The sequence below is a fragment of the Hyalella azteca genome, unplaced genomic scaffold (genome assembly GCF_000764305.2).
Source record: "Hyalella azteca isolate HAZT.00-mixed unplaced genomic scaffold, Hazt_2.0.2 contig17722, whole genome shotgun sequence".
NCBI lineage: Eukaryota > Metazoa > Arthropoda > Malacostraca > Amphipoda > Hyalellidae > Hyalella > Hyalella azteca.
This window is the reverse complement of record NW_025947497.1, coordinates 78,051-147,227: the sequence shown is the minus strand read 5'-3', so window position 1 is coordinate 147,227 and position 69,177 is coordinate 78,051. Positions and strand designations below refer to the sequence as shown.

At 37.6% G+C, this 69,177-nt stretch overlaps 2 protein-coding genes across 7 annotated transcripts; one reads left to right on the top strand and one right to left on the bottom strand.

Moving 5' to 3' along the window:
* Positions 1 to 12,663: 12,663 nt before the first annotated feature.
* LOC108682712 (alpha-(1,3)-fucosyltransferase C) lies at positions 12,664 to 16,550 on the top strand (the record flags this gene model as incomplete). Its single annotated transcript, XM_018171940.2, has 6 exons — positions 12,664 to 12,772; positions 13,646 to 13,799; positions 14,121 to 14,207; positions 14,754 to 14,920; positions 15,166 to 15,299; positions 15,890 to 16,550. Coding segments are annotated over 6 exons (946 nt in total), but the record flags the coding sequence as incomplete, so codon positions are not given.
* A 162-nt stretch (positions 16,551 to 16,712) lies between these two features.
* Positions 16,713 to 51,092, bottom strand: LOC108682713 (mucin-4). Of its 6 annotated transcripts, none has more exons than XM_047885372.1 (11): positions 50,694 to 51,092; positions 32,314 to 34,745; positions 31,895 to 32,193; positions 30,568 to 30,668; positions 29,989 to 30,023; positions 24,790 to 25,263; positions 22,590 to 23,624; positions 21,869 to 21,916; positions 21,051 to 21,128; positions 19,025 to 19,918; positions 16,713 to 18,571 (listed from the first exon to the last, which is right to left on the bottom strand). In XM_047885372.1, the coding sequence occupies exons 1-11, from the start codon at positions 50,700 to 50,702 to the stop codon at positions 18,415 to 18,417; spliced, it is 5,562 nt and encodes a 1,853-aa protein (XP_047741328.1). In that variant the 5' UTR covers positions 50,703 to 51,092; the 3' UTR covers positions 16,713 to 18,414. The 6 variants fall into 6 exon arrangements, with proteins under 6 accessions (XP_047741328.1, XP_047741330.1, XP_047741331.1 ...); XM_047885374.1 differs by having other exon boundaries at positions 32,126 to 32,193; XM_018171946.2 differs by having other exon boundaries at positions 18,510 to 18,571; positions 19,614 to 19,918.
* Between the last annotated feature and the right edge of the window lie 18,085 nt (positions 51,093 to 69,177).

Genomic DNA, 69,177 nt, shown 5'->3' with positions numbered 1-69,177 from the left:
AGAATTTATCTATAAGCTTCATCATGATCAGCTCTAGTGAGCAATGATGGCCACATGCCCCCAGCGTAAGCTCTGCTCCTATTGCCGACTTGCTGCTCTTTGCGTGGCTGCTGTCGTGACTCAGAATGACGATTTAAGAAGACCGTTTCTCTCATATATGCTCCTTACATGAGCTGAAATTTCTAAGGCACTCCGCATTTAGGTACTCATAAGTCCACTCAAGTTATACAAAAATGACTGAAAAACGGATATCTGTAAGCTTAAAAAATAGAGAGTCCCGTAAAATGTATTTTAATAAACGATTAATTAGTGTAGGAGTATATACACCTTACAATGTGTGAAATAACAGTTGGAATTACCTGTATTCAACAATTGATGTTCACGATAATTAAAACAAATCTATATCTCATTTTCATAAAATTTTATACCTATATCCTTTTGTGTCTATTTCATTTTGCGTCTGTATACTTTCAATGCAATCGATCAAAATTCAAATCTTGCCTGCATTATTTAACTCACATCAATTAACAAAATCTCTGCTTTCTCTGATGTGCATCTATTTAGCAATTCACAATACCGTCTTTAAAGGCGCAAGCATTTCATTGAACGACAGCGGTACTTTATATTTTTTTCCAATTGACCCCACCATCCTGCCCAAGACCAGCCTCTTTATGTAGGACATGGCATTCATGTTATTTGCGTTATCTTTTATTTTAGCTATTGACTGTCAAAACATTAATTTGCGCTGGTAGTATTCCCGGTAGCTAGCAACTCATCGTTATGGCATAGCTGTGGATCAGCACAAAATAGGCATCATCATGACGGTTTTCGGTCACTGTATGAATATGAAAATTATTTTAATTGTGTAGTTGCTTTTACCATAGATAATGCAAATTATGACAGATATATTTAGGCTTATGCTTTTGCTGTCAAACTTATCCGAGTCATGTTCGGTTTCGATTCTTTCGACAATAAACGGTGAACTAACCGATCCAGTGAAAAAAGTTTTATCTCTTACATAGCGATGATACAAGAACTAATTAATATTCACCTCGTCTGTTGCGCAGAAAAGATTTCTACAGAGACAATCTATAGTTTAACGGCACAAGTATTTTTTTAATAAATAATATTTTCAATGGATGAGGAGACTTATCAATTTTTAATATTCGATGTGAATCAAATTATTTAAAATTATTTGATTTATTTAATTTAAATTATAACTTTAATTTGAATTTATTATTTAACTTAAATTCGATATGAAATCACATTTTGATTTCTAAATTCGATATGTTTTTTCTCAATATGAGAGAAATTTACAAAAATCGCTGTATATATGAAAGACTTCTAGTTTAATTGGAGCTTGTGATTTTAGTGTGGTCGTCCCTCTTTTGAGTTAATTCACAATTATTTCGCTGATAAAATATAAGAATGATAGCTTACCCAACCTCAAAGAGTTATATTGCATGCAGGGAATCGGCTATTATCGTCGAATTTTAGCCATTAATCCGTTTATAAGTGATCAGCTTAAAATGCGTGTAATTTTAGACTTTTCCATAACAATTCAATATTACTTTTAAGTACTATTTTGTTTCCTTACAAAAGTACTGTAATGCAAAACTACTGTACAGGCTCCGTTTTTTCCCTAATACTTTGTCGAAAAACTAGTCAATATGCTACGTCTGGTACAGCTTTCTTTGAAGGAAAGTTACAGCTCCCTTAGTTGCGCTATTATATGCATCGTTGTAAAGAAATCTTTCGAATGACGTTGAATATATCGTAAAAATTAAATTAAACACAGCTAACAGCAGCGATAAGAAAAACAAAATAACAACAATCCTATGTTGTTTCTTCGTAAACGACAGCAAGTATTATTGATTGATCATCATTACAAATAAACGGCGTCATCTAACCTTCTTGAGTAAAGACATCCTCGCATAAATACCCCCTAAAAACACACACTCTAATACTGCAAAATATACCGTATTCATTAATTTACCAATATATACAAATATTTATTTATCTCTTCTCTGGTCAAGTTATTTTCGTGCCTCATTGCCGACTGCTTGTTTTGGCTGATATACTAGTACTTGACGCATGTGTCGTAGAATAAAGAAGACTTGGCAATCCAAGCTTTATTCGAACAAATGTCCAGTTACCTGAAATCAGAGTAACTGACATCAAATACTAATTAACAAAACACAACACGAACATAACAAACAACAGAAGCAACATTACAGCAGATATTAGGTCAGTAATGTACATGGAATTTACATTACAGCAGTGGTGGTGATCTTAGAGCTCGACAGAAGCATTGATACTGATAGGAAGTTTTAAGCCAGATCATATAACGTACGATCTACATCTCAATCTGAACATTCAGCCATACAGAAATGAGGCTTTTATTACCACAGCATGCTTCGCGAAATCTGCTCTTCAAAATTCAGTTTTCCCGACGATCAGGAAATAGTAAAATTTTTTAATTTAAAAATTTAATCGGTACCGAAGCAGACGCTTCATGCAGCTAAATTGTCTTATACTTTCAAATTATTGTAATAATAACAAAAAACGCAGAAATATTCGTTACGATTACAACTGGCCAATTATTATTTTAATTCTCAAATGTTCTATCCACATTCAATTAATTTCAATTAACGGGAAACCCCTTGTGAATCAAGTCACGAAAAGTTCAAGAATCGGCAAAAGGACATGGGCCTATTTCTTCAGCGCCGACACTTCTATTCTATTACTATATATGTCGTTTTCAGATTAAATATTTTTTCATATATGAAAGCACCGCAATTTAAATTTTTGGTTGTAAAGAATATCATTCAAATTGTACTTGCTATTTGCAATTTTCGCACTTTTTATTTGCGTCTTAACAAAATGTCGCTTCAACGGGACTTTCGATCGTCTCGTGTTAAATTGCATCGTGCGTAGGTTTAGGAGGCCCCTGTATATCGTTGAGTTACGCAGACCAACGTGATCGCGTAAATAAAAATACTGTAAACACTAACTGCAGTCATTTTCAGTAAAATTAAATAAATATCTATCTTTCAAATCATTAAACCATTTTCAGATCATACAAGTGTAAAATGTATTATTTACAATAAAAATTAGAATCAGAAAATTTTTATTTTCTAATAGGTTGATTCGAATTTGTCTTCCACTACTTAATTCATTTAAATATGGCAATTTCTGAAGATCAAGTAAGATCAGGTCAGTTGTCTAATTCAGGTGCGAATTGAAAATTTCCGTAACTGTTTACATGCATGCGTTTTGAACGTAAATATACGGATGCACCACACTCGAACTTTCCTCTGAACATTCAAACTTTCGCTTATAATATTTTAAATAAAAAATACAATCGATTTTCCTCGTGGCTTGGACCGGTTTCCAGTTTATTTGTGCCTGCGCGTCCTCTCCGTGGTCCTCTCCCTCACAAAATAATAGCATACAAATACGTACATTGTTGCTAATTTCCGTTCCCGTAAATGGAGTAACATTACTTCCGATTCCAATATTAACGAAGTTATTTAATATTTTCTGCATTGGAAATTTCTGTATACATGAATTTGAATTCTGCAAGTTCATGACTCATAGAGTTATTTGAGTATACATGCAGAGGTATATGGATTTTATAATTTAACAGCGAGAATGCTAGATGGACATCTTTAAATCTTTATTTATAGTAAATTATAGTGATAACAGAAGTATTATAATTCAATATTATTTAAAATTTTGTGATATTCGGCTTTATTGTGAAGCAAATAGTGTGAATAATAATTTAGTATGCCTCTTCAGAACGAACACATTCTGGAACTGCATGAGTTGCGTGATGCTGCAGTCTAGAGGCGCGCGGAGTAAGCCATTACCAGCTACGCGGTACGCACGCTCCTGTTGCTCTCATTACATTCTTCCAAGAATATCATAGAGAGCTGTGCTCGCTAACACTCCTGTATCTCATTAATAAGAGAGGTGCTCTTTATGGCACGGTGACACCGGCTCATTACATTGGCAAATAACTTCACTGCAAGTGACGCTCAAAGCTATGAGCACCGAAAAGATTATTAAATAATAGCAAGGTGATGATTACTGCTGGTTGGTGTATATCCGTAAAAGAAATTAATCCAAAATAAAAAATTCATGTATGTTACTTTTTTAATTTTAAAAGTCTACCAATTTAAAATATTGAAGTAAAAATGGTACACAAATGCGACAGGAGTAAAAATAATAAATGTTTAAAAAATCCAGCATTATTTTCTCACAATATGTCATCAGATATGCCAGGGTCAAGAACTTGTACCTTCAACTAAAACAAGAATTAGTCGACATTCCAGAGCTGATGACCCGGTCAATAGAATCAATTTAGCATCGATTCGGGTTTCAAATTACCATAACAAACAGTACAAGGTTCTTATTCCACAAAATATCTACTGTGAGCTAGGGCGACTGAGAAACTCTCATTTATCGACAAAGAAGCTTCATTAATCACCTGCTTCGATGTACATCATAATTTTGACTTCACTTCACAAACGATGACTCAGCAAGTTTGTCAAAGTCCCTTTCTAGACCAAGCAGAGCACTGACATAACAAAGACCCTTTGTATCGAACAGCTTCTCTTGCGAATAATTGCGTTATTTCAGAGAAACAAAATTAGGAACAAGGTTTAACGATTCTTAAGCCTGACTATTGCGACGGCTGCGTGATACGTAATGACATTTGTTAAAAATAACGCGTGATACCTGAATGAGTATTCGATGTATTTCAGCGCAACGAGTATTCATTAAGATTTTAATTTAACTTTTATGGACGGCAACGAGTAATTATGAATCATCTCATCCTGCCGGCCATGAAAGTCGGATATATCATGCATGAAATTGTCACTGATCAATCTAATATACCGAACCATCTCTCTGTCAGTAAATTTTAGTTGGTTAACAAATGCCAAACTTGCTGAAGTCCATTTCCAACGAATGCAATTGAAGCAGGCTTTTGCTGAGTATGAAATGTCAAGTACCTTGGATACGAAGTACTCGTATTATGGATATAATCATACAGCTCAATGAGATTTCTTAATGCACAATACACGCTGGACATCGCTCACAAATCCTTTTTGAGCTCATGAGAGAATCTCGGTTAAGATAATTGCCGAGTATGAGCACCAACGCACCGCTTCGTGGCACGGAGGTCATCTCTAAAGTATACGATCGCCGGCTTAGAATCTGCAGTCACGCAGCGAACTCTGGCAATATTTTCATGCTGCGTCTTCCCCTCAGTTTCAACTGAAGAATTGCTTTAATGTTTTCTGCTTCTGATACCAGTGAGGGATTTTCTAAGTAAAACATCATTCACGGCATACGCAGAAGTGCTTCTTCTATTCCTTAGCTGTAAATTTCCTTTTTCTGCTAAACAAATTCATGAAGTTAACATGAATCTCAAGCTTGGGGAAACTTTTTGACTGTTGTCCTTGAAACTCAGCTTCATATACAAGACTATAAATGCATATGAAATGAAAGTTTATCGCTTGTTGATGTATTTACAGGATTCAGGCTGAAAAATTATACTATAATACATACAAACCATTCAAAAAACACGAGTAATCATTACTGGTCATCGTTAGAGTTTTGAAATGATTTTTGGTTCACTGAATTTTCATAGAATATAGCTACCGCTTCGGCACTTGATTTATTATCAAAAATTCCCCACCGAACTAGAACAGGAGGAAATCCGCCTCCGCTCGACCGCTTTTCCCCAGCCGGGGTAGCCGTTTATCAGAAGTTTAGTTCATAGGTAGGAATTACATTAGAGCTTCACTGAATGACGAACGGCCTAACTCGTTCTGAGCTTCCAAAGTGGGCAGTATATCTACAAATTTGTATACGTCGGCAGTAAAAAACGAAACATCAAGTACGCTTACGTGCACATCTTAATGTTTGCGGGAGGGGGAATTACCTTATGCTTGGAGCCGAACACTCCCGACATCCCCAGCAGCTCTGAGCATAGAACACGTCACAACAGCTCCGGCCGACACAGCTTCTATAAAAACAGTCCGCCATCATGACACGTCACCGACTTGAATAAGTATTTCATGATGTGAAATTGTGTGTGCGGTTCGATCAGTTTTATTTGTTCAGTTCTAATAGTTAAAAACTAAAACTTGGCGTTCAAGATTCACGTTCTACCTAATACTGGCGTTGAATTGGTTTTGCGTGAACGCTGAATGAACTTCAGTCACCTGTTTTACTGGCCCAACTTGAGTCCGCTGATGGCAGCAAAATTTCCATGAAGATTATCATGCCAACTAGATACCCGATTTAAACTTAAAATTGTTACAAGTAACCGAATACTACCAAAACTACAACACTTATTCAGGAGTAGAATCATTCATCTGAAATCAGTTGTTTTCTAAGTTAAGCATAATAACAGCTGCTCGGATCTCTCCCACTGAGAGTCAAAACAATACCAATCGAGTAAATTGAAAAAATATTATCAATCTGAGATACGAATTTGGGTAAATGTCTTCTTCTTCTCGGGCGAAATTCCTTAACTTGTTTCGTCCCCAAAAATCAGTAAGAAATTTGCGAGCACCGTAATATGTTGTAAATTATTTTACTGGTACATGTCCGGGTAAAACGAGATGACATGTTTTTTGCATGACACCAGCACCATTTGACGACGTAAGAGACGTCGGTTTGCGGCTGCCCCAAGGCTTCAAACCAATAATTTTGTTCTATTTTCAAGGGCAACTCGAGCTTTGTGGAAAGCGTCTTACTATTCCAGAGCTCGTTAATAAATCACCAGAGTTGATCTTTGAAAATCTCGACTGAATAATCAGCGGCCGATCGTCGGCCAGAAAGCATTGCCTAAATCAAACTTAACATTTTTTGATGGGCATGTAGTTCAATGAGCTATTTGTCATGTTGTTATGATCGCCATAACATATAATAATTACTTGTTTATTTGAATCCGTATTATTTTTTTTTTCTTTTCTGAATTTTTCTTAGCTCATTTTAATTTCCTTACCTTGTTTAAAATTGCTTTTCTCTTAATTGCTAGAATATGACAAAGTCTATTTTAGAGTTAGTCGGCAGGAGGTTCTAATGTATACTATCCCAAATGCAAGGTCTGAGTTTACGGTCACGGATCACTTGAAAACAAAACTTTACCATATCAAAACTTTGAAGAAACAAAACTTTACCAAATCAAACGGCTGCTATGAAGAGGTTGCTGCGCGTTAACCGCGGCACTCACGGCAGTGTGTGCGCCACGACAATGCAGCGCCTTCACAGATTTGTAGTAAAAAACACGACATTTCACAGGCCACCCGATGCATCGAAAACACTCCAATTGTTCACTCCGAACTTTATAAAACTAAAATATTATTTTTAAAATTATATTTTAAATCGTATTTCCATGTACAATGTGCGTCTCATATGTGAAATTTGTCGCATGACATTAGGGGCAGAAGTGTTTACTGGACGAAATCTATTGCTGTTTTTTTTTTGAGAATCATGAATTCCGGGGATTCAAGCAACCGAAAAATTTTTACCGCTTCAGGAACCTATCCGATAACTCGCATTCGCACGCAATACACTAAGTGACATTCAATGGCATTGACAAGTTGAATGAACTGCTATTATTTCAACCAGGAATAAATTTTGTTAGAAGACAAATAACAGTAATTTTTTCACGACAAATTAAGACAAATTTTACATCCGAGATAGTCATCGTTTTCGTTAGAAATCTTAGAAAAATCAATTGTTGTACTAAAATTAAATATAATATGATAAGTAATAATAAAATATGCTATTATACCTGAGACTTTGTTTATTTATCGCCTCTGTTGAAATTAGTCTTTAGAAACCAGTTCACCCATGTAAACTTGCCCAAACAAGCTTTTTTCCGTCCTAGATCATTTCTTGAAATGTTTCCTTCTTGTCAGTTACTCGATCGGTGGTCGAGAAGGATCCTATGCAATACTGCGTACGTGAGATCCTTGATCGAGAAAGCGGGAAATTTACTCGCCCGTGACGCCGGAAATGCTCTGCTCTGCATTGTGTAGATCTCGCGGCATCGGCTGACGTCAAAAACAATCAATTTCGTTCTTTGAATAATTTCGTTTTCAAGGATTTTTACTGTGTCATGATGCTACTAGAAAAGAGTTAACTAATTTTGTTTCATCTCAACATGCAGTGAACAATAAAATGGCCTGACCACTTTTTGAACAAGATCCTTGCTGAAAATTAACTACTTTATTACTAATGGCGGCCTGGAATGTTCGAGTGTTCAGAAGTAAGCTTTACAACAGACGATTCTTTACGCAATCTACGTAAGAAAAGCCTTATACAAGTCGGTTTTGATATTAAACGTTATTTTTGCAATAACGTTCATTGTATATACAGGTTTTCTATTTGATTCTTGTCTTTGGGTGTTCTTAACTTGATTATTCTTCACGTACAGTGAACAATAGAACTTTTCGTCAAGGTTTAATGCTGTTAGCCTTTTTGCTCCTTTTTTACTTGCTCTTCCAAAACATTTCTTAGACAAGCGTGATGGTAATTACGTTAATGTACATTCTTCATTGGAATAATGCAACGTCCTGTTTCCACATATTCTTTTCAATAATTTCGTTCTCGAATGTTTCTCCTAAATTATAACATTATAATTGCGGGTGAAGCAAGTAACTTTGACTTCCAATTAATCCTTCCTGGAGAAAATTGACAAAAAGTACATGTCAATTTAAAATATAAGCAGGCTAGCATGAGCCTAGATTTTTCAAGGCACCGGGCATAAATCTCTGACCTCAATAGAAAATAACATCTCGGGGCAAGCCTCGAAATAAAAAATTCAGAAAAATTGCGAAATGAAATTTAAACAAATTGCTCGTATGGCCGAGTTGTTATAAGATCGCCAAGATTGGAGCAGCTAGTTTGGGGTTTGAAACTTGTCACTGTTGGTAAAATTTTTGATAGAAATTGTCACGGTGGCTTCGTACATAACCCTTCAGCGGGCAAGTTACCATAAATGGATAATGAAGACCTTAGCCAAAAAAGATCCGGTTTGCATTTGGGGCTATATACGTCATCCTGCTTCTGTCGTACCTCTAGTCATCTGCCCACCATCTGCATGCAGCATCCCCCGCTACCGTGCACAAGCATTGGAATAAAAGCACTTTATTCAGAATTTACCCTCAGAATACGAAATAAGCACTTTTTCGCATTTTCGTATAAGTCAGAAGCAGCAATATTTACTCCACTTAATAATAATGGTTTGATGAAATTTAGCCAAATTTGAGTTCGATAGTTTCTCTTTAAATTTGAAGCTTCAAGTTCAAAACATGTCAGAATGTGTGAGATTTCATTTGATTGCATTTGTTGAGTTTGTAGAGTCGAATTTATGTTAGATATTTTGGTGCAGCAGGTATACAAAAGCTTAACAATATTTATTTGTGAGCTCCGAATTTTCGAGTGCAGCGCGATTTCGTAGCCAGTTTACCGCCAGTAGGTCTTCGTCGAATCGAAAAAATTTTACGATTGCAAAATTTAACATTTAAAGCGACGATAATAAATGCGATGGTCAACTTTTGGGGAGCTTGAAGATTTGAGTGAAATAAAGGAAATAATTAGTGTAAATCAGTTTTGTATCCTTGACGACTGACTAATTATTATATTAAGATCTATTAGAGTCATATCAAAGCAGAAGAGTTTAACTCGTTGTGAACACCGGAATTACGAACTGAGGTCTGGTAGATCCTGCTGAACAATTCAAGATTTAAGAGAGTGCCTAAATTTCCATGTTATAACTGTACAATGTGTGGGTAGATTTGCACCAATGCAATCCGATAAAAGTACAATGGTATATTTGTAGCGTATAGCTCAAAGAAAAAACAAATAAACCGATTGTTAATAAAAAACATACTCTGGTCTTCAATCAAACTTGCATAAAAGAAAAGCTCCTGCTGAATTACACCACATATGAATTTCTGCATAAATCTATGTTTGCCCGCTAAATTATAAGTTAAGAATCAGCAATTGGCCAACATGGCAAAATCCTAGCTACCACCACAGTCCACAAGTAAAAGTTTTCGACCTAATCATAAATCCTATTAACTTTAATGGCGCTGTTGCTCCCAAAAATTAATTAATCCTACGAAAACATTACAGACAATCGCAGGTCCCCTCGATTTTCTAACAGCTTGTAAATACTGTAGAGTATTATACGTGAAAGAAGAAACCATAACAATACCAATTACTTTAATCACGACGCCCAGAGTCGTCTTATACAAGCTGTATATCAGCTTGTAAAAGATATACCTATAGTCTTCCAAATTCCTAAAAACACCCTCGGTGCACAGGTTTCTGCAAGAGCCATTGCAAAAAAAAAGTGAAAGGTTTTAATATCCCAAGGTACACAGATAGATTTCGGTATTCCAATTTTGCATCAACGAAAAAAACCTAAATAGTAAAAATTCATTGATGAAGGTAATTATCGTGGAATACGATTTTTCCTTTTCCTTGTTGGCAATGCGTAGATGATGCCTTTAATACTTAATAAATTAAATAATAATAATAATACTTAATAAATAATATTAATATTTAATAAATTAAAGAAAGGCATAATTAAAAATTATGTCAATAATACTTAACACCACTTGTAACGTAATTTATGTAACTTTAACTACCTTCAACTTAGATAGGCAAAATTTGCCTATTTATGCGACAACATCAACAATTTTTAAATATTTAAATGTTTGATCAACGACTTCTCTGTAATCATTTTTTGAGTTCGCGCAATATTCCTGTTATTCATCGGTAATAAAGAGTAAATTATGCGTAAAAAACATTTCGTAAAGTTCGTTAAAGTGACATTAAAATTATCATTCAATTTCATTTAAAACATTAAATGGAATCATAAGCCCGTGTGCGCGTGCTTGAAGCCTCATTCCCTTTAGTCGCTCTAGCGCACTGGGCGCTGCATTGAGTGGAGCTAGGCATTGGTTCGAGCTTTCGGAAGCTCAATTAACTTTTCGATGCCGCTGGTGGGAGGCGTGTGGCAGTCGTCGAGGGTAGTGCTGTCAGCATGGCTTTCGATTAGTGTCCTAAACGCACTTTAGGTACGTATTACCTCAGGGGGTCGAAAGGTCTTACGTGTGAACAACTGCTTGAAGGGAACTAAGTGAGATTTTATGCACTAAAATTGAGGAAAGTGACAAGAGTCAAAGTACAAAAATTTTATTTAACCACTTGAGTTAATCGGAATAGTACTCCGGACCCAGACTCCTCCAAGTTCCAGACATCTTCCACAGGTTCTTCACTCTGCTACTCTGGAGAGGCTTACGCTCGAAGACTCAATTTGCTAAACCGAATATGTCTCACACCGGTCATATATGTAAACTGTCTGAAGGTGCGCAGCCGTAGGCAACAAATTTAACTCTTAAACTAGGCCTGTAGGCTGTAGGAAATGCTCAAAATAAACATGCATAGCTAAACTTAGCACCAGACCCTTGAAGCTGCGGACCGCCATAGAAACACCCCAAGTCATACCAGATCCGCGACGTCTTGAAGCCTTAGCACCGTATGTCTGCAGCCACTGATTCAACCAGTATATTCATGGTATCATTATTTAAGTGACTTTGTTGATATTCTTATATTTACACTCGCTGCATATGTGAATTACCACACACATTTAGAGTGTTATACCTATATAAAAATTTCACGTTTTTTCTTACTGAAAGTTCGTTTTCTTCGAGAGGTTTCTGAGGCCATTCTAAACTATAAATCATGGGGCGAACATTTTCCCATTCCTCCAGTAATAGATTCATGAAACGATACTTCGTTATGAAAATTTTTATTAATCTATTACCTTAAAAATTGTTTCATAGAAAGGAATGAATAAAAAATAGAAAATTTTGCTGTTTCTTGATTTGTTTAAAGTAATCCATGAATTAAAGTGGAATTTAGGCTGATGTGTATGCCTAAAAAGCGCAGTTGCTTTAAATCACGAATGCTATGAAATTTCTTCAAAATATCTTTTAAAACCCAAAAATGAGCCCACAGGTCATTCTTTTCCAGATTTAAAATGCGCATGATTTCCAGTTTAATAGACCAACAATCTTTTGGAACCTCTGCTTAATTGTAAAGAATCTTAAATCTAACATGTACTACTGCTTAGAATCGAGATTTCTTACTATTTTCTTATATAATCGAGATTTCGATCCCAATATCTTACTTGGATAATTTTATTGAGTGTTCATGAAAATATTCATTGGCTTCTTATAGATCGTGAAGCAAAATAAAAGTTTCAGCCAAATGATAGTCCAATAGATTATCTACAATAGGTAAACACACTTCACAAGCTAATTCACGGAGTAATGCTATTCAACTTTGCCATAAATATATAATGCAACACTTATGCCAATTTTTCAGTTTGTATGCAATAATTTCATTAAGGAATGAAATTTCTATCTTCCACAATTATATCAACGGGAATAGCTAATAGTGCTCTTTTAATTAAGATTACTGGTGTCGGAAATACGTCGCTCAATTCATGTGATAACGTATAATTAAAAAAAAACATTTGAATATAAATAACAACAAATATGCACGGTGTCACCCGTAGACGGTTTGCCCCCAGTGATAAGCATTGCTTCTATTGTCCCACAGTGGCCGCGCGAGGAGAGAGCGGCATGGATATAACGGGTCCGGGGGCGCCCGAGCTGTGCTGAGTCACGGTGAGTACAATGTGCCTGAGTGTGGGCTCCGTATAGGAGAGGTTCGGCAGTGTGTCGGTTCTCTTCGTGAAGAAGCTACAAACTGACAGGCACTCTGCAGAGCATGTCTGCAGGTTCGAAGGGAGGAAGGTAATAAATAGGTCACCAGGGATGCAAAGTATTTACCTACGTAAATAAAAATTGTAAGTTTGTTGAAAAACGAAAAAAATACTTCTAATTTTTTGCGGATTCAGTTGAATTTCAAGCTCATCTCAAAATTCCACTTGTTTCAGTTGATAACGCATTATAATAAGATCAGTATTCTTAATAACGCTGGTGTCCAAGTAAATTATCCTCAATGCGTTCCGCATAATTTCTTCCTTTTTTGTGCAATTTGTGTATTTTCTGCCGCTACCAGGATAAATGAAGTTTGCTGACACAAGTTCACATTCACAATTTATTTTCAAGTTGCCTGCACTGAAAGAATGAGTAGCGAGTATGAAAAAAGAGTCATCCATGCATGCTTTACTCGAAGGTTTACTATAAAATGCGTTGTTCTTTTTATTTCAATTTTTGGATTATTCTCTACTTATGTAACGGTGTCATTGCTTGGCAATCGCATGAAACTGATCCAACCTGAAGAGTACGACACAAAATTTGAAGCAAAATTCTACGTGGAGCATCCCCTGCGTTCTAATAAGGATGCGAAATTGATCATGCTATGGACTAACAATTACAGCGAAGATGAGAGCGATCTAGCTTCTATCTCAAAACTTACAGAGACGATGAGTGCCAAAGCGAAATGCGTGTTTTCAACAGACAGAAGATTTGTCAGAGATGCGAAAGCAGTTGTTTTTACCGGTGAAAATTTCGATATTCATGACGTACCTATCGAACGGGCCTCGGAACAAATATACGTGTGGTACAATCTACAGCCACCAGGAGTGTATGATCTCAAAGGCAAGCGGTCTCTCAAGAGTTTGATGGCTGAAGGGAACACAGGTTCGCTCGGCTTCTTTAATTGGACTGCCACGTACTCCCAAAGCTCAAATATTGTCGTAGCGCCCCGAGTGGCCGCCCTGGCCAGTCGTAAGTAGCGACGACGTTTAAATGTAGTGTTTGTGATGAATTAATTGTGATATGTTCGTTTTTCAAATAAGCCAGTAACGAAATTTTTATGTAAATAATTTTTTCACGCTTCTCCGTACATAAGATATAGGAGACATCCGGCTTGGCTTGAAGCTTAAAAAATTTAAGTGACGGCTATCTAGGGTTTGCTCCGAACGGAGTAAACCTTAGATAATATCATAAATAATGGTTTTATTGTCATATAATGTAAACAAATTCCGTCCATTAAAGAATACGGAGCTGCCGTGACCTTGCAGTATTCTGAAATAATTTTTCTTCCAGATGTTTCGACGACGAAAAAATTCCTGCTCAAAGGTCTCAAAAAGAAGCTCGTGGCTTGGTATCCACCCGAGTGTGTAACGGATTCTGGTGAGGTTTTCAGTTATTATTTGTGGCTATTAAATTATTACTCGTATGAAAATTGATCTCCTCAGCTGATCGCCCCTCTTTTAGTTTGCAAGACCTTCGCTGGCCAGGTAGAATCATTTGATGATCAGGCAATTAATTTGTTCAAGGCGCGTTTAATTTCAGTTTTTCAGCCTTCACAATCGATTTCGATGAAAAATCCCAAGCAGAGAAAGTGGAGAAAATGTGGAGCCAACGTATTTCCCTCCATATTTTTAGCGTATCATAAATTTTCCATTTTATAATGTGTAAATTTAGATGCATATCTATAATACAATTACATTAGAATCAACCAAACCTCATTGGCCTTCCGCTGAAAATAGCGCGACACTGTGAACAACGCAGTTGTGTAACTCATGCAAATTCAATTCATGTCGGCGCTCATTCCGTAATTAGAAATTTATTTGGAGCAGCATTTCATTTCACAAATGTTACTCGTCAAATTCGTTCATGTAATTAATAGCCTATTATGACTAATCATGCATAATCATCCATTGTGGTCAATTTCAGGAAGAGAAAAAATGGGGAAGAAACTGGCAGGCTTACAAGTCGACGTCTACGGACGATGCGGCACTGAAGTGTGCCCAGCTCACGGCTGCTGGCAGTACCTGTCAATGCGCTATATTTTTTACCTTAGCTTCGAAAATAATCTCTGCATTGATTATATTTCTGATCAGGTAAATGAATACAGGGCAAATTTAGACCTGTTCCTGATTATGGATTTCTATGCGCATCCCTTTTGTACTAACCTTCACTTGTTAAGATTTGGAGTCATCTAATTTTGTCCAGTTTGTTCAAGTTGCCAATGATTTCCCGTCAGGTTCCTCTTTTCCCGCCAGGTTCCTGTTCTTGAATACTATATAGTATTGGTAATAATTTTGATTTCAAGTCATTTTACTTACCGTCATGTTATTTATTCCAGGTGTGGGAGCCACTGAAAGCAGGCCTCATCCCCGTAGTTTACGGAGGAGCAAATTATACCAGGACTTTGCCACGTAATTCCTTCATCGACGCCAGGGAACATAGTGCAGCCAACCTAACGTCCTTGCTGATCAAGTGAGCAATTCAGCATCAATATTTATAAGCTAAAACAACCTCTGTACAAGGACATTAACTCTATTCCTCCTGTCATTCCTTTTGTCTACAAGTTTCTGTGTTACTATAAAATAACTGTTACATGTGATACCTGCAGTCTATTGCCAATTGGGTGTATTATTACTAATGGGCCAATTATTATTATTATTATGTATTGTTCAACAGCAATTGTATTACATTCTTTGCAATGCATTACGTGCCCATATAAATCCGATCGCTCGCTCTGAGGCTGCTTAAGATTTATGCTAGTCTGTTCAACTCCTGAAAGATCAATTTTTGTGCAATTGATTATTTTTCAAATGCACTGTATATGAATGCTTTCCTCACACATGTTAGGCTTAATACACACCATGTTCCAGTTTTTGAAACATCGGTGAACAATTTGTATTCCACAATTGGCAATCATTGAATGAATGACTTTTTACGAAAGCGGGTTCGTTTCGATCAATGAACTCAAGCAAAACGGCTGATGTTATCAAATTCTAGAAGTATGTGCTATTTAGTCACTGTTTACTTACTAATGTGGCAAATTCTTTATTCATCTGTTCCAGGTTATCATCTAACTCTTCAGAGTTGGGAAAATACCACGAGTGGCGGTCATTCTTTACTATCGAGAACGAGGATTTTTACGGTCAACTGTGTTCTAAGGTTCATGAGATTAGACGAAGACCTTTTTGGAGTGTCGCAGTTCAGCCAGCGCAGAACCTCACCAATAATCCTTTACACAAGTGGTGGCTGAATGTAAACAAATGCTGGACGGATTATCCTAGGAAGCGAGTCAATAGTTACGCAGCTAATGTGGGATCCGTTTTGAAATTTATTAAAAAGTTGCAAATGATTTATTAGAACGAATCGTTGAACCAAACAAAATTTTCAGATTATTTGTTTTTTCCGGTGTTCAAGTACCTACATGTACCACCATGCAGGTACAGTTCAGGGTGAAGTTATATGTGTATATAATTATATTGGTAGAATTAAAGAATGATAATTTATGATAAATTTCAATTCGTTAAGAATAACTTGTGGCATTTTCGATTTTGAATTTAAATTGAGAATATTGTGTTGCAGTGAACTATGCACTCAAATAGCTCCCTTGCATGCGCTGCCATATTTTGATCAATTTCACAAAGAAGTTTTAATAGTAGTTATTAGTTTATACTATACTTCAATTAGTTAGATAGTCCCATATATAGCGACGTGATTATTATTAAATTTTTCCCGACAATTGCTTTTGTAATTTTTTTTTGCTATATTTTTCTTTTCTCTTCCTTTTTTTTAAACTAGCAATTACTATTGATATTATATGGCAGTTTCTAATGTATCATCTCTGACTTAATTACAATAGTTTTTACCAGGTATTTTCAAAAATATCAGTTCAGAATTTGTACTTTATTTACAAAATTCTTTATCATAGCACGACGAACAGCAACAAGTTTCAAACAATCAGTAAAAACTTCAACAAACAATAATTCGAGCGCAAGTGTAGAAAGTTGCAAGAATAACAAGAAGGTCAACAAACAATTAATCGATGCGAAAAGAGTAACAACAGAAATGATTTTTTACCTCTAACAAACTTTTAATTATGACCAATTATTCATAAAATTTACTTCATAAAATCTCGTTTGCAGAAAATTCCGAACAAAGTCAATAAAATGAGTATTTTTTTCTTATTTCGTCGTACCTGTTTGATAATCGTCTATTATTCATTGGACTCGATCTTGGAAGCACGCTTTTCATACGGTTACATGGGATCAACATTATTAAAATCTACTCGATTTGAGCGAGAATACATTCTTAGAAAGTAACAATTATTGTCTCGTTCTCTGTAGAGAAACGGAACACTTACAACTAAATAATTACCAACACTTCCAAAATCAAGAACTCATCACTCTTTGGAAGATAAATATTCTCTAGAGACTATGTACAAAACTAATTGCGGTGGAGCACACTTCATGCATCAGTGCTTTTTCCAGATTATTAAGATTTCAAATCAGTAATTCTATATTTGTTCGAATTTGTTCAAATCATATTTCCGTTCTATTGGTATCCAACTCTGTTAAATGATTCGGTAAAAAAACATTCAAACCAACACCTGTGTGCGCTGCGCTAGTCATATTTTGGGATGACTATCCTGTGGATTTCTTCGTCTACTTGACCTGTTGAAGAGTCCAAAAGGCAAGCTCGTCCTTGTACTGACCGTGGTTGTATGGTTTGGCGGTTGCAAGCTCAAAATTAAAGCTTCAGCTAACTTTTTACTGCTACTATTATTTTTGCTGAGTAAAAAGTGATCAGTGTTGAGCACCGTCGTCACGTTGGCCTTTTCCATCACTGATGTATAGGACATTGAGACAGACGTGGATGTTGAGGTTGAAGTGGAGTACTCTGGGGATTCAGTGAACACTTCCTGCTGTTGTTCTAAAATGGAAGAAGTTAGTAAGGGTAAAACCGTAGTGGTAGGAGGAAGGGTGCGAAGGAACTGCACTGATGGAACTGGCCGAAAACGTTTTCCCGACTCACTTGAAAATTTCAGTTTGCCTCGACTTGTTTTGTGTAATTGCCTGTTCAGTGGGATGTTTTGGTTATTATCAGTATAATTTTGTAAATTATAGGTGTTAGATTTGACCATCCGAGAATTTCTTATTTGAGGAAAAGCTGAAGCTGATTGGGGAGGCAAAAGTTGTGTTAATCGCTGTAAAATTTGTGAAGAAGGGTTAGAAAAGGTTTTAAGTCCATGCGCTTCGGTTTTCTCATTATCTGATTTGATGCGAAGTTGGTTAGTTGTTGATTCCAACGGGGTTAGTGACGCAGAGCCTGTGAATAAGCATTATTTGAAGGTTAGTAATGTCTGCCATGTTAATGTGAGAATCATATGAGCGATTGTTTGAAATGCAGTCATACTGTGCCGTATTTTTTCCGTAATAGCAGTAAAGTTATGCGGCAATGGGAATGTTGCCTGATCAAACTTTCATGAGTGAGCATCGGTAAATTGATGATTATTATCATGGATTGGTATGATAAATTTATGAATGGCAGGTGGGGTATTTTAAGGGATGCAGAGGATCGGAAAGTTTTATGGTTAGTTACCGGTATTAGTATTCTCTATGGTATCTTTCTTGGAGTTTAAGCGAGCTCCGAATGGTATTCCTGAATCGGTGTCAGATGCATAGTTAGTCCCTTTGATTTGACCTGGACTGATTGTAGTCGTGGAACTTGTTACCCGAGTTCCTTTCACGCTGTGGGCAAAATAAAATTCAATATTAAGAGTAATATAAAGTCTGGTTGCAAAAGAGAAAACGCTTCTAAATAAACATGCATGAAGTCTGCCTTCTTTCTTCAAATTTAATTAATGAAACAGCTGAGAGAAATTTACATATTAAGGCAGGATCCAAAAAGTTTTACTGTGCGTGTACAAGATTAGGAGGAGATATTAAGAGGTAGTCGAAGAACTCTCACTGTGATTTATTGCCCAATGGACGCCAAAATAAAATATGCGAAAATATTTTTAAAAAATTAAACCACTGTTGGAAACCATGTACCTAACCATGAGTACACATCCAAATAACCCAAGTTATGCCACTCAGTGCCGCAGTCTGTGATTTAGACCTCGAGAAACGTGCTATTTTCATTTGAGTTAACCTGGAGTTCGTTTTGGTTGCCGTCAGCAAGCACATAATCAAATTACTTACATCAGTCTCTTCGACCCAGACGTTGATTGTTCGTTGGTACTGTTCTCGATAATGTCATCCGTATTTAAAAGTTTAGCGCGTTCGTAAATGGAAACAGTTGTGGAGGCCTGAGTCGCAATTTCAGTAGAAGCAGTCGGGTCCGCTGAGTCCAATTGCAATCCTTTTTTCACGTTTTTTTGCTCACCCCGACTCCTAGGATTGAAGTTAGACGCCTTATTCACAGGCCTCACTCGTCTGCGACGGACTCCAGGTCGTCGTACAACAGGTCGAAGTCGAATTGGTCGAGTAGTTGTTACAACTTCAGTCGAATTTTCATCGCCAGCATCGTCGTAATTATTTTTAGATTTAATTTCACTTGGATCAAACCTAATTGCCGGCCTTGAAGTGGTAATAGGAAGCGTTGTCGACTTTAATGTGGTACTATTAGTTGGAATTGTTTCAACCGAGAATGACGCCTGTAACTGCTGGACCGTCGTGGGTAATTTGGTAGGATCGTCAGTAGCCGTGGTTACTTGAGTGGTCAGTCGAGTGATGATATTTTCATTTGCGTCACTTTTACTTTTCTCGTTCTGAGATTCTAGATTATTACCTGATCCTTTGTTTTGTGTGACGGTTCTGGTTGATCGTTGTGGATCACTTCCTTGAGAGCCGAAGTTAAAGAAAACTTGTTGACCAGGTGCGGTATATTGAACGCTCGGTTCTTGAGAACCCGCAGACGCTGCGGTACGGGAAGGTCCTTCCACTCGAGCCGAGGAAGTAACTCTCACCGATTTTATTCTTTTCCCCGATGCTTTAGCAACAGAATCAGGTTGGATGACGCTCAATTTGTTCGGACTTTGCAAACTTTCAGTGTTGATACTGGAAGAGGTGCTCAAATCGTCAGGAAGTCGGGAGCTGGAAAAATGGCCAAGGACAGTGTCAAGCGTGCCGATTTCAACTTCATAAGGAGGTTAGTCCGATCCCAATGTAGTTAGTAACTTGCAGCGGAGCCGAAGCGATGTTAGGAGATGGTTAGTGAGGTGAGTGATGCTTTTTTTCTCTAATCTGTTAGTCGAGGTACTTGGCCTCACACGGGTAACAGGTTGCTTGAACGCAGTCTGGATAGTCCAACTTTCCATATCAATTGGGCATTCCCGTATAACAATTTTAACAGGACTCTTTTGATTGCAGTTTCCCACACTCACGATGAAAATAAAAAGCCAAATATAAAAATGAGCAAATGGATATAAATCGTTAAATCAGTTCGAAATAAGTCTACCATCCGCTCACGCGCGCAAAATCTGAGGAAGGTTTCTGTATGAGCTTCAAACTTCAAACCATGTAATTACGTAGAAGTTAGCTTCAAGATAATAATTTAGACACGTTTTCATTATCTATAGGGTACGTTTTTCAGAACTTTCTAAGAGAAAAGTTCAAATAGAAAAACTAATAGGAATATAATAAGATTTGTCTGATGAGCATTGTATGTGAGAATTTTAAAAATGAATTTGGAACAGTTTAGTAGAAAACGTATCTTATTTAGCATATTTTGACAATTAATCGATGGCGAAATGACTCCAGAAATTATTGATACCTGTAGCAAGTTAAACCATGCGTGCCGTTAAACAATGAATTTTTAATAACATTTTCTTTTTTGTAGCCTTGTCAATCAATCGAAATATCAGGCGGTTGATGAAGAATTTTATCTCCAATAAAATGAAAATTTTGCGATTTATTTCACTCCTAATCCCCGAAATGAAAGAAATGTCCAAAAATATCCAAACCTAATAAATGTTGATCGTATATTTCAGTTTTTGCGCTCTTAAATAAATAGTTTTAAGATCCACATGCAGTTCCAAATTATGAATCCTATAATATATTTTTATCGTCTGATTCATGAGGTAAAAAATTCCTCGCTGAACATAAACATATTAGGATTATCATTCCAGCTACGTGAAATACTAGAATAAACACATAAAGCAATAATTATTAATCTATATGAAGCTATTGAATAGTTCATTATTCATGCAATTTTTTACTGGATTACCTTTCTGCAATGGCTCTGCTCCGATGTCGCTGGGATGTTCTTGCAGGAAGAGTCACAGTGCCCAGGAAACTTGATCCCCTGCAATAGTGACGGAAAATATCTAATGCTGCCTCATGATATGTTCCGTTTATGGATGGTCATCTCACAGGAGACGAAATTAAACTAATAGGTTACTACTCTACTAGTAGGGACTTTCAATACTTGGATTCCATTGAAAACTTATAACTCCGGTCCTATTTGCAAATAACAATAATGAAACATAATATAACAAAACATTTCATCAATTTATGTGCTGCAATTGTCCGTTATGTACTCGCTTACTATAAAAAACAATTCGATTTAGAAGTAAATAAAATCAATATGTAGGATTGTGGAAAGCATACATTTTAGTCTGTATTGTAGGATGTCTTAGTCTTTCCGTTTTTCTAGAGCGTTGCATTCTTAAATACTTGATAATTTGGTGGTCGTAACTGATTTACGCTAAAATTTTTAAACAACGGCAGTTCTCAGGAAAGTCTAAAAAATATTCCAACAGGCACGTCTGGAGCTGTAAAGAGCATAACTTGGTTGGTCTCAAAGCGTCCGTAGTAATAAGTGAGATATTGAAGTTCATGAGAATTTAATTGTTTAGTTAAATATTAAACTTGGAAATTCTCAGCAAAAATCGTCCGTGTTGGAATCATTTACACATTCTTAACCATGCGCAATAAATCCAAATAGATTGTCATGCTCGAGATCTTGAAACTTTCCTGATCATTGATGAATAAATCAGAGGTCACTGCAAGAGCTTAAAAATAGCAGTCTGTCACGATGCTTACTCAATCAAGGAGCCCTTGAATGGCACGTCAGAATCAGTCGAGCTGTAACTGAAAAAAGAAACCTTCAGAAACCAAAGTCCTTGTCCACAGTCATAATAGGTTTCGACAGTTTGACATGGAAGGAAAATATAACAGTGAAAGAACTATTTAAAATTACTCATAAGATTTTAAATATCGTCGGTGGATATGAAAAACCAACTGTGTGAAAAGCAATCCACAGTTAAGCACAGAATAATAGATTGAAGCAAGAACCATTCGCCCTCTCACGGACGTTCGGAAAAACTCCGAGACGTAAGCGATAAATTTTGCATTAAATATACTCAGAACTGATAGCTTCCAACACCAATAACATTAAACAAAACCAAGCCACCGTAAAATTCATGGCGTACCGTACCGCATCGCAATTGAGCAACAACCAGGTTCGTATATTTAGTCGTGCTGTGACATATTCTCACTCTTTATCCCTAGAATAGACAAAAACTGTTGGTTGAGTGGAACATAATTTTAAGTCTAAGGAAGAAAGCTTGAAGCGTCTATAGTTTGCGTCTGTTAGATTGAGTTGAATTCTTTTTTTTTCGAGTCTTCTTTTTTCTATTAAAAACTAATTTTGGTCTTTTCAAAAATGCAGCTTTCTATTCACCTGCTTCAACCGTACCTAAAATTGTGAAACATTCCTGTGATTTATGACCTAATATCAAGCAGTATGTTAGAATTCACTTACTTGAGAACTGCTTTCTGTATAGACGTTGACTGTTGTTTGTTGCTACTTCCAGTAAAGGGAGGAAAGACAGGGGGAGAAGAGTCAGTTGGTTTTTCTAATGGGAGAGAACTCATGTCAGGTGTTTTTAGAAGTTTCGCGGGTTCTTTCAATTTCAAATCTTGCTCGGTATCTGGCCCAAACGAGTGCTCCAGCATCTTCTCGAAGGTTAAGAAGTCTTTGGATTCTCCACGGTTGTTGGACCTCAAAGAATTGACATTTTTATTCGAACTAGAAGAACCTTGAGATCGACTCAATCGCAAAAGCTGTGCAGGTTCGATATCTTCGTCGCTAATATCACCATGTGGCAAAACAGTGAATTGGTTGTTCGGTTCAACTAAGCGTGGCTGCGATACAGATACTGGTTGAGGTAGGCTGACTCCGACGACTTGAGGATCAGACACGAATAGCGTTTGAGGCTGACTTGGGTTGCCTTGACTTGCACCCACGAACGACGACTGCCCCAAATTGTTCAAACGAAGCGTATTCTGGAGCTGATCCGAATTCACTGATTGAAATTGCTGAGTGTTTACATTTTGGAACTGTTGAGAGTTGAATCGAAATACTTGGCTACTCGGAAGTTCTGTGGAATCGTCGTCGTTGCTCTCCTTGATTCTAAATAAGCTCTCAGGATTGATCACTTCTCCGATGGTACTTCCCAAAAGGGTTCCCCGTTGGACCGTTGCGCTGCCTCGCTGACCGACTTCTCCTCCAGCATTCACGATGCTAGACGATATTGAGGATTGCGGAGGAGGAAGGCTCACTTGAACTTGTGATTGGGGAATGTTGTCAGAACCAGACAGAAGCTGATCATTTGTGTGAGAATTCGTGAAAACTGGAAGTGGTTGACTTAAAGTCGAGTCCTTCGATGATTTCAATGCACTTCTCACATCGACAGATTCCAGAATGGATTGGAAAGAAGGATTGTGGTTGTCTAGGGACTGGAGTTGCTGCTGATGTCCAATTTGCTCGTTGCTCACGAGGTCAGGTTGCAATTGGCTGAGGGTAACATGCGGGAAACACGTGAACATGCATTCCCAAAACCGTTATCGGAACAAAATCTTTTCTATGAGTCAGTTCACAACAAATCGCAATTATTCAAACAAGCCTGAAATATAGTGCTGACTGAAGAATGCTCGCTCCTATATACAAATTCTACTCACATCAGGATCATGCAGCCTAGAAATCGGGTTGATCATGCAACTCACCAACGATTGTTAGAATAATACAGAGGAACAACATACGCTTCTCTCTCGTCAAGTCCAAACCTCCATTCGCCTCTAGATACTGAACAGTTTTGTGTCCACTGTCTACGCCACTGATGAGTATGTTTTGTCAGGTAAATTTTTCTCACTGAAGTTGCTTAGTTCGTAAATGTTCATAAATTGTGTTATTCCGTCAAAATATGGATACGTGAAAAAGGCATTCTGGGATATGATGTAAGATACCAGCCAGCTAAAATTTGTAATAATTGTTTCGGATGAAGAATGAAACAAAAAATATTACACTGGTCCTCTTCACTATTAAGTGTAGCTGGTTACGACGGCTTTGCTCCAAGCGGCATGTTACTCAAATTTGTAAGTAAATTAAATAAAAAACAATGATAAATTTTACAATCCAAGTTATTTCTTCGATACTTTGTAGGAGACATTATTAGTGCCTTTATTTACCAGGGTCAATTAGCAATGTGAGATAAACCATTACTGTATCTCTGAATAAGCATTTACATATCGATTTGCTGATGGAGTAAGAACCAACAAATTAGTTTTATACATAATCCGGGGTTAGATATTCTGATGGTAATTAGTGCTTCGCCGTCATTAGTCATTCTCCGTGCTTCTCGTTAGATAAACTCAACGATCTTACTTTTGTCATGATAAGCCCCCAAATATTAACAAAGGCTAAAAAATTATTTCTGATTCCTATAAATGGAATGTCCGCAGTATTGACGAGTAGGCAGTCACTGATTCAACTTTTTTTTTGTAATGAATCACTGCTGCATATCTGCAAGTTCTATGGAGCAGCGCATCATTTGGGTTAAATCTAGATAAAAAAACGACCAGAATATTTCTATACTCACCATACAAAAGATTCGGAGTAAATAACTTAACGTAATCGAGCTTGAGACTCGGATACTACCTGAGGTTGCGACAAACTAACTGACCCTTGAGATTGGAGATGACCGGACGACTGTTCCTGAAACGTGTGCTGGCTCAAGCCTGATCCGAAGTTTTGCAGCTGTTGAATTTCAGGCAAGTTTGACAGTCCGTTGTTCTCGCCGGAGAAAAATCCTTGAGAATCGCCTCCAGAGAACCCGACAATTTGAGGTTGTGAGGCGCCAAGGAACTGAGGTTGCCCAACACTCAACACTTGAGGCTGAGAAAGAGACACCACTTGGGGAGGATTCGGTGTCCCTTGACTGGAGTGGATGAGTTGTGGTTGAGATAGCTGAACATTTTTGTTAACGAATGAAGGCTCCAGCTTGTGAACATTAGGCAACTCTACGAAAGAGTCCGGGGATGGAGCTGGTGAAGGAGAAGCCGCAACAACAGGCGCAGCCGACACGGAACTCCTCGTTGAGTGGATGAGCTGCTGGGGACTTGTAATCTCAACTCCAGCGTTGGAATCCGAGATTAGGCTGGAATAGTCAAAGCGATTATGTTAGTTAACCTACATATTATTACTTCCACGATATTAAATGAAGAAAATTTTACTCTAATAATATACTATTATTCCAATTTTTCAACACTTACGATATTTTCTCAGATCCACATGAAGAAGTGCAGATGAAACCCGATAGTTGAAGCGCGAGGGTTAAATTGCTTAAAATAGTAATGACGTTATTTTTATGAACAAGAACCCTTCATTATACAGTAATGCCCTAGGATTAATAATATAATTACTTTTATTTACACTTATTTACAAGATCACAAGGTATTCTGCGCATAGAAAAGTCACGAGTCAAACGGGGTTTCGGTCACGTTATGACCGGGAACTACGACATAAAATGAAACATTGTTCGCTAGTTTTTCACTAAATGGATCGGGAGTAAACCATTCAGATTCTGTTAGTTCATAAACAGGATTTGTTTGTCGCACAGTCAGAACTGTGGGCAATGTCACCGGTTCAATAACTATATAGCCAGGTTCTTCTTTTATTAGTGGTGCATCCCAAAGTTCACTGGTTTGACCACTGGAGACTTCATCTTTCGTGAAAAACAACGAATCACGTGAAGTTGAATTTTCCACTAGTCTTGGCGAAACATCTTCGCCACTTAAAAATCTGGGAGCAAATCCATCAGCATTTGCTTCAAGCGAAGATTTTGATGAAGATCTTGTGAAGGTTTCTTGGGAGCTACTTTCAGATTTCTGCTTCGGAGACACATTGTTAAATGCAAAATTAGGCTTTCCTAAATCTTTTTCTTCAAATAAGTGAATAATTGCCTGTGGAATTCGCACCTCGTTCCCTTGCATCACATCTTCAACCATTCCTTTGCTAAATGGACGTTCCAAAATATTCGACTTTTTCGAGCCTTCATTCAATGTAGTCAGGAGCAAGACGTCATCTTCGTGTGTTGCCGTACGTGATGAAACGCTGTTGGACTTGTCACCTCCATTCTCGTCGTTTTCTTTAGTTGTCTCCTGTTGCGTTGCATTGTTTTCAACAGATGTAATGACAGATCTCGGAACAATGTAGAATTCTTCCGTCATATCCTCGAGTGCTTTCAGGATAATGTTTGATATGAGCGATTCGTTGATAGACGAATGAGCTTTGAGAAAATTGCCGTCGAAATGCTCCGAAAGAAAATTAGTTGACGAATCTCTGGACTGATGCCTGATATTGTGTAAAGTATTGCCATTTGGCAATGTTGGCATTACTTTCGTTATCGCTGTTCGTGTTGAGCTGGCAGTCAGTTCTTCCTGACTTTCAAAATGGTCCCTAGGAAATAAGGACGTTGTTTTTCTTTGATCGGGTCTGGGATTAATGAACTTAGACGAATCCAATGATTTTTCAAAATGGGGATTTAGCGGCAGGCTTTTCTCTGCCTCTTTGTGGACAATCACGCTTGTCGTTCTTGGTGAATTTTCAGTGATCTTTGGTGTTGATTTTGTGAGAAGACTGTGTTTTTGCGCCAGGCCATTTATGCTTTGGGCCATGGAAAAAAGAGTACCATCGTCCAAATCTAGGCTGTTTTCTGAGGTGTCTGAAAAGAAAGCCAAAGAAGAATGTTCTTTTTCATCACCCTCTCTGCTAGGCATTTGAACTAGTGGTGATGGGCTTGGGATTGGCGTTGTCGAAGATTGTGAAGAATTCGTTGGAAGATTGATAATCGGTCGTAGTTTGAAGTCATGTTTTGTTTCATTAGAAGCTTGTAAACTTGACAATCCCTCAATATCTATTTCTTCGTCAGGTTCTAAGGTTGTTAAAATGCTGTTTTGCTGCGGTGTGGTTTTGAAGGTAGCCAGGAGTACAGAGGCTAGAATTCCTTCCACATCTGCCGATGATGTGGAATTGAAAAAATTATATATGCTCGCATTCACGGTATGAAAATTATTTATGCGAAGAGAGTTACTACTTTTGTTATGAGTTTGGTCAATAGTGTTGGGCGGTATTTGGTGATTACTGCCGACTTCATCATCAATGCCGACTGTAATATTGATTACTGCCGACTTCATAATGTCAGAAAAAATGCTTTTGTAAAGATTGATTATTTTAGATTCGTTTAAGTTTGGGAGTTGCAAGTTTGATATCGATTTTCTTTTGGGTGCCAAAGTACTTAAATTACTCGAGTTATTGTTATGCGTTAGTAAGTCCATAACCAATAAACTTAATTGATTTATCAAAGTTTGGTTTGCAATTTTTTCTATGTCTGCTGTTGAGTTATTTTTACTCATATGTAATATGTCAGATAAATTAATGCGTCTGGAATCTGATTCAAGAAGAGTTTCACATATCACTTCTATTGCACCAAGTTTCATCGGCATAATTTTCGTTTGTTCCAATGTATCAATTCCTTTCGATCCATTTTTTTGTTCTCCTGTATCTACTAAAGAACGATTTTCATTACTAGCGATGGTGTTGGTTGTCCCGTTAACAATAGCATTCTTGTACACGTCATTTACCAACAAGTCTTCGGCATTTATAGCTTCTTCGTCGTTTATGTAGTACAAATCGTCTGGGAAAACTGGTGCATCATCACTGATCAGCAACGTCGCCTCATCGTTTGGAGCTTCTATTTGGTTCTCAGTAATGAATAAAACTTCATTCAAATTTGCCTTGTCAATGGAATTTTCACTTCCTTTCTCATCCGAGCCCAACAGGAAACTTTGCAAGAAGATTATAGGCGAAGAATTCAGAGAAGATATTGTAGTGCCTTGGTAATCAACTTTGGAGAAATTTGAGCTTGATCCTATCATAATGGACGAGTTCCTAACGTACACAATCGGTAAATTGAGCAAATTTGATCCTCCAGATGAGTCATTTGGAACTTTAGATTCGTAATTTGTGGCTTTAGTACTTGAGTTATTGGAGGTAATTAATTCACTGTCGACAAATAGTAACGTGTCACCATTCAGACCGGGCCGTGTGAGTCGTTTGTCATCAGATATTAGGACGTTATCGTATAAGTTTGGTCTTCTGCTTAAATTTTGCATTATTTCCCGATCTATAAAATTTGAACCTTTATGTCCAGTTTGAAAAACATTTGACAACATTGATGGAGTAACAGAGACTTGTCTATCTGTCTTCTGGGGCTTTCTATTTTTTTGCAATGAGACTTTTGTTTTTCTTTCGAACATTTTCTGAATATTTCTTGAACTTGGAAGCCACCCGTCAGAAGTACTGGGTATGAATTTAACACTTCCAGGTGTCGTTGTTTTACGAAATTCGCCATGTTCTATTGGTGAAAAAGAAAATGCGATGTCCCTATGGGATGGTAAAAAATTTTTCCATCGCAGCGATGCCTCTTGATCTGACGATGGGGATTCGGAAGAAGCTCCAGCTCCTCGATGCATTTGTTTTGTAACTGGAGGATAAAGATCTAAAAATAGATCGCCATCACTAATTAACTCTAATTGCGGGAACGTATCCTCAGTTTCCGAGTTAGTAGATAAAATTCTATTAGATACCAAGTTTGTAATGGAATAGAAAGGAGATTTTTCGAGTGGTACGTTATTGGAACGAAGAGTTCTTTTCTTTGATGAAGTTGAGCCTGATGTAAGCACGTCATGCGGGTTAGTTGCTAAATAAGATCTCTCTATAGAGTCGGTTAGTGAAGCAGAGTCGGGAGTTGCAAACATCAAGCCAAAGCTGCCCAGTCGCGAGCTATCTAGCAGCGGGGACCTGTAGAATGATTAGTAAGCGTAAGTAATGTACAGCTAATAATTTACCCCCAAGCATACAATAAAAAATTTGAGAAGTTAGGCAATACATGAGAACCAAATAAATATATGAAAACCAAACTAAATCGTAGTACATTAGTCTAACAACCAAGGGTAAAATTAAATGAACTATTGTTAATGTTTCCATGCAAACCCAGTGCATAAATTAAGTTTATTACGCCAACATGGATAGTTATGCGATAAGGTTTTGTAGAAATTATTCAGAGCATTTTTTTTAATTGGACAGTTTGAAAGAAGTTTGAACGCAGAGTAAATCCAATCGTTTGAGTGTAGTCATTAATATTTTTTCTATGGAAACAAAATTTCACCATTGGTACTTTTTCTGCTCGGTATTTAAAAAAGAATTTAACACAAGAATCTTCTGATAAAGTAACTACGCTTTGAACAAGATATTTACACGCTATTTGACAAGTTAGAGGTAATAGGACGATAGTGGTGCAAAGGAAAGCAGCTATTCAACAGGAGTGCGCTATTCTACAGGAGTACACTAGCTGTTAACCACTATTTTTCCATTATGTTAAGTAGTACAAAATTCAAATTGGAGTATCGATAAAAACAGCACGACACTTTTTCAAACTGGACAAAACTCCCAATGAGAAATCTATTTGGTAGTTCTGCCTTTCTATACTTGGTATTTTCTTTACTGAATTTTGCCAGTGTTGTGCCATAAAAAATTTAAAAATTTTGTTATTTTTGCTAATAATTAAAATCGACATGGATTTATATACATCAGAATAATTAAACGGCAATTAATTTTTTGTGATTGATGTTATAACTGTGAAAATGTATATTTTGCATGCAATTTAGCACTGCACTGGCAGAAATGTAAGAAGCCTAACAAAATTTACAGTCGCCCCAGCTTCTGGTAATCCAAATCAGAAGCTTTTCACTGGGAAGCGTTCCCATTAACGTGCTGCATTATTTTAACCGATTAATTGATTACTTTGACGAGCTCTACTCACTTTTGCAGTTGCTGCACGTCGAAATTTTTCGGTGCCTGCAATGGAATGTTATCATAAAATATAGTTCATTTATTTCATTGTCTTTTTATATATGATAATAACGGTCATAATTAAATTGAACTTCTTGTTAAGTTCCATTCATTTCATACAAATTTAACTTCTTTATAATTTCATTATTACTTCTTAATTGACGAATCGTTAATTATTCCGTTTCACTTAAAATTGAACATTTAATCATCATCTTCAGGTTATGATGGCATGTATGTTTGTTGATATTTATGAAAATTTTCTGTTGAGTGATAATTAATACTAGTAGTTCGTCGTCATTTACGTGCAAAATTTAGAAGTTGCCAGTTTTTGAAGGAAGGCAAAATAATCAATTTTACCACCAAATTGTTGTCTATCTAACGCCGTAGTTCAGTTTTGAATTTATTAACTTATACAGTTTAAGTTGTTTCCTGGCCGGATTTAAACTTAATAAGTTAATGGCCAAATTTTACGTTTCCTGGCCGGACCTGGTCTGATTTCTTGAAGTTAAATGCAAAAAAATTGTTTGGCCTTATGAAGGCAACCACTCACTTCGCCGAGTAGCCTGATGCTGACACCGTCTGTGAGGCCTCCTGTGATGGCTGCAAACTCGTCGGCAGAAATGACCACAGGCTTGATATCTCCAAATCCTCCTGCATCATGAAACATTCAATGTATTCAAAATTTAATGTTTTTTGCAGTAGTAGCGGTATATATCATGTATATGTCATAATTTAACTCCATCTTTATGATGTTGAATTGTGTGTAGCAGATACAGGAAGTAAATTCATGAATACTGTACTGCTGCAGTGAAGGTTCAAGCAACTGAATAAAAAACAAGGTCTCTGTAAGCAGCAGCAAGAAAGAAGTACGAAGCAGTTTTGGCAACGATTATGCATAAGTGAAGCATGAAAATCTAGCCGTAGCCACTCAGGAAATAGACCTCTCTTTAGTCATACCGCATTTCAAATTAATCTTTTATCCCTATTTAAAAAGCAGGTTTTTGACCGAAAATATCATTTGCAGATGATGAATGCGTATTTTTTAAAAAATAATAAAATTATGAAAACTGCCATCTGAAGAGAATCAATGAACAAAGCATTTTAGTGTACGAGGTAATGGGGCTGGATTGGGAGTTAGTTTGGAAGGTGATAATATGCACCAGAAATCCATATTGCTAAATTTCAAAAGATTTAAATAAAGAAACAAAAAATTTTTTATGATGGTCAAAAACTCATATGACCGGACTTCCATTAAGTTAAGAGGAGAATATTAAAATTTACGAGCGGCTCGGAAAATTTGACTAGTATCGTATCCTCTTCAGTCATGCCATGGTTTTTTATACCCAAGAAGAAGTAAAAATTTCACTGGAAAAAAACACAGTTTGCTTCCGGTCACTTTCTTTAGCGGAATCGTAGGGAGTACTAAGAATATTTTTCAACATCACCTTAGGAAAAACTAGACCGACCAATGAACATGATCCGGGAGACTTTTGTCAGGACAGGTTTCGGGTCGCTAATGGAATATCTAATGCAGCCCGCTAGCACCACGAAGCCAAAAGCCTTGAAGCTAATCCATTTTTACAAGGGATAATACGATATTTGGCTGATTAATATGAATGTACCACGAAGAAAAGGTTGAGAATCAGGAAGCTAGAAGCCTTCAATTCATTACTATTACACAAGGTATCACACGATTTAAAGCTTGATTTAGATTTTAGAAGGAACACACAAAGCTCGGAGATAATGATTAAGTCTTCTATAAATCACCGACACCCATGCCAACGGGAGTGATGGAAGGGTGCAGTTGGGAACCTCAAAAACAGCCACCAGATTTGCCAAGACGAATCAACTGGTAGCGGTAACTCAACAGTACATACCGGACAGGACGTTTGATAGGGAACCTTCAGCCGGATATTGTTGCAATAGTGTTCTCTCGCTCTGTGATATTTTTCTGGGTTCCGGTGTCTGTGAAATCGGTTGGTCTTGCTTAGAGAGTTCTGTACCAATCAATTTTTGGATTCCCAAATCATCAGATTTGGATTCCCGACCTCTCTTAGTTACTGGACTCTCTGTCTCCAGTGGAAGTTGGGGCAAATTAGAAAGCACACCTTGGAAGTCGTTGTCGCTGATGCCTCCTTGGGAGACGATGCTATTGGCAGCTGAACCGTGAAGCACTCTGAAAATTCATCAGAAATTTATTAAAACGTCGGGATAAAAATATTTCAAGGTAATTTATAGACAACAAGAGAACTATCAAGTGATTTATACTCTCTTCACTTATGTCTGTTATACTCACGACGGAGGTAGAACGTCGATTGGTGCAGGAGCATGCACTTCTCCTGACACTCCCGACTGCACGGAAACAGGAGCAGGTCCTGCTGGGAAGAGCACTTCATCGGAACTGTGTTGTCGGAAACTCTGAGTGAAGGTTGGTTGTAGCCGGACTGGATTAAGGCTGTTGGAGTCAGGACCCTCGTACACAGAAGACGGGGTATCAACCGAAATAATCGACTGTCCAGTAGTGGGTGCAATGTACGTCTGTTGAGGTTCAGCGGTGGGAGGGATATGTTCTCTGTAAGTACCAGAAGGCCCTAAAGGTCTGGATGGAATTGATAAGGCAGGTGCAGCTCCCACTGGAGGCATTGGCACCCATGGATTAACGTCACAGTTCTCGCAACTTTCCGCTGACACTTTGAAATTTTGTCCTGCTGCCAGAGAAGCTGAACTTCCAAATGAGCCTGAACCAGAATGTTGACTCGATGGAGCAACGTAATTATCAGATTCAGCTGAACCCGGAAAGCGGAAGTTTCCTGAGCCAGAAGATGGGGCACTGTAACTTTCTGCGGGAGGAGTGTATGAATCTTGCAACGATAATCCATGTGAGCTTTGTTGTGGTGGTGTGTAAACCTCATTCGAAGGTGGAGGAGGTGCATATCCGGTAGTTATTGCAGTCCCTCTGTTGAAATCCACAATTATGCTATTCTGTCCACCAGAAGATGCATGGGTCGTGACGGTTTTACTTTGTGGAGGAGCACCATATTGAGAAGACAATGATCCAGCTGACGAATGAAGGGAACCTGTGGCTTGTGAAGATGAAATGAAACTTCCACCTGCATGTGATCCCTTAATTTCAGCCGGTGCAGAGTAGCTCTCACTAGGAGGAGTGTACACTTCTGTTGGAGGAGGCGCATATCCCGAAGAAAGTTCTGAAACAGAGCTGTGAATGTCACCAAAACCTCCTCCACCACCATGACCACCTCCAAAACCTTTACCATGGCCTCCATGGGAGCCTCCACCTCCTCCATGACCACCACCGATACCTTTGCCATGACCACCATCGAAGCCTCCACCGAAATCGTGGCCATGTCCGCCACCAAATCCATGACCATGTCCACCTCCAAAGTCACCACCGTGACCACCGGATCCATAGCCTCCTCCTCCATTTATACTGATAATATCCGAAGGTTTTGGCGGTCCATGCCCACTGTGACCACCACCAAATCCGCCACCACCATGTCCATGAGGGACTCCGTATGAAGAAGACGGTGCTGCTGGTCCGTACAGAGATGGAGGAGGGCCGTAGGTTGACACTGGAGGCCCGTATGATGGCAATGGTTGTTTGTAAACAGGAGGAGGAGGAGGGGGTGGTCCGTAGATGATGATTGGGATGATTTCTTCCGTTCCTCCTTTTTTACCCCCAGAACCTTTACCTCCTCCCTTTCCGCCGCCTCCTTTTCCCTTACCGAAGCTCATGATGTTCTTGAAGGCTTTATCATAAGCCGATCCTGCTTTCTTTATTGTGTCCATCATTGAATCCAAGTATCCTCCACCCTTTCCTTTGCCGCCACCTCCACCGCCTTTGCCCTTCCCACCGCCACCACCGCCTTTACCCTTTCCTCCGCCACCACCAACTGGGATAAGTAAGACCGGCGGTGGAGGAGGATGAGCTTTAGGAGGAGGTCCATATGTCGCTGGGGGAGGCCCGTAAGATTTGGGCGGAGGTCCATAAGTCGGAGGTGGTGGTCCATATGTTGGTGGTGGAGGTCCGTACGACGTTGGGGGTGGCCCGTAAGAAACAGGTGGTCCGTAAGATTTTGGAGGTGGACCGTATGTTAAGATAGGTTCGAGCTCGTATTCGTAGTCATAGTCATCGCCTCCTTTTCCTTTGCTAAACATGCCCTTGATTCCTTTCATCAGGTCGAAGTCCCAGAATCCCTTGCCTTTGCCTTTACCACCTCCTTCATTGTGATCGTAGCTTTCATATCCTCCACCGTAGCCTTCATCGTATTCTTCATAGCCACCACCTCCACCACCTTTGCCTTTTCCTCCTCCGAATAATCCTCCGCCGAATAAACCTCCTCCTTTCCCTTTTCCTCCTCCGCCACCACCTTTACCCTTACCGCCGCCACCTTCATCAAGTTGGAGTAGAAGAATTTCTGCCCCATGTGGAATCGGTGGAGGAGCGTAAGAAGTCGGTGGCGGGCCATAAGTTGGTGGAGGTGGACCATAAGTAGCCTTTGGTGGAGGTCCATAAGAAGGAGGTGGAGGGCCATAGGTCGCTTTGGGTGGAGGGCCATAGGTCGCTTTGGGTGGAGGACCATACGTCGCTTTAGGTGGAGGACCATAAGTGGGAGGTGGAGGACCGTAGGTTGAAGGAGGAGGTCCGTAAGATGGGGATGGATGGTCAGCCAGAACTGTGGACATGAGTCCCAGCACAGCAACCAGTATCTGCAGGGAACAAAAAAGTTTAGTGGGGTTCATGTGATTACTGATGATATCATGAATTATTGATGGCTTTTTAAAAAATCTTGCACATGGATAAGACTAAAATAATAACGATAACGTTAGTTAATTAATGGAATTTGGTATTAATACTTGATTGAATTTGAACGTTCGCGAATTAGCATTTCGGCGATACGATCCATGCATTCCATCAATTTGCATTCCTACTTCATTTCTATAGTAAAACTAGCATGATTAAGTAACCATTTAGATTAGTGTTTGTTTTCGAATATTTATAGAGAACAAAATGAGAAACTGGTGAACCATACAATTTTTTTCCCACATTCCACATTACTCTTTCCATTATATAATTCTCTTTCATGAAGTGATCACCCAGAATGTTTGTTCACTACATCATAGATCAAGTAACGCTGCGAGCTTTCACCCGCTCCATTTTCAACAACAACCTTAATTCCTGCATGCTTACTTGACCAACAACTAAAAAGAGTAACTGCTGCTCGAGGCCACTTCCGTCTTCTCCAACATCTGTCTCTTAATCCTACTATTAACGAACGGACGCGAGTAGAAATTTAAAAACTGACCAGACCGCAAACAGGAACTTGCCAAAAAAACTGAGCTTGTGACATAGATATTACAAATAATTATATCTAAACTTGATTAAAGTGAATGTGTTTTGGGGAACCTCCACTAGAATAGATGAGGAAAGATTTCACTGTGATTTATTTCCAACCCTACTTTTTATGTACTGGAATCGCTCTGCTGTTGTTATTTACCCGATTTTCTCTTCTCCTATTTCCTTGACTCTGTATAGTATAACGTCAAGATATCAAGTGCCAGCAAATTAATGTTCCTGAAAATATTAGAAATTCCATTGTTCCAGTGAATCGGTAAATTTTTCAGCCGCTCACTGCCTTTAGAAATAGTAATGAATTTACTTTCACGTTTTGCGAATGGCTTTAACAAAAGTACCAAGATACTTTTATAAAAACAGCTGCACGAGTTTATCAGCCAATAACTGCAATCTCCAACGGTTTTTCTCTTAATTTTCATAATTATAACTAACACTGCTACCTGCTAGCACGCAGATAAAGTTTATAATTCGGTGCCAATCGCATTTCCGTTCTCGTCGCCAGCTACCGAAGAACAACCGCAAGCCGCTCCACGCACGCAGCCTGACGCTCTCGCAGTGAAAGTGTTTACCGGCGGAAGAGGATCTATCGAACGAACCCTCAGTCACGCCTCTGCCGTGTCTTTCTTGTGTTCTTTCTTTCTTTCTATGTCGAGGGCACTCGTGTGGATGATGATTGTCTACACATTGTCTTACGCGATTACTCAATATCTTACCAGGCCGTGCCTGGCGCTTATGCTCCAGCGCCATCTTGAGGTATACGCACTTCCTTATTCACTGAACTGCGCCGAAATGAACGGCACGAAAATTGATGGGATATCACGTAACGAATTGGGATCAATGCGTGCACGTGCAGACAAGGGTTATGCCGTAGAAATACCGAAGAAAAATTATAGGCAGATGAGTGATTCCCAGAAGCTTGAACGCAAAGTGTGCGCATAATCGCTCGATAATTTTAGTGATTCATGTCTACTGAGACGAGGTTTAATGATTTTGGTAGGAAAATCTACATGTTGCATTGATGATAAATGCCATCAATACAAATTTTTGAACCACATTTAATTTTCCATCACAGAAATTAGTACGACAATTCTTGCAAGATTTAACTTGCGCTCAAATCGCACAGAACGTGTTTTGGATGTTCGAGCAGAGCATGATTTTAACATATTGTACTACTGAACCAAGAACGGGATTTTTTGTAGCTTTGAATTACATTTTTAATTCGGTAAACAAACTTGGATTTCGAAGACAATTCGACTATGTATCTTTTGATTCCATTTAATTTTATTTATTAAAATATTCAACTGTGTACAGCTGACCTCGACAGGAGGTGGATGATAATATTTGAACAAGTTTGCCTCCATAACTGAAGGCATTAGCTGCTTGAACACGACGTCTGTTGTGGCCACCGAGTGAAAGTAAGGTTGACCGAAGCTGATATCTAATTATGATTTCAATCAGCCATACTTCTTAATGGTATTATGTTGATCATAGATAACGTACAATTATCTCTGTAGATTGAAGCAAATTTTCCAGGAAGATTGCGAATTTTAGGTCCTTCTTAATATTGTATTCTAATTAATAATGTCATATACAACAAGTCCTCGAGTTTAAAATCATAAAGACTCTGATTAACAACTTAGGTCCAAAAGAGATTGCTAAACTGCCTGAACATCTGTCAGCCAGAATACTATGTTCGCTGGAGAGGGCGAAGCATGTACCTTGTAGAAGCGCCCTCGAGAAAGTCGTGGTGCTGATACACTTAACTCAGCCGCTCCTTGGTCTGGGCTTTCTACTTAAGTAGGAAGGCTTTTAAAGGACGAGAAAGTCCCACCGAAAATCTTTTCCAGAACTATACTTCCCATAAATTTCTAGCATGGACTTGTGGGCTAAAGATGCACGTGCTATGAGTAGATACTTTATGCTTTGAGTACATATATACTTTTTGTGTTTTTATAAACTTGAATAAATGAATAAGTGAAGTAAAAGACCAGAAAAAAATTTCTGGTGTGACGCATTGAATGAATTGAACTACATTACTACTTCAATTCTGAAAAAATGTTACTTAATACAAGCATCACTTTGTATTTACATATAAAAAAACATTGAGCAAGGCAACGCAACCTGGAGGGTATAGACATCTTGATATCACATATCGTTGCTTCCGTCTATTATTCAGATGCACATAAACCAATTTCATTTACTAAGTTTCATGCAGACTCAAAGAAAATTTAGAAATTTCCCGCTAGACTTTGTCCACACTGCAAACAATAGCAACAATGAGCGACTGAGACACACAAAAGAATAACTGATTCACACAGACGAGCAACACAGCTTACACACCAAGGTCCCTCACAAGCGCTCTGCAGGAATTCATCTCCAAGCAAATATGTATGGCAAGTGAAATTGTTCATTGTTGTGTATTCTTGCGAACAAATTATTCCAATTTCAGCGTTTCAAGTAGCTAATTGACACAATAATTTCAGTGAATTTCTAATTCTTAGCTCCTTTAATTTTCACATTTAATACAGCTCCATTAAAAAATATAACTAAGTACATGATGCATCGATAACCGCAAGTAAATATTTTGGCCAAATTACAAGTGTTTGAATCAATTGTTATAAATTATGAAGAGCTTAAAGTTTTCAGTTATATATGTTTTCGGATAAAATTACGAAATTAAAACTTGATCAAATTTACATTCGTCAATGTAATTCATCGAGACTTCGCGTCATGAAAGAAAGCAACCAAACATGTACGTGAGAAGAGTGTAAGAGTCCTGCTGGATGCAGCACAATGCAGAAAATGCCAGCAATGCATCATTAACTATGATCGTTGATATTAAACGCTGATTTGTTCACAAAATCATTGCTTAACGCATAAAGTAACTTGTGAGCGGCGCTTAAAAATATCATCAAGTTATAAAGTATCAAACATCAACATCGCCGGTATTTGTACCATGAATTCTATAGAGATTTTGTACCAGGAAAGTCGTCAACAGGTACAACGCAGATCATTGCAAAAGCCTGAACTCTTGAGGAAAGTCACCAGGCAACTTCAAATGAACTGAACGTTGGGCATCTCACTGGCGCCTTCGCTTTCTCCTTGAGAGCTTTGAAATTTCTTCACTCAATTTTTGCCGACCATGGCTATAATTGTTCGCACCTGGCTGTTTATAATAATCACGCGCCATGCTGGCAATTTCATTAAATTAGTTCGCTTTAAACTGGATGTTTCATCTCATCACCTTAAATGTCTGCTGCGACTTTTTACCTACTTTAATATCGACAAAACTAAATTAGTTTCAATTGTTTTGCTTACAAGTTGGAGAGTATTCTTCAGTCGCCTTCCTATTTCCGTCTGTCTAGGCTAATCACGCTAACATTAAGCCGCTTTTAAGTTTCCCACAACTATTGGTCTGCATAGAATAATGTATTAAAGTTTTTATAGTATAGTAATCTTTACTTGGCAAACACCGTTTAGTGGCTGCTAATGCGGGCGATAATAACGCAGGCACAATAGAGCCGGCTTTTGGAATAATTAAAGACTTTTGAATTTGTTTCTAGAGGAAAATGCACTCATAATAAATCCAACTTTTCAACTATGAAACCAATATTCCAACCAATATTCTCGGGTCAGAATGTAATATTTTTTCCGGTTTTATTAAGTGTGATGAACCATACAGTTATTTGTACTGTAAATTGGACATCAACTATCTGCGCTAACGAACCTACATAACTAACTGTTACTGTAATTGTTACTGTTACTGTTCGCGTCCCTGACGACGAAGCGATGATATAAGCTACCTCGGTCGTCTTCACTTTCATTGACGCGCATGAGCGCTCGATGGCTCTGCGTGAGGGCAGGGATAACTTTCGCCTTGTTTAGTAAATAATATTTTCCTTGATACTCTGCGACTCGAAACACTACAGCCTCCCGCGCTTACAAAGACTAATGCGTAACGAACGTAACGAGTACACTGCAGATCAAGTGCACAGGGATACGAACTATAGAAAAGATTCTTAAAATAGTCTTGCATCAAGAGTAATCGTAGTCAACATTTTTTCTAATTACGAAAAGTGGTACAATAAAATCCTTTCCACACACGCATCCATGTGGACAATCTATCCCATCATGCCGGCACGCAAATCGAGCAACAGCGATGACCACAAAATAATCCCGTTTGCTGTTTTACAGTAGTGAAGGCATTGTGGATCTGAAAAGTGGTTACCAGTTTTTTATTGCGGTAACGACTCTTACAAAGTTGTTTCTCCTATATAGGTAAAATTCAAAATCTACAGAGCATAAAAATTTTATTGAAAATGGACTGGGAAGTAATTTAATTTTTGGATGCGAGTGACATTTGTCACATCATTTCCCATTCGATAAAATTTTTTAATTTTTGTCTCAATCGCTTAGTCTCATTCATTATTTTATACATTTTTATGAGAATGATTACAAAACAATGATGTGCGTATTTCGTCTTTAACTGCAGTTGCCGGATGTTCTTTCTTTCCAATATTCTCGGTTTCATTTGACTCTTAAGAAAGTTTTCAAAGGAGAGATGCAAGAACTAAACGAAACTTTTAAATAGCGAATAGAATGGCTTTATTTGAGCATCCAGCTTTAAACGCGGCAGTTAATAACAAAAAATTGCTTGCTTAAGGTCACTTGTCCATCAGTGGATTGCCCTCGAACTATGAGCCCAGAAAAATCATGGATGGATGAGACATTAAGTACCTGCAGCCTACGCAAAAAGTGGCGCCTGTAGGAAAACTTTCGCCTTCGTTTGGAACTATTACGGGGAAAACACTTGAAAATTATTGCATCGTAGAGCTCGTAGCGCTCGTGCATAGAGTGGCAGCAAAAAGTACGATCTTGAAAAGTAATATAGCGTTTTTTCCGCACTTCACTACTACTCAATGTCGTATAATCGTCTTTATAATCGTCTCATATTAAGGACATATGAGCTTTAATTTTCTGTGAGTTTTTTATTCCAGTAATCTGCTCTTCGGCTATCTGACACAAAACTCAGAATCAATTTTTTTGTCTATTCAGAATTTCTCTTCATTCAACGCACGTAATAAATTAGATTTATGAACAAGCATTTTTATATTTCTGCGGGTTGATCACAGGTCCGTGTTACGTAATGGTGCACATGAAGTTCATTACACGCACAAAGTCGTGGTAATATCTGAGGTATTGAATAAGAGTGAAAGCGAAGAAAGCTTTCGGCGGAGCCTCCGAGCAGCAGATGTCTAATGCCCATCGCGCTCCTGTAAAAGAGTTACAAGGAAACTTGGGATGCCGTAATGAACGAAACAAAAATCGCCCGTGAATTTTAGAAGTGAGCCAAAAGCATGACATAGCAGTATCAAGAAGTCAACATAGAGAACCGATAACCGCGCATGAATTTTCAAAATAGTTTTATTCTAGGAGCAGATGGTTCCTGTATTTAAATATATCTGTTATTTAATCTGTTCTGCTAAATAGCCAAAAAATTAAGTTTCCAAGTCGAATGTAATTTGACTATTAATCGCGATTCTCATTCAATTTGACCAAGCTGATGGACACGTTAAAGTGACAGTAACAACAAAGATACATCATATGATCAAAGTTATGTTCTAAAGAAGCAAAAATGTGACATCATTTATTACTTCCAATTTTTATGGAGTCTCATAAAACTTTTATATTTGTTAATACCTGGCCAGATTTCAAAGCCAGAGGAGCGAGTTTCTTCAAACTCGTTTAGGTTCTGGACGAGTTTGGAAGAGTTGATGGCTATTACTTTCCCCGAGGGCGCGTCAATGAATTCAATTGAAGAGCTCAAATTAAAATAAAAACTACAAACTTTTAATACGATCGGAGGTATCATCATTTAGCGATCTTTCTATCTATAACAGGCGCGTACAGGCAAGACGAGTTCGATTGGTCGCTGACCTAACCATTTCCTATCAGTCTTTAGATTAAAGCAGGAATTTGAGTTGCAAAGCCGTCACACTTAAATAGCGTACTCCCTCGCTTAAGAACGAGTTATTTCATGTCAATTGTGAAGGTCCGGCGAGTTTCTTGCAACAGGTCATCGTTTCACACTTTCTAAGACGTGTTCTACGACCTGCCAGGTTTACGAGTTTTAAATGTGAGCCAGAAATTTATTTACCGCTTCTTGACGGCTCCTGCAAATCAATATAGATTTGCGTAATCAACTTTTTCATTAAATAATTGCCTAATTACCGATGGTCGTCTTCAGAGCGAAGAAAATTAATAAAGTGGACAATTAGGGTACAAATATAACTAGAATGGACACACCATATGTTTTTCTAACACAAGTAAATCTATGGTAAAAATTTGTGTTCTAGAAATAATTCAAAATATGAGTTCTCACTTGACAGTGAATATTTGCAAGAGAGATTCGAGTACCAAAACCAACCGTCTTTGATTCTGTTAAATTAATTGTGTAGGCAGATCATGTACATAACTATTTTTACCAATGCTATCTATCTGCAGCGAACACATTCGCGCGATAATGTTTTTAAATTTTTCCTGAAGTCTCCAAAAAATGTGTAACATTGAAGCTGGGGCAACATTTTTCTTGAAGTAGAGTAGCAATTGCTCCATTCGCGCGCAGCCATTTTCTTATATTTGCAATTATATTGTAATGATCTTTTCGAATATTTGCCAGGAAAGTCAACCTCGGCATCCCGTCTCCTGACGATTTCTCTTCATTCGATTAGAGAAGAAGGAAAGGTGACCGGTTCCTTCCATCATAAAGATGATTAACTTTATTCCTCTCAATGAGACGGGTTTAAAAGAGAGAGGTTTATGCTTAAACGACTAAAATATATTGCAAATTTTTAGCACAAATGAATCGTGAAATTAAAAATATTCATAGCACCTTATCGTTCTATTTTGTTCTCAAGGAAGTTCGTAGCTTTAATTACAAATCTCTGTAGTAAAAAGGAATCCTAGAAAGAGAGCAGATAGTTGCGAGTTCGGTGCATGTGTCTGTTATGCAACAACTAATGCCTAACTAACTAATCCATGCCTTGAAGTATTTCAATATTTCAAACATATTCTTCCTACAATAACAATAAATATCTTAACTCTAAGCCGCTTGTAAGCCCTAGGAAATTAGCCTATTACTTCTCAGAATATTGATCGTGTTTACAGGAGCATTGGTAAAGTCCTAGCCGATTTGCGACTAAGGTGAGAACCTGGTGCGCCAGAAACTGGTGCGCCAGGAACTGGTCCACCGCGCACATCAGCTATAAGGCCATCGACTTGTAGCGGCGTATACCGTCTTCATCAAGAATTTCTACCGCGGTCGTGTTCAGTTTACCTGACGCAACCAGCAGCAAGAAAATTGCATAGCTCAATTCTGGGCCTGAGCCGGTAGATATGCGATTGCTTAGGCCGTGCTGGAGTTCATTAAAGTGAGGAGCATATCGCTCGGAGGCCCACCAACTAAAGTGAAAGTAGCCCAGCGTTGATTATTATGCCGGCAGAGGACAGCTCTGGCCCATGCTCTCGGGCTCCCGGATAACCTTTCCACACAATCTTTTGCCTCGCTGGCCAATTAGCTATATGCTGTGCTAATGTTTTTGAACGTCTAAATGACTGTGCCCTCATATTCTCTCAGGAGCATTTCCCTTTCTTCTTGTAAAGGTAATGGCTCAAAGACTGCTGTCGTTTCCTCCTGACAAGTTTCCTTTAAAATACTCACATGCAAAAGTTCATAGTTTGTGTTGTCTTCAGGTCCTATAAACGAGGCTCATAAAATTAACATTAGCTCATCGCGAGCATTTATTTTTCGTAAGTGGTTGTATTTCCTGTGCGTAAAACGAAGAATTATGTTCCATGACGAGGTTGCTTATTCATTTTTTTCTGTAATTCTGGTCTCGAAAGATTTTGGAGCAATTTAGGCTGAATTTTTTAGATGAACTTCTCTCATCTCACCGAAATAAATCTCTCATCTTCTCTCAACCGCCGAAATGAAAAAAAAATTACAAAAATAGCACATTACGAAAGAAGAAAATTATTATAGTTCATATTAACTGGTAGGTTTACCGGCATTGACAAGAGGCTGGGCAAAATAAGTATAAGGTAAACTCAACAGATTACAGACATTACATTGAACATTCCATGGCAAAATATATTTGAACCAGAAATTGCCACCTATACATCCCGCTCACCGATTGTGGCCCATGCCGAATCTATTACATGCAAACATGAAGTTCTGAGGGCGTTTTTTCGTGGTTTTCAATTTTTTAAAGAGCCAGAAACATTAAGAGTGAAGTTCTAGTCAATGGTCAAAAAACGACGTCATGTCAGAAGTGCTTATGAAAGCGTGGATGAGGTGCAAAAAATTACCTCCGAAATTTCAGAGTATTTCTCTTTACTGGAATCACCTATTGAAAGCAGAGGTACAGTAACGGTTGATAGCTCTATATTCTGACATAGTATTGAAGGGAAACTTTTTATTCACAATATTTCTTTATATTAACTGCCTGAAAATTTTACGAAAACGTAGTTTACCATCTGGCGTCAATTCATTGAGTTAGTAATTCATATTATTACCGCCGCTTATTATATAAAATTGCGCAAGTTTGAAATCTCAAGTTTTCTCGTGTATTTCTTTAAATCTAAATTTTCTTACCTTCTTTCTGTGAGTAAATGAGTAACCAAATTGTGATTTATTTGTTCACGTGCATTTAAGAAATAATACAACCATCCACCATACGACAAATTAAAATAAAAATTAAAACAACGGAAGTAATAGTATTTCAAAGCGACTGCAGAGCAAGAACTAATGGTCCTTGTATGACTCCAAAAAATTAGTCACACGTTTTCTAAGCAAGAACGCAACGACCATCGAAAAGAAAGTGGCGAGAAACTCTGCGTGCCCCGCACCGCCCGGCTTGATTAGTATTCGAGCCAAGCACTATTATTGTAGCTTCGAACTTTTCTCAAACTATCCCTGCTTAGTTTCTTTTTCTTGCGCAATAGTGCCATATAATCTTCCTCTTATGTAGTTTTATCAGTACCTTCAAGCTGTGGACCAACTTTATTCGATAGCAGACCGTGTTTAGAGAAATTGATCATTTTTAAACTACCCAACTTAGTTTCTTTTCCTTTTGCAACGATGCTTGAAGGATACATCCGGCCTGTTAGTAGCATGCACGCTGGGATAGAGAAGGAGATAGGAGATCCATGAGCTGCACTGGAAGAGACTGGACTTATTTCATATATATTCGAAAGCTTGATTTTCCTTTTTTCGATTGGAGAACAATTGTTTATTTAGTTTCATTTGATGGGCATAACGAGACATGACAGGAATTTCAATGTTGCTGGTGGGATTTAATAAATTCCAGTAATATCTTTCGGATGTTGTTAAGAATAAGCACCCTAGTACGACCCTGTTAATAAAACGCTGTTGAGGACCACCAGCGTTTTTACATTGAATTGTAATTCTGAAAAAAAAATTAAATAGACCTTATTTTTTTACAACACTTCTCTTTAACTTCACTTCTTGTTTGTCTGTCTGTCTGTCAGTCTGTCTGTCTGTCTGTCAGTCTGTCTGTCTGTCTGTCTGCTACAAATCTTGTAATCGAAATTTAACACACTTCTACTTATCCTATCGATCTGAAATTTTGCATACTTGTTTAAAGTTGGAGACAATGCATGAATGAGATAGGAGATCCATGAGCTGCACTGGAAGAGACGGGACTTCCCTAACAAAATTTAGAGTCGCCCCAGCTTCTGGTAATCCAAATCAGAAGCTGCCGCGTCTGTAAATTTTCACTGGGTTATTTCTCATATGTTCTAAAGTTTGATTTTCCTTTTTTCGATTGGAGAACAATTGTTTATTAAGTTTCATTTGATGGGCATAACAAGACTTGACAGGTATTTCAATGTTGCTGGTGGGATTCAATAAATTTCAGTATCATCTTGTTAAGAAAACTCATCCTATTCTATCCTTGTTAATAAAACGCAATGTATATTTCACAATGAATTGTAATTTAAAAAAATTTTTAAATAGACCAAATTTGTTTGTCTTATTGATTCAATTAACCTTGTTAAGAATACGCACCTCAGTAATGTTCTTGTTGAGAATACGCACCCCAGTAACGTCAGGGGTGCTTAACTAGTCTTAACCATTAAGATCCCATCTTTCTTACATTGCTTCATTTATTTCACCTGCTAGGATGAAAGTATCGCCATATTGTACTAGCATTATCAACAGAATCAAATACCCGTTGAGCAAAGGTGACGACTAAGTGTTGCACGAGAGATGAAGGATCGCAAGTCAAGCAGGTTGGCTCCTGTGAAATGAACCTTTCCTTACTTGCACTTTCACCGAACCCTGCTCCTGGCAACTATGTATATCAGCCTCAATATTTTGCAGCAACTGATCACTGGTGATTAGTCATGTAGTGAGCGGGCGATCACACAGATTTGACCATCGCTGACTCGCGCAATGCTTCTAAATTTTCTTATTTGCAGTGATCAGAAAGTGTAGTGTCTAGAGATACGCTGATATTTTACATGATTAAAAAATTCGTTATTCTAGGAACATAAGTTATTATAAGACATTTTAACAATCCGCATTCTGGTACTCTTTCAGAGAGTACCAAGTATTTTGATAGAGATAAATCATTCATTGCATTGATTCTATCATTGCGCCCATGCTTCTATGGACGGCAGCTAATGAGTCGTTGCCCACTCTCGCCTCTTGTTCTTCGGCGTCAGAGTTGTGGGTACAAGCCTGAGGGCTTCAAGGCCTCGCCAGTTCCCTGACGCGATCTGTTTTACGCATCGCTTACGTTCTTTTGTGTGTACGCTGTTCAAGATCATTTCTACGTAGCTAGTCTTTTGATCAGTCTTGATTTAGATTCAAATTATTTTATGTCTCAGCTGTACCTGCGTCGGAGTAATATGTACCTGCGTCGGAGCTCGTCTTCTACTTTGCCATCGCTATTTTAAGTCTTTAAACCTAAGAATGTACAGTTCTATTTAGCATTATATTTCTGTTGTGTATATTTGTTCGTGAGCATTGGTCATTGACCGAGATGAAAATCTCACAATTTTCACTCAAATTGAGTGTATTGTAACGATAATGTGACGGACTGACGGACATTAGTATGATTAGTGTTCTCTAATCCGTACTAAATTACTGCACAATGTGTAATGAAATAAGGCGAGTGTCTCTGTTTCCCAACGTCAACTCTCACTCTCTTTCGCTTCCTGCCAGCAATCTCATTTCAATCTAACTTCCCGTGACAAGGCAGCGAACACAATACTCTGTTAGTAGATCTCTTTCCTGCACGTATGGCATGTCATATCTCGTAACAATGTGGCCTTACGTACGCGCAGCATGCCATGCTATCGAGCGTTCAAGAAAGAGTGCACACGTCCTATTCGACTTACATCCTTTGATTTGTAGACGCCCTGCAAACTCGTACAGAATGATATACCCGAGCGCGGTAGAAAGTACTTTTTTATCTAACAGTATTTCGAGGGTTACATCATCGGCGCTCATGAGAATTTTGTATGATAGCAAACTGCCAATCCCTTACATTATTGAATGTATTCATATCACTGAGTAAATTTTCCTGCTCTTCAATTGTATTTTTTTTATTTAAATCATAGGTGAATTAGTGTTTCTTTTTTTATATATCCTACGAATATATATCCTATATAATTTTATATCCTATGAATACTAATCAGCAAAGTACCAAATCGGCTTGGCCAAGAAAAAAAACAATAAAAATAGTATTTTATTAACAATAATTGCTCAATTTAAGTTTCACCTCTTGAGTTGTGATTGATAAAAAAATTGTACACATCTTATCGGCATAAAAAATATTATTGTGGTGTACAATAGCTTCGACTGATGTTTAATGATCTGCGTTAGGATAAAAATTATTGAATAAATTAAAAACAAATTACTGCTACTATTCAATTCATCGTTGGGAGTAAAAAATCTTTCTTAATTAATCTTGTAATCCGGCCTATGTAAAGCCGACTGCCATAACTCGAGCTCCTCCAAGCGTCACTTTCACTGACTACGCTGATGACCTAGGAAAGCGTTATCTTGCAAGTGCCTTGACTCGCTGCATTACTTTATGCCGCGTGTCTCCGTAAGGTTACAGCCAACCAGTTTCAAGCGCGCGGATCAGAGTAGTTAAAACGAAAGTTTGGCGGAATAGCGCTCGTTATAACGTAATGTAACCACGCTGCTTGACGTGAGCGTCTGCACAGTTTAGTTATTCAACTTTCGAGCGTTGTTTAATAATCCGATATGCTCTTAGAAGATATTTCCGTAATATGTAACAACTAGAAAATAAATAAAGCTGAAATTCTTACTAATTCACGCTGAAGTAAGATTTAATTATCAATTGTAAAGACTGAACCATAAGCTGGCACCTCACCAATCCATTCCATCAAATGATTAAATTTTTTCTTAAATCCTGAGCTTTCCGCTGACCATCTGATACAGAAACTTAAGAAAGTACACCATCCACAATAAAGCAATATGTTAAAATTTTTGTAATCAATAATTTAAATTTGAGGAAAAGCCGTCTCAGTTGTTACAACTAAGCAAGAAAATATCTTCAAGTGCTGTGCGCACGCAAATCTAAAATCACGACAGCGCATAAAGCGCATTTCGTTTGATGTACACGTTGGAATAATAATATTTTTCGAGTCTATTTAATCTCTTGCCTTCTACGTATGAGACATTTTTGAGATTTATATTACACGGATTATTTTATTAGGACACATACGACGCCATTGGCGTAACAGGCAATTATGACTCAAATAAAGCGCTTTGTTGTGGATAAAGTAATAAGAGTGGAATATCCAGCGAGTTGACATTTTGTACCCAACTTTTGGAACCGCTATAAATCCTCATTCCCTGATATTGAACATTTAATTCATTCCGCTAAACATAATATTTCACTGTTCACTTGAATACTTATTTTTTCGCTTCTATTACTTGTAATTATTTCCTTCTTTCTAAACGAACGGCCAACATAATCTGCTCAGCAATCGTGACTCGTCGGCTCGCATCCTAGTGCATTAACCACTCAGCTTCGTCGCTCTGAGAAGGAAATAATTGGTGCAAGGGCTTCCACATGGCGTGAGCCGCTCACAATAGCGAATGCTGGTGCATATATGGAAATATTTCACGTCATGCGATACAAGTCTCGTCGTAAAGGGCAATCTAGCACATGTATGAATTCGAGTAATGAACAAGGTAGCAAGTAAGAATATATTTATTTTCACTATTCAATGAAATATGGGACATCCGAATTTGTATTCGGATCTCGGTTTACTTCTGAGATCTTACTGAAATTTATTTGAATTTGGCTTTTAGTTTGAAATTTATTTCGTAAAAGTAAACTTTGACAGTGAGAATAAGTAGTTATAAAATATGTAGTTTATGTTAATAGTGAAATTTTTAAACCTTACTCGCTCATAAAGATACTCATTTCACTAATCATAAATTTAAAATATAATGTTATAATAAAACAAAAATGTATGTACAAATTATGAGAAAGCTGCCAAACCGTATAAAATTTTAATTATCAATTTGGAGACTGAACCATATATAAGCAGGCACTTCAGTAATCCATTCCTTCAAGAGATAAAATTTTTTCTTAAATCCTGAGCTTTCCGCTGACCATCTGATACAGAAACTTAAGAAAGTACACCATCCACAATAAAGCAATATGTTAAAATTTTTGTAATCAATAATTTAAATTTGAGGAAAAGCCGTCTCAGTTGTTACAACTAAGCAAGAAAATATCTTCAAGTGCTGTGCGCACGCAAATCTAAAATCACGACAGCGCATAAAGCGCATTTCGTTTGATGTACACGTTGGAATAATAATATTTTTCGAGTCTATTTAATCTCTTGCCTTCTACGTATGAGACATTTTTGAGATTTATATTACACGGATTATTTTATTAGGACACATACGACGCCATTGGCGTAGCAGGTAATTATGACTCAAAAGCGCTTCGTTGTAGATAAAGTAATAAGAGTGTAACATCCTGCGAGTTGACATTTTGTACCCAACTTTGGGAACCGCTTTAAATCCTCATTCCCTGATATTGAACATTTAATTCATTCCGCTAAACATAATATTTCACTGTTCACTTGAATACTTATTTTTTCGCTTCTATTACTTGTAATTATTTCCTTCTTTCTAAACGACATCCCAACATAATGAGTCGTTAATATTCAGAAGCTGCTCATCAATCGTGACTCGTCGCTCGCATCCTAGTGCATTAACCACTCAGCTTCGTCGCTCTGAGAAGGAAATAATTGGTGCAAGGGCTTCCACATGGCGTGAGCCGCTCACAATAGCGAATGCTGGTGCATATAACGAAACATTTCACGTCATGCGATGTGAGTCTCGTCGTAAAGGGCAATCTAGCACATGTATGAATTCGAGTAATGAACAAGGTAGCAAGTAAGAATATATTTATTTTCACTATTCAATGAAATATGGGACATCCGAATTTGTATTCGGATCTCGGTTTACTTCTGAGATCTTACTGAAATTTATTTGAATTTGGCTTTTAGTTTGAAATTTATTTCGTAATATTAAACTTTGACAGTGAGAATAAGTAGTTATAAAATATGTAGTTTATGTTAATAGTGAAATTTTTAAACCTTACTCGCTCATAAAGATACTCATTTCACTAATCATAAATTTAAAATATAATGTCATAATGAAACAACAATTTAGTACAAATTATGAGAAAGCTGCCAAACCGTATAAAAAAGAAAACTCTTGAATTTCTAGAAGTAAATTCTGAGATCAATCGTTGAACAATTCGTTCAAACAATTTTAAATATTAATCCGACTACCATGCTTGCAGAATTCATTTTATTCACACAAGAATTTCCGAAACAATACATGGATTTTGATATAGTTAACGACTTTCCTTAAGCCTGGCGAGTTCATGAGTGCAAAACAAAGCTGGTCCAGAAAACTGGAGCACATGGCGAACCTCCAAAACATTAGCATTCCGAGGTGGTATATTGTGCTTTGTTGTCATGAGAATGACTCGTCTTATTCTTATGCTGTGAATGAGAAATGTTTGTCTTCCGTTACATGTGAAAGATTTAGTTCATTAGCCTTAAAATTAGTTCATTGACACGATTCGAGTCTGAGATTTTGTTTAAAAAATCTGAATTCGTATAATTATTTTTACGTAAAATTACACAATGCATTTGAAATGTTTAGCCATTAAATTCATTTACAAAAAATAGCAGTTAAAGTATTCACATACCTTCAGCATGATGGTTGAACGAACCCAAGTCGGGTTTTCGCACTTATCACTTATTCCTTCGTTAATCGTAGTTCGAGCGTATAACACCGAATTTCAGCCACTCGGCTTCACTGTCTTACACTCTTAAAATCACTCGGTCTCTCGATTTTGTGACACCAATCAATCCATATCTTCACTTTCGTCAGCGTCACATATCGTTTATTAAAGTCGATTCACACAAGATAGTTCCTAGTTCGATGAAGAGGAGAGGCAACCACGAGGGTGCCGTGCTGAAGACTAAAGTTGAAGATGCGAATATCTCGAAGAAGAAGTTTCATAGACGTGCGTTAGAAATGGCTTCCAGGCACCAAGTGATGATGACTCTGGACAGACACACACGATGCTCATGTGTCGCTTGCCCGCTTCATACAATCGCGCGGCTGCCGATCTCTCCGGCTTATATAGCTGCCAGCGTCGCAGGCTGACGGTTACCCTGACTCACTGAGGCAGAGGGTCGCTCGCTTGATCTTGGGCTCTCAGGAACCTCATCGACGCTACTAGGATGCCAAAGCTAATGGCTTGCGTAGGATGGTTCATTTCTTCCTTCGTGCTACTTCCAAGGGTCTTTCTCTTCCTAATCGTAAATAGTAGGACCGACATACCCTTCTCTTGCAGGCCATGCGTATGCGAGACGCTCACATACTAAATGTGATTAAATTCTCACACTGAAACCTTCGTTTGATCTCAGCAATGAAGTGCAAGAACCACAATATTAATTATAGGAAAATACAATAATAACATGGTTCTTAAAAATAATATAAATAATAATAATTATATTATTAATTTTAATGGTAATGATAATAATAATAATTACAGTAACCAATAAATAATAATAAAACAATAATGATAACAAACAAAAACGTTAGAAATTTTCATTTACTATCATAGTTTCGTTAGCGAGTCCTTCATATTTAAGCTAAAAATAATCAAGTTAGGAACAATGCTCCCTATCTGTTATATAACTTTCCTATTGCCATCAACACAAACTCTAGTGTCAGAGATGCACTTTCACTCACAGGCTTAATTGACAAGTCTTTTGTTTACGAAGCTCGAGGCAAATTCTGACAAAGTTTTCCGTCTCGTGTGATAAGCTCTGCATCCAAGAAATTTCCAATGCATTGAAAGTATGTTGTGTTCTACCGACACCTCAGAGTCTCTAGCTACATTGAGGAGGACAAGGTGAAAGATCTGAAGATGTTCGGCATGGATGTTGGATGCGCGCAGAGTTGCGTCCAACTTACAAACTAAGTGATAAATCATAACGATAATTTAGTTGTACTGGACTGTGTTTAGTTTTTGTTTACGACGAAACCTAACGAGAAAAATTCATAATTCATTTATTAATGTAATGTAATGTAATGTTTACTTGTCAAAAATTCACTTGATTATTTCTGAACCGGTAAAATTCAATGACTTTTATTTTATTTATCCAAATTATTCCAAATTACATTCAAATAATTTCTTTGCGAAACGATTATCTGCACCAGTTAATTTACACTTCTTCAAGACCGCGACTAGGATATGTTAAAATATGTGATTCTTAGAAAATTGATCGAAAAAAAAAACGTTTCAAGGTTAGCATAGTTTTTTAAAAATTAGCTTATATGATTTGCCTGCACTTATCTGTTAAAAATCTCACTCGGAATGAGATTTGTGAATTCTGATCAACGATAGAAACAGACAACCTTGAATTGAAATTTGAATTGATTATGCGAGAAATGCTCCTAAAGTGGCATTTTTTATACCCAAATATCCCTGTTGAACGAGTTTACATGCTGTTCTCATAAAAATTTTATAGCTAAAATACTTATAATGACAATACAACAGTTCATAAAATCTTCGAATCACAGAAATAATCATTTTTGCTCTACCTGATCATCGAAATTCTAATCTGTGTGGTGCTGGTAGGCTTTACTGAAAGCTTAATACTCTTGCCAGTATTTCTGAAATCCGTAAATGTATTTTTTATCTATGCACTTTTATCCAGTTGTAATTTTCGATTGTTACAAATATCTTTCTTGGCTGGTAATTCCTCAGTACGAAACCTCTATGATCCTGGTTAATTATAAAAATCCTGGTTAAATATAAAATTCCTATCAACAATATATTATTCGATTGTTGAATCGAATTCCAAGCCGCAATGAATTTTCTGATGCTGAATCCAATAATATCATTTGCCTTATAGGAGACAATTAAGCAAAATTCTCGTTTGTAATGATTAGAACTATCAAATAAAATTGAAGGTAGAATTTTGCTATTGGATTTTTCTCATGTACTCCTGCTTATCTTCAATGAAAGAATGACAAATTCGCTAGCACAAATTCATACCTGAGCATTATTGCTTTTCCCACCTCTCATGCTCGATATGTATAGTTCAGTACAGCATACAGGGGCATCTGAAAGCAGAAGATGATACCTTCACGGATATAGCAGGCGTCCTTGCCAGGAATGGGTACAATCCTTTCTCTCGTGTGCCTAATACGAGCAAGCACATAAGTTCATTGGACACTTTCTTTGCAGATAATAAGTTTAGCCTTAGGAACAAACCCTGATCAGCTGACGAAGTTACCGACAATGGCGGAAATTTTGGGCAAAAACGCGTTGCCGCCCAACCCATGTAAAGGACGCACTTTTTAACGACATGCAGCAAAACAATCCTCTGTTTGATGAGTTTTTCCTATTGAGGAGAAGGTGGCAAGTTTTGTTTGATTTTAATTATTGTCACGGGACATGTGGCTATATTGCATTTTATTGCGGTGTCACAAGCGCGTAATTCACATGCTGTTAATAATTCGCCAGAGGTATGCTTTATGTGTTCATTAGCATAAATTATTTGTCTGAATAGTAGAAGAATGCCATTAAATAAATTTTTTCACTTTGTAGATGAAATCACAAAGCGATTTATATTTATTTCATTCTTAGTTCTTGCTTGCATTTCTTGTCCAGGCATGCACTTCTTATGCACACTATTTCCATACAAACGAAAACCTGTTACTGATAGATGTGTTTTTTTGCATGTGCTGACTCACTCTCATATTAAATAAGTTATTTTGACGAACTGCTTTTACAACCTCCGCTTTTGAGTACCTACCTGTAAACGTGGTAGCATTTCACACTCATCCCGCGATCGAGGTTACCCGTGCAATATCGATAACTGAAGAGTTGCTATCAAATCTAACAAAACAAATTCGTGGCCAAGAAAAGCCATTTTAATGGCGAGCGACTTATTTTTTGTGTCGGCGTATGCCACTTAAACTTCAGAAGCAAAAATTTATCTTCTGAGTGTTTTTCGAGGTCGAATAATAATGATTTCTATAAATTACTTATACCTTCTGCAGCTTCAAGCAGCGGATTGAGTATCGAAGCAATAATTAGAAATTCTTTCGTTAATTACGTTCTATTTTTCTGCACAGATAATTCGTTTAATCATCTGTAACTCTAGATTCAAAAGATAATAAAATGAATAAATGACGCAAAAAACATACAACACATGAGTGGACCTTTTTCCGACCTATGACTGGATCGGAAAATAAAGTAGGGATGGAGTTCAAGACAGCTGAAGGAGCACACCGTTAAAGCAACGGACTAGGTTTCATTTCTCATAAATTATAACGTAGTTCTAACGGTTTCTCTTCAATAAACCAGATAGCTCTACAGAATCAGAAAGAAAGGGGAATTCGATGTTCATTTATTCATTTCTGAATGAATACTTTTTCGCGGATTTCTTTCTAATGGAGGAAGTTGTCATTCATATCTGATAAAGTATGTTGTATTGCACTAATTTATTCTTTTCAAATTCATTAGTAAGTTGTAATTAAAGTAAAATATTAAGGAGCAAAGTTAAAATCGTATAGTTTTCTTGAACTCTGCAAGTTCAATAAGGATTATATGAACGACAAACCACCTTCTATCAGATAACACTACGCCTCGTGCATTGTCCTGCCCAAAGAAATGAACAGCGCGACGAACTCTGGTCGTAGAAGTGCAAACTTTCCCGGCCGCTCGCTCCGGTTATGCAAGGTGAGAGGACAGAAGCAGGGGAGCATGACCGAAATGGTTGTCGGCAAAGGTCGTCCCGTCATGTTATCAGACCCAAACTATTCTTATAACGTCCCCGGAATTAATTCCCGCACCCAAACTTTGATATTAGTTTATGTACCTTACCCATCAGGTAGAATCTATGATTTGATAGACTTTTGCTCGCCGAAATATGGAACCATTTGGCATCTACATTATTGCTGTCAAAATTAGATGATGCGATTGTGCGCACATTTTTTTAATGCTGATTCCATGATGGCTAGCACTTTCCTCTCATACGCATATATTTTTTTGTCTTATTATTGAAAGTTGAAGCTTGCATCAGCTGAATGCATTGCCGCAAATTTTCAATACAAATTTATGCTAGCTCAGGTCTTTACCGGCTTTCGAATATCAAATCCGCGTGATGAACTCTCTGAAGACTCCATAAGCCACTGAACAAGCTCCAATCAAATGTCACCACGTCTTACAAAGCGTCCCGTACATTGCATTTGTCTGCGTTTAGTCATATCTTTTCTTAATGGACGTGCTTTTTCATGCTCACGCACTCATTCATAGCCCACAAGATAGATGGATGAATGGATGAATCTTGCCAGACGCATGTGATAGCTGCAACAATCCACCCTCCTCCATCTTTCCCACCCCTCCATCTCTCGCTCACCGAATACGTTGGACAACAGTGAAAGGATCAGTCTGAAATGTGCGCTTTCCCTTTACCTATTTCACTGAAATAGTTGTTCTCTGGGGACCTCATGATAACCATAATTGACTATCGAAACATTCAGTCTTCATCCCGCGATCACTTTTTCTCGTGAAGATTCCCGGATGAGACGTTGAACACGAAATTGGGTCGCACAAGGTTGAAGTGAAAGGATGTCCGCCCGTTCATCGGTCGCTCGGCAGGCCGAGACCCGCAAGCTTGGTAGGCAGGTATGTGTCCTGCTGCAGTATTACTCAATGTCTATAACTCAACGCCTTTAGGCTCACAGTCGGTCTTCCTTTCTCTTCCCAGCCTCTCCCAGTGTATTGGTTGGTCGGGTAGACTGGCCTCTGGCTGTGTGCACGCGCTCAGCCTAAAATCCATGTCGAGGTTTACGAACGTACGAACACGATCTAACATACTATCCTAGTTCATCTATTTAATTTGTACAGATTATTCGACCATTAATTTACTTTTGAATAGGCTTCCATACCAGTAACGGTTCATCCACACATTTTAGAGCAATTTTTATCCCGCATAGAAGAGTTGATCGCTTAATATATCCTAGTCAGACTTCAACACGACGATACTCTTTTCATGGTTTGTAGATCAAAAACCATGCTGTCTTTATGTTTAAATATGTAAAAATTTAGCATAAAGAATACCAATCCGTCTAATCTAACAAAACGCTTCAGTTTATTCTGATCAAATTTTACGTCTATTCTTCTTACAACCTTTTTTTCACTCTTTCGTTTTCCTCCAATAAATTTCATTATGGATCTTACGTATAAGTATAAATAATAATAATTATCATTATGAATCCTACGCAAGTATAAACCTCGTGAATAAAACTCCAAATTAATATTACTACGAATGATGAAACTAATAGATTTTAATTATCAAGAGGAACATATTTCTGCTTAATTTAATTTTTAAAATGGGCTGATTTTGCCAGCTGATCATTGTCTTCGGTTATTTCCATTTCTAACATTATGCACTCATACTTGGGTTTATTGTATAATTTCTTAACAACTGCAGAGGGAAATATGCGTTCTTGTGTGATTTAATTCACGCTGAGGCTTACTGATAATAAAGCCATGTTATTTCATAAACTATTTTCTGAAGAAGTTTCTGTTGCCAACTGGAATTGAAGACGACGTCTGTACATGGAAAACAATCAAAAAGTTCCGAAAAAAAATTAAAAGGAGATTCGCGTCTTAAATTCTGAGTGCAATGTCTTGTTGAACATTAACAAGTTTTATTAGGGCCATCAAATAAAAAAACTGAATGTTTCATATTTGATTCTTTTGGCATGCAAGCAATTAGAGCGGCAAAATATGAGTCGGTTTGTTGTATGTTAAACATGTGATGTTTTTCATCTCATTTCTTATTCCTGATATTAAAGACGCTGTCAAGTCGCCCAGCACGACATAATGGTTTCAGTGTCGAATAAATTCGATGCATCAGATAATCAGTGTTGCATGATAGCAGTAATTCTCATTTCTTGTATATCTTTCACTTTGTCTGCCAATTGGCATCACAATGCTTAGACTCCTTCGAATAATGCAGCAGAATCGTCCTGATGACAGAATTCTGAAATATCTCAACGGACATTTTTTAAATATATTCAATATGGCACTCGAAAAATTATGAGCATGATGGCTTTAAATATTTTTCATTTTTCATTCATGCCAAGTCATACTTCTTTCATTTTTTGTGTTGTAATATTGTGTTAATTATATAAAAACGTCGTTTATATCATTTTTAGAACTCTTCTACATTATATTAACTGCAAATAAGTGCAATCACTAATATGTAATCACTAATCACTAATATGTCTAGTTGAAAGATTTATCTTGTCACTAAAATAGACAATTTGTGAATCCGCTATTTAATAATTTTATGTAACAAATTTACAGTGTACATTGAATTGGCATATTATATTTTGGCTGCTTCCTGGTTGCTTTCAACTTTCCCTTTATCTCATGCAAGTTGACGTCCTTCAGTTCCCTCGTAGAAAAAATTGCGTGTAAACTAAATGTACAAACCCTCTATATGAGCGTACGCAGCCAGAGCTGCTCAGACAACTCGCCCCGAGCGCTACCCTGACAAATAACTTTCTCCTTTCCTCATACACTCGCCTTGCTGCCTCACTATTAAGCTCGGCTTGATATCAAGCGCGGGCACAAATATATCATTTATATATCATTTATAGTCAGGCTAAGTAGATCATCACAGGATTTTTAAGATTTGAGTAAATGTGCCAAGTATGCATAACTGTGGTAACGTTATCTATGTTTTTTTTCATTTAGCATAGTCATTCTTATGCATCATTTAGTTTTTCTGGTTCGTCATGATTCCTCTTGTTGGGGAACGCTACAAAGAAATGTATCGGACTCCATTTTTAAGAGATATTTTCTGCCATTATATACAAATAAATAAATTAACTCAAACATTCAACAGACCTATATATAGGCCTTAACCAGCTTTCAAACTAGGTTTTTACATATATTTGTTAAGGAATAGTAGCATAATCAATGGGCAAGTTAAATTAATCGTAAATGCTGTTGAAGTTCTTTGAATTTTCTATTCCAGAAAATACGAGTACTAGATAAATGAGTGGACTTAAAAATTAAACTTCTTATTCAGGAAGAAATTTCACGTGGAAGTATTTCAACATGCGAAATCTAGTTATCTTTAATATAGAAATTGTCGTGGGTATCATTTTACCAGCATGAATAATTGCTTGTCATTCTGTACAAGAGGTTGAATATCATTCTATTTATACGGCGTAAACAAATTGTTAGGCCATTAAATTGCGTCCAACTGCAATGCCGCATTGTTCCAAGTTGAAAAAATGCATCGTTCCAGCCAAGACCCCAGCGGACGCAAACATGCATCTTGTCACCACTTCAACAGCCTGCAGCTTGTGTGACGTAACATTTAGCATTGCAAGGCTGATTAAAAGAAAAAACTATTACTCCTTCTTTCTTTTCAAGGAGTGACTAGATGTAAACTTTCTCAGTACACTCGCACTTGTTCACTCAAAACACTCCACGTTTTTTATGGTAGTTGAAATCAGTGAAGCAATTTAGCCAATTGAAGGATTTAACTAATGCCATGACATGAAGGTCTAAAGTAAACACTGCAAAAATTGCTGACTCGAATTCTGGTGATTAACTGAATATTTGAATTAAATTTTATACAAACTTTTTTGATGAAATTTTCTCTTAGTTAATTTTTGTCGATTACTTTTGCCTGGACACAGGTATCGTTAAAAACTGGAAGTAATCAGCATTTAAATTTTCTGTTCAGGAAATTTCAACTCCAAATTTATCTTGAAAAACTTCACTTGAAGAAACCTCCTTCTGTGAAAATTATTATTAAAACTCTTGTTTTGATCTAGACACGTATTGAACTCTTTGAACGCTTAGGTGCCGACCATCGGAATAATTATCGCGGAAGCTCCTAATCCTTTCCCCTATGTCCAGGCTGTCCCTTCGTGCACCCCATCCCTAACAAAATTTAGAGTCGCCCCAGCTTCTGGTAATCCAAATCAGAAGCTGCCGCGTCTGTAAATTTTCACTGGGTAACAAAATTTAGAGTCGCCCCAGCTTCTGGTAATCCAAATCAGACGCTGCCGCGTCTGATTTGGACGCTGCCGCGTCAAATTTTCACTGGGATAAGCGGCGCACGGCTACTCCGTTAAGCCGTCAAGTGCCTCGCCCGCGGAGACTCACAACGCAGTCGCGCCCGCGTCGTGACGCAGCATTTTACGTCGCGTCGGCGCCTGTGAGGTGTCGGTGCTCGCTGCAGTCGACGGCAACGTGAGAACTCATTCATGCCGAGCATCTGCCGCGACTGAGGCGCTGCCTCACCAGGGATGAGATTACGTAAAACGAGAGAGAGAGTGAGGAGTTGTTCTCCGAGAATAAAATTTTTTTTAATCTCGATTTTTTTATAATTACCCAGGATTATAGTGATTTCACATTCAGGAATTAACAGCCCAATGTAATTTAACGAGAACGCTACGCACATAAGGGGGCTGAGGATAGTAACTGGTATATAACTATACGTGATGTACATGAATAATTTTATTCTCTTCAACGCTTCTTCGGGAATTTTTACTCCAAATAAGTAGACGTTTTTCTTCAGTAAACGAAACAATGGATCTTACTTTATTTGAGAACTGGTTAATATTCTGCAACGAGTTGCAATCTTCAGGAGTTCGCGATCACTTTGAATGAAGTCTTTATTCTGCCGACCGTATGAGGTCGGCCAATTTGAATACAAGTTAATGAATCAATGGATGAAATTCAATTTCCCTTTTACAGTTAAGCAGCAGTTAATTAAATTCACGAAAATGTCTGAAAACTCGTGTCATTCGGGTATTCATTAGTATCGTGTAATCAATTTACGCCACGCAACGAAGTCTCTGAAACCCAATTTCTTTTTACTGACTCAGACAACCAAAAGGGATTATGGTTTTGGTCGTTTGAACATGAATGTGCTGATCTCTGGAAAGATTCATTTTGTTTTGTTCTTTTGTTTGATCGTTTATCTTTTTCCTGCTTAAATCCGATAGCAGTAATCAGCCATTTGTTATAGAAAATATTAAATATACATAGTTTTCCCAGCCTATATTAAATACAGAAAAGTAACTAACTGGGAATGCGAATGCATGACCTGATTTATTACAAATTATCAGTTTTCTTACGTCACGATTAATTGAAATTTCGAAAAAAATAAAATGCTAATAAATTGATTTTGTCTTTGAAAACAATGCTAATAAAGATGCTAATAATGATTTTGTCTTTGAAAACATTCCGGACTCCAGGTTTTGATCTTGTAATTAGAAAGAAGATTAGGCAGTTGTGGAATTTTTAATTTTACTCGTAAATTTATTCGCTCTATATATAAAGCCTGCACCCCTGAAGTTTTCGACTTAGTCATGGTGCTGGTCTTCGGAACGATTTCATTAAAAGTTGTACACTAGCGGAAATTATCTACATTTAAACTATTCAGAGTCTCTGCCATCGGGCCTCCGGTTCATGGACGAATGAAATAAGTGAAGAAGTACATCAGGCCGGAAGATAAATTACAGACTTGCAGAAATTTTAAACACTTCAGTGATCCAGAATAATTACAACGACAAAATCGAAACAGTAGAAATGCGGTTTTTATTGACTGAATTAGCTCCTGCCTGGAGCGATACATTAATGTCCGAAGACTCGGTTAGGATATTTTTCGCTTGGGTCGGGTGTTTAGCAGTGCGGCGGCTTTAACTCTAGAAGGCAAAGCGATGCCATCAACTGGCCCGCTACAGCTTGTACTCACAATTTACAAAAATGTAAGCGTGAATTCAGAAACTATTCTGAATATTTTCTCTTGAGAACGAAGCGATTGAGGTTTTTTAGTAGCTTGTTTGATAACCCACATCTAGTTTGGGTTGCTAAATTCCCTAATTAATTTTATGTTTCTGTACAGCGTGAATTGACTTGAATTGAAACAAGAATAGCTGAATTTGAAATTCTGACTGCGGAGCTGACATTGCAAGTGGATCCTATTAACAAGTTCTCTTACTTCAGAACTTTTGTTTGAAATTAGAAAAAGACTGAACTTTAGGCATTTTCCTATTGCCATCATTTGGCGCGTAATGATGTAAACTCATGTCAACGATAATACCATCTTTCCCCATTTTAGTTCCGTAAATCAATAAATTGGCATAGTCCTTTACACATGCAAATCGCTTGTGTACTAATAGCCAAAATCATAAAACGTTAAAAATATGAAATGAGGGCAGTCGAAGTATAATACATGATGTAACTTTGAAATCGCGGCGCAAAGATTCGAAAGTTATTTTTCGAATTTTTAATACGAAATGTTTTGGTTAGTCTAGGTCCACATGACCCATTATTTCCCAAGACAAGCTGAGTTTTTCGATGCATCAGATAAGATCACGACGCTTATTGCTAGGCCGGTCACTGGAGGAGGCCCAGGCCGCAATGAAAGGAAAAGCATTGCACGTACGCAAGCGAGTTGCTTAGTAGGCTTCACAAGGTAGGTATGTAGGTAGGAAGGAAGGTACCCTAGTCAGGTTTGGTCAGAAGTGAAAGTGTTTAACTAGCCATGCAGGCTAGTTGAACGCGCTTCGATCTCCTAGAGAACAGAGAGACCTACAACACCCGCCTATAGCGATGTGCTATAGCTCCAGCACAGGTCCAATCTACATTTCAAAGCATTTTCAACTCACCAATGTTGAGGTTATGTAGGCTCGTCACCCAGCTCGAACTATAACTACTGCGGAATGAATGTGAATATTCAATGCGAAGAAAATATATTTCATCGATTGGAAGAAATGAAGAATCTGCTTAACTTATTTCTCGTGATCGTCAAGTTCCTCCAGCAGTTATGCACCGGTCATTTGCCTACTACCTTGTATTATATACTGCATTTATATTGCATTGTTAGATTGATTTAACTCAACTTAGAATAATTTTAGAATATTGATCAATACAATTATTATCTCTTTTTATAATGAGAACGGAACATGTCTTTCGTTCCATGCTCAATTTTGATGTTATTTCCACTGCCCGCAAACATTTAAGCAGTTGATTTAATGCGGAAATGTAACTATATTAAATTAATTCTATGATTCATTAACTGATTCACTATGTATAGCTCATGTTCTCAAGGTTTGAGGTACGTTTGCATGATTATATTCTCAATTACGGACACATAAACTTCCTTACTAGACACTTCCAGCAGAAGGGCTGCTAGGGTGAACCTTGTCCAGACCCCCACGAATAGCTCGATCGCTTGCCGGCTCATGCCCGATTCGTATCGGGCATGCCAACCAAATTGCCAATCCCCTATCAATTATATTTGGCAAACAAATTGCCAATCCCCTATTGGCAATCCCTTATTAATTATATTTGGCAACCAGATTGCCAATCCCTTATTCATTGTATTTTTTGTCTGTTTTGATATGACTATTATCATTTGATGAAAAATTAAACATTTTTAACCAGTCTGAGTTTTTACAAGTGTTTCATGTTGAGTAGTGTAATAAGAGGTGTTTTTATTTGGGAAATAATAATTTCATTTTACATATTACCTTAATTTTCTCATCAGAATCATAAGTAAGATCCCTTTTCGTTATTCCTGCGTAGCCATGGCATACAACAATATAATTGATACTTCATCTATTTTACAGTGTTATCGATCTAAAAGTCCATATAATCAGATGCTTATTGTAATTAGCTGATCATGCATCTAAATTCGCTTTCATCTGTTTTTATCTAATTAAACATGTTACAAAAAGTGTTTCCTGCAAATAAAAATCGAGTATCATAAGACGCATGCCACAGTATCAACCAAATGGTTTTCATTTGCAATATTCTTCTTCAGCTTCTAAAAAATTGCGTCGTCTGATGAAGAAACCAATTTTTATGGTCATTTGAATGTTCGTTGCGCCACGACAATCGTAATTCGCCGTCCAATTCTAGCAATTTTCTATCCCGCCCTTCGTTAAATTCGAGACGTTGACTCCGTCAGTCAACGATGAGCTCGCAATCATCCTAGTAAATACTTCATTAGTCAAGACGGTAGAAAGCAGCATCCTGAACCAACGCCAACTCAAAAGCGCCGCCCAGTCGTGACAAACGCTAACGTTGGCAAACGATCGCCTCAGGCCAAGATTTGGTCTCGTCTCGCGCCGCTGAACTTGACAAACTTGACTCTAATCGTCTACTGGCATCAGTACACAAGGACAAAGACTTCAAAAGCGTTCGATCTGTGAGATTTGTTCGGGTCTGATAAAATTAGTTGCTTCCCCATCTTGTTGGATGCGCATCTGTTGGATGGATATTTTCTCAATTATCTACCACGTCAATTGAGATTATGTTCATATATTTTCAACCACATAACCAAATACAGCTGCTCGAATTTGGATTTTCAACTTTTACTAGCAACATTTCTGCTGCTTAAGAAATGATAAGAAGATTTGAGAATGGTTTGGGAAACGATTTACTATTCCCTTGATTGTAATTGGCATGATATTTTGTCCAAATTATCTTTTGACATTTTTTTGACACGGGGGGCCCAGTGGTTAAGTGCAGGGTGGCCCAGTGGTTAAAGTTCAGAGTACCAAGATTGGAGCAGCGAGGTGCGGGCTCGATCCCAGCCCTGTGCGTTAGTTTCTGGTCAGAATCGGCAAGGAAGCCGGGCGGTTGAGCAAAGAAATTTTTAAGCAGTGAATTGAGAGTTTAATCACGCAACAAGCTGTGTATGTTCTGCAATGATAAGAATAGGCGACAGGTCTACGGCCTATAATAAACGCTAAAACGCTAAAACTAATAAACGCTAAAATTATATTTTCACTTATTCTCTTTTAAATTTTTGAGAACTCAACAGCGCTGGTCCATCTCTTACAGAAGCGTCCTCTACAAGTCGTATTCGACTGTACCAAATGCATGCTAAAAATCTGCAGAAGAAGAAATTCTGCTGCAATCACTTAGCAATTATGTCACGCGTACCGAATACCTGCAGCGATAGCGCATTCTTTTGCGCATCACTTGTCAAGGACTTGCTAGGCGAATGCCTGTAGAAAGCGAAGCTTGGCTAATCGGGATAATATGACATTGTTTCAAAATACTTAAAAACGTGTTGGAAAGGCGATCTCCAGCCTCAAACATGCACATCCATGACGATATAGCAAAAAAACTTATTAATTTCATCCCAGAAGGTGTACTGTTTAAGTAACCCGGATCGCTAAAAGGTCCAATCGTTACCAATTTCAAAGAAGTTCTGAAGTTCAAATGTTGCATCTTTAGATTTTTTGTCATTATTAAAATGCCATCGTTTTAGCAAATAGACTTTCATCACAAAAGCATTTACGAATGAGCTGAAATCTTGCAGTTCAGTCTTCGCCAATTTCTTATGACTTTTAAATTAATTTCTGGCAATAATCTATAGGTACCAATAATTTTCACTTCTATTAGTCATTCACGAAAACAGTTGCTCTGCTTGTATGGAACGTTGCTTCCATCAGTAAGGATTCAATTGCCGTTATTGCGTGGTTAATTAGGAATCGTCAGCTGCTGTTATTACGTGCGATGTGAGCTATTTAACTGCTTTATTCATGCATGCATCTTGTAAGCAGAAAGTTTGTGCTAGATTTTTTTCATTTTTTAGTGTATCAAAATTGTTTTGAAGTTCGTACATTATTTTATTTTCCGTAATTATGTACATATTTCCTTCACATTCCTGCAACGATTCGACAAGTCTATATTTTTACCTACTATTGATTTCCAAGTAAGATCTAAATAGTTTCTCGAATCCTCAGTCTCTACCGACTCGTGGGACTCCGAGCTACCTTGATAATTTCATTTAATTAGCCTTCGATAAATAATAGGCTTTACTTTAAGCATGAAACTATAATGAGGATATCGTGACTGCCACAGCCAGCACATCCTCATTCATCTTTACATATTCATACATCGTAACGCAGGCTGCTGGAATAATGCACTTTCATGCACGCAACATTTACAAAAGTTTGCCGTCATCCCACGACCAGAGCGTGCACGCCAAGTCCGTTGCCGTGCATGTGCATCAATGTCTCCAAATACTTATCCCGACAACGAAGAATCTGTGAGGAATAATTCGATAAATTATCCCAATTATGTTGCGAAAATTTTCATATGCCTATAATACGCTCCAAATATGACGGTTTTTAATTAAATGACGCCAAATTAATTATCTTAATTAAATGACGTTCTTTATTCTTACCCTTCATAAGTTGACCTCAAAAGAATCAATGTTTGTTGTAGTAACTACTTGCTGCATAATGAATAAAAATTTCGAGAATCATTACTCGCGGGAGGTTATAAATATTTACGTTTGGCCATTACTTTTTCTGACGCACAAAAATTAACATGACCTTTCTCTGCCGCATTTACCACAAGGAAATTTTATCACAGGAAAATGTGTTTAAAACTTGAAATGTGAATAGTCCTAGAAATTATTCGTTAAAATATCATCCATCGTCAAACGAGCAATGAATGCAAAATCTGTTTAAAAATCAGCTCAATATTCACAATTTTTTTATTGACGTTCGGTGCCATCTGAGTTATCCACATTATACTTATTTTACAAGCTCTCAGCGTTTAATATAATCAAATGAACGAATAGTATTCCTCTGACACTGATTGTCATGAATCTAAGTTCATTTGCAAAGACTCGATGTTTAATTCTAATCCATTGAGACGGATCACAATAACAGCAACGACCCGTACGTTTTGATTCTGTCAGAGGAGTTGCAAGAAAATAAATTCGAGATTAATTGTACCCGATTTAAGATCCTATGCATGACTAACATAACTTACGAATGACCATCGTAATTTTTTATAGCTTTAAACTTTGTGCTCGGATGTGTTTGTCGTGTTAAATGAATGGACGAACATCCGGGATCAAATAACGACTTGAGTCTTCTAGTTGTGACCTGGAACTCATCGCTACCGATTAGGCAATTTTTGGAAAGGTTTCTTTTGACTTTCTTCTTGCCTAATTAAGGTAGTTCAATTTTCTAGGCTGCGGACCAGCCGGAAGATGACCTGCGTCATATCATGTGGGGAATTTGAACATAAATCTCCTTTTAGAACGTGCTTCATTTCTCAGGTAATATTAACATATGTGAATAATGATATTGATGAACTCACTCAGTTCAAGTTTTCAACCATAAATTTAAGTACAATGCCTTACAGGCTAACAGTGCATCGGCATTTATACACTGTGAATACCCAAATCTGTTCACTTTGGTCCGCGAGCATAAGAATGCACCCAAAGAATTGCTGGTCCAAAATTTTTATCATCGCCATCTTTCCCATATAATACTTTCCTTAATATAATTTAGGATTTATGACGAAAAAAGTGGCAATGTGATGCTGCACGCATGAATCGTATGTGAGGCAGAATAAATTCTAAAATCCTAAAGACATTTGCAACGATTTATATCATGCCCCTAGAATAATTGAATTCCTTTGTATGTACAAATTAGTTTCCGACTACAAATTCTTGAATTCATTTACATTCGAGAGATTAGTCATTTTCCATATCATTTCTTACCGCAAATAAATTTCCATTAAATTTTCGATCCTGCTCATCAAGTAGGTTACCAGGATCTAAATTTTGATGAAAAATTTCATTCATATGCCAGCTTTTCTTCTCTTTCATAACACTGGCATTTAATAGCAAAGTGGCTGCAATAATTATTGTTCTCATAATAAGATTTGTTAAAAATCCAGCACAATTTCGTACAAATTGGGTCCGAGCGTTTAGGCTATTCAATATTATGAGAGGGTATTATCTTTAAGCCACTTCATATATTACACTTTTAAAATGAAAGGGCAATCTATCAAGATTAGACTCGGTGAAAGTTTGTTGCGGCCCCCGACGTTGCGATCTCACACGGCGATTATTTCCAGATACGCGTTCTGTACCTACTCGATTGATCATGAATTTCGGTCCGCGTTTATCAAAGAACAAGTGTAGTAACTTGATACCCTGGAAATTGCATCGTTTTTTTACCTTCAGGTTTCTCTCCTAGTCGTCCTTCCTTCCTCTTGTCGCAGTCTTAAGGTCGTCCAATTCACGTTAGTTTTCGCTGCTGAAGTCGAGCTTCGCATGCCCTAAGTGTATATTCATTGGCGTATTATAGGTGGCTGATAGACAGCCGCTGAGGGGCCATCGGTAAGTCAAGTTTAATTCTCAATCAGGTAGCACTTCTCAGAAGATCAGTTTTGGATGACTTTCTATCGCCCTGAAGGGTAAGCGCGCACATGACATATTATGGGTACGGACGTCATCTCCAACGTAGGCTCCTAATTGCTTTGAGGTTGCAATGGGTTTCACTTTCGTCTCGCTTACGACGCGGATGCCTCTACCCGCATGCCTGAGCCGACACTTCGCGTTGTAGCCTTTAACGAGAACATCACGAGCATTTTGGTTATTTTTATGGTATGCGATCACTGAGATTCTTTATTGACGCAATAAATGTTCACAACCAATAAATGAACAACATCGTACGGACTATTTTTACATCTTTCAATGATTGTTTCTTCAAGAGTAGAAGATTTTTTCAAGACGCAAAAAGAACTGCTGGATAATGCTATATATTGCATTCAATCATCATGATCAACATCATTGTTCTTAAATTGCTTGATTATTTATGAACATTGGTGAAACTAACAATTTCAGTTAACGTGAACAATTTTCTTGTTAAACGTTTTTCTTGCATTCTGAATAGATGGTCAGCAAACTTGATCGATCACAATAACTGCATCGTACAAGGTGAAGGCCGCAAATAAAATCCAAAGTGTCCACGTTATGGTTATGAATAAGTGCTGCTCACGAATTCATAACCTGCAAGCACAAAATGGAAAAATTTATACCATGAACGAGAATACCTTTTAATTTTGTTAGAGTTTATTATTCTGTTGGTGTACATTCATGCCAGTTAACACGTAAAGCTACACCGCGCAATAATGAATAACCTAACGACGTCTTAAAACCCAGCGATAAGCCAATTACATTTAAATGCTAATTTCAAGTTTGCTTCAAGCATCAATCATCATTTGCGAAACACTTCTTCGATAACTTAAGATTGATTTGATGTTGGAAGATTATTGAGAAAAATCAGATGGATTCACGTTCCATCAATATTCGTTACGGCAATAAATCATCTAAGTTTAATTTAGGTTCTTGGAGGAGTCCGTGAAAAATCTGCTACATTATTCACAAAGCGTGAATGGATAAGATTTTACTTTTATTTTTAAGCTCGGCGAGGTTCTGTATTTTTCTTTTTTTTATTTGGCACGCAATCTCGCAGATCCTCCATATATCGATAGATTTGTGTATCTTCCCAATAAATATAATAACTCGATGGAAACTTTTTTATGTTTAAAAAATTATCATGGTACAAATATTTAAACGAGATTTTAGACCGTGAGTGATACTTTTGGCAGCGGTGTGTGGCCGTGAGTGAAGAACATCTATGAAATCCGATTTTATTCGACAATTTCAGGTGTATACTAGCAAATAATATCATTTAAATACAAATTTCTGCTGCTTGAAAATAGATTGAAGCCAATACATGCAAACAGAACTAGAACTGTAATTTCTGTAATTTTTTAACTTGCATCAGGCAGAATTAAAAAAAAGGACAGAATTTTATTGCAATATTTAAAAATCGCCTTGTCACGTTCACGTCTAAAGATGCTCATCGTTAACGGTAAGGCAGATATTTGTTGAGCGGCACGAAGGCTCCGTCTTGATTTACATCCTCGCGTTTCACGAGTGACATTGAAAAAGTTTAAGCCGTCGTTTCAGTTTCGTGCGCTGCGCGTCGTGTAGACTTTCGCTCCTTTTCGGGCGCTCTCACGATCCTTAAGATTATTCCAGAGCAGTCGCTTCTCGCAGGCACATCCTTGCTTGCCTTGCTCGACAAGAGTGCTTTCTCACGCAACTTTTGAGAACTTGAGTGAACTCTTTGTAGAAGTTTTAATTAACCAGGCAGGCACAAAACCATCACTCAATCCGGACAGAATATTCTCACTGATGAGAGTGCTTTTAAAATAGAAATGTCTCACACACTTCGGATAAATTTGCTATTCACTTACACATGAATGAATTTTTGATGTATTTTTCCAG

Bases quoted from the DNA above. Each gene is read 5' to 3' on its own strand.
- LOC108682713 (XM_047885372.1), bottom strand. The intron at 30,669-31,894 runs GTATGTACTGTT...TTCATGATGCAG, and splicing joins CCTATCAAACGTCCTGTCCG to GAGGATTTGGAGATATCAAG. The intron at 19,919-21,050 runs GTAATCCAGTAA...CCATTTTTCCAG, and splicing joins AGCAGAGCCATTGCAGAAAG to CTCCCGACTTCCTGACGATT.